This window comes from Mastigoproctus giganteus, chromosome 8, assembly GCF_048544385.1.
Source record: "Mastigoproctus giganteus isolate SK-2022 chromosome 8, ASM4854438v1, whole genome shotgun sequence".
Lineage (NCBI taxonomy): Eukaryota > Metazoa > Arthropoda > Arachnida > Uropygi > Thelyphonidae > Mastigoproctus > Mastigoproctus giganteus.
Genome location: NC_143582.1, coordinates 73,584,438 through 73,644,406, shown reverse-complemented (window position 1 = coordinate 73,644,406; position 59,969 = coordinate 73,584,438). Strand labels below are relative to the sequence as shown.

General features: G+C 36.3%; 1 protein-coding gene across 1 annotated transcript; it reads left to right on the top strand.

Moving 5' to 3' along the window:
- The first annotated feature begins 18,532 nt into the window (after positions 1-18,532).
- LOC150081631 (UPAR/Ly6 domain-containing protein qvr-like) lies at positions 18,533-46,935 on the top strand. The gene is made up of 4 exons (XM_090379495.1): positions 18,533-18,698; positions 33,384-33,431; positions 41,630-41,776; positions 45,479-46,935. The coding sequence occupies exons 1-4, from the start codon at positions 18,593-18,595 to the stop codon at positions 45,697-45,699; spliced, it is 522 nt and encodes a 173-aa protein (XP_090235621.1). The 5' UTR covers positions 18,533-18,592; the 3' UTR covers positions 45,700-46,935.
- The last annotated feature ends 13,034 nt before the right edge of the window (positions 46,936-59,969 follow it).

Genomic DNA, 59,969 nt, shown 5'->3' with positions numbered 1-59,969 from the left:
ATGTGGCGCAAGATAAAGTCATTCGCGTTCAGGCCTTAGGTAGAGGGGTCAGTTGGAAAAATCAATTAAGGCAGGAAATCAATTACGCCATCTGGCTTCACTCCCGAGAACTACCACTGGACATAAGCCGAAGCTAAACAGGTCCACTTCCATATATGGATGCTGTAGAGAAATATTAATCATACTGCATCGAATGTGGCGCAGGATAAAGTCATTCGCGTTCAGGTCTTAGGCAGAGGGTCAGTTCGAAAAATCAATTAAGGCAGGTAATCAATTAAGGCATGGCGGCTAAGGCACATTGTGGCGCCATCTGGCGTCACTCCAGAGAACTACCACTGGACATAACCCAAAGCTAAACAGGTACACCTCCATAGATGGATGTCGCAGGAAATATTAATCATACTGCATCGAGTGTGGGGCAGGTTAAAGTCATTCGCGTTCAGGCCATAGGCAGAGGGGACGGTTCGAAAAATCAGAGACGGTCTTCCGAGGAAAGACAGTGGAGCAAATGGCGCTGTCCCCCGTATGGCTACCACAAGAGAAGGGGCAAGACCATCCAGCCCCAGCAAGTGAAAGTGCTTCCTGCTCAACTGCGCTAGTGACCACCCAGTAAGGGAGCAAACGCCAAATATAGAACCGATATAGAACTTACAGGGCCTACATACCAAGCGACTGGAACGATTCCCGGATATTCAGGTCACCGAATAGCGGACCAGAGAATGAACATTGTCACGAAGAACTTATTATTAGCTCCTGCAATCTAGGAAAAAATCAAGCAGGACGTGAGCAATCAACTACAAGGGATACAGAATACGGAACCAGAGGAGGAAGAACATACCACCACCGAACCAAACTAAGAACAGCAAGAAAAAATACAACCCGCAGCAGCTGAAGTGGAAAGAGACGAGGTCATGATATCCAGAATACAGGACGAGTGGAAAAAGGCCCTAACAGAATTCGAAGGAATGGACCCCACAAAGACTCACGTGATACCGAAGCAGAGGCCGAATAGAACCTTGTGACACAGGCCACCTCAATCGGCGCATAATACCGTATTACCTCGACAGCAATGTTGCAACACTGGAGGCCATCCACACAGCCGTGTATTGTGCTGCAGGCCACGGGGATTAATGGACGAGAGACCAGCAGCAGAAGAACCGAAAACAGAAGGAACTGCCAGCTTGGGAAAGAAGACTTCAGCAGAAGATAGAAGAACTAAGAGTCAAGATAGGCCAATTGACCCACTAACGGGGCAGTAGGCGTAAGAAATTAATTGGAAAAGTGAAGAGCATCCCCAAAGAGAGACAGCATTCATAGAAAACATAACACAAAAAGTCAGAGAATAGGAGAGTACTTGGACACATTGAAGCAGAACCTCCTTGCACTCAGTAAGGGACTACGCCGATACAAAGAGAGCTCCCGGAGGAAAATAAACAACCGAAACTTCGATGAGGACCAAAGAGGCTTCCACAGGAGTCTCGGAGAAGACGAAGAAGGGAACGGACCACCCGAGCAGAAGACAATTGAGGAGTTCTGGGGAAACATATGGAGCAGGGAAGTAAGACATAACAGCCGAGCCCCCTGGATAGAACTAGAACGCAAAGAAACTAAGGACTTACAAGAACTGAGAGGGTGGGAGATTCGGGAAGAAGAAGTAAAACAGACGATCTCGAACTCTCACAACTGGCGAACTCCAGGAATAGATAATGTCCACAACTACTGGTACAAGAAGCTCACTTGCGCACACAAGCACCTGGCAGAGCTATTTTGTTATTTGGTTTTTAGAAGCATTAGCAACTAAGGCCATATTGCTCCAAGAAATGGGGTGGTCATTCCCTGACCTTTTCGCATCCTCCGTATTTGGTGGTGACGGGCTCGAACCCCGGTCTAATCAAGAAGCGTGTGCTACGCACTGCTGCTCCTTCCCACCTGGCTACGGAGGCGCCTCCTGGCAGACCAGTTCACCCAAATGATAAGGCACCCAAAGTCAATCCCGAAGTTTCTCATCCAAGGAATCACATATCTGAAGCATAAAGATACAAGAAACCCGGTGAAATATAGGCCAATCATCTGCTTCCCAACGATGTACAAGATCCTGACCAGCTGCATAATCAGGAAGATATCAGACCGCTTGGAAAGCCAGAACATAATGGTCGAACAACAGAAAGGATGCAAAGAGCAATTAACCATAGATGCTGCGGTTATGGAGCACGCCTACAAGAAGCGCGCAACATGTACACAGACTACATCGATTACCGCGAAGCCTTCGACTCCGTGCCTCATAGCTGGCTAAAAGAGGCGCTGAACAGCTACAAAGTCAATCCGATAGTGACAAACGTCCCAGGAAAAACGATGGCAAAATGGCCATCATTATGGCGAAATTTCCACCATTAAGGTCGAAAAGATCACAACCAGGCCAAACTCCATCAGGAGAGGAATTTTTCAGGGAGATGCCCTGAGTCCATTGTGGTTCTGTCTAGCACTTAACCCGTTATCCACCATGCTCAACAGTAGCAAGTATGGATATAACCTCAAAGAAGGAAGGAAGAATCTGTACACCATCACCACCTGATGTACATGAATGACATTAAGCTCTACGCGGGAACCGAAAAGCACCTCCAGCAACTATTCCAGATAACTGAAGAATTCAGTAATGATATTAGGAATTTGGTCTAGACAAATGCAAGACCCACGGATTGCACTAGGGAAATTTAGTCAACCGAAACTACCAGTGTGGACTGGTAAATAGATCGAAGCCGTGGCAGTGGGAGAGGCTTACAAATACTTGGGGATGATGCAGGCTCAGCAGTTATAGCACAAGGAAATTAAGTCCTGCCTGACCGAGAAATACCATCAGAGACTCAGAAGCTTGCTGAAAGCAAAGCCGAACGGAGGGAACACAGTTAAAGCCATAAACGCCTATGCAGTCCCAGTGCTAATATACTCCTTCGGGGTCATAGATTGGACTAACACCGAGCTGGAGGATATCATGAGAAAGACAAGGACAATGATGATCAAGAGCCACCAACACTACCCGAAAGCTGCCGTGGAGAGACTGATAATTGCCAGGAAAGAAGGAGGAAGGGGCCTGATAGACCTCATTGAGAAACAGAAGACAGCGATAGTTAACCCGAAGGATTATTTCCGGAAACACACAGCAGCACTCCAGCAGGTCATAAGGAAGATAGACAAGCGGTATACCCCACTCAACCTAAGTGATGAGCCCCCAACCAGGAGGCACAAACGAAGCTAAAAAGATGGGCAGAGAAGACACTCCATGGCAGGCACTACAATGATCTCCATGAAGATCACATAGATATAAATTGCTTCCAATGCATGGCTTACGAGCGGGACACTCTTCCCCGAGACTGAAGGATTCATGCTCGCCATCCAAGACCAGGTAATCAACACCAGGAACTATAGGAAATACATCGCCAAGGAGCCCGGAGTGTTCGATGACACATGTCGACAATGCCACCTGGCCTCAGAAACGATTCAACACATCACCGCGGAATGCAAGGTGATCACCCAGACTGAGTACACTCATAGACACGACCATAGTACTGGGGCCGCGCCATAATAATGGATAGGACAATCCCGCACAACAGACCGGATATAACCCTTGTGGACAAGAAAGAAAAGGCTACCTATCTGATTGACATAGCGGTACCCAACACTGGCAACCTGCAGAAAACCCATGGGGAAAAAATCAGGAAGTACACGAACCTAGGACAAGAGATCAAAGAGATGTGGCATATGCAACAAGTAACGACTATCCCGGTCATTGTGTCAACCACAGGTATGGTGCCAGAGACCTTACATAACAGCCTAGCAGCAATAGGTCTCCCAGCGAACACCTACAAGGAACTCCAGAAAGTTTCAATCCTGAACACCTGTAGGATAGTCAGAGAGTTCCTCGACCAACAGTAGCACCAGACATAACAACAACCACCCTGTGTACTTGGTAGCAATACCCGTCACGAGGTGGAACCCCCAATCAGGGAGAAATAATATAAGAGCAATAATAATAATAATATCGCCAAGTCCACCACCGCTGAGACCTGAAGAGTCAGAGGGCTAGACAGGTGGTATGGTATGGTTGTTAAAGTGCATGGAGATTGTTCGAAAATGTCGTCAGAGTGGGCAGAATTTGTTGTTGCTCGTGTGATCCACTAAAAAATTGTCCACGATCCCAACAGTATATACTGACAGAAATATCATTTCTTATTTCTTTCTTGTTATTTTTCTTAGAAAATTACGACTGTTCACAAAATAATGATTTTGCTGTGCCTAACCTACTTTTTATCAAATTTTGGCATAAAGTTACTCTTTTCTTATGAGTGATCAAATAGGTTTAATGGATTCAATTTATCAAAATTAATTAAATCTTCGTCATCTGAACTGTAGGTTAAAAATTATTATTTCATTCAACGTAAGAAATTTTTTCAACTAAAATAAAACATTTTTTTTTTGTTTTAAATATATGATAAAAATTATGTTATAGAATTTTGGCAAACATAACAGTTTATCTTTTAATTACAAAACAATACTGTTGGATGATTTATAATTGAACAAAAGTTGAATTATTGAAGGTAAGCTTACGATCTCTTAACAGTATTAGCTGTCTACTGTTTATTGGCGGAGGTTTTGCTTCTCCATCATGGATAGAAATCTGGCTGCAGTTCGGAGGAACTTGGTCCTCCTAACCATGCTTGGTTTTGTGTTAGTAATGTATCTTTGATCACTGAAAACGTCATACTACGGAAAATTCACTAATCGAACAAGTTAGTGCTTGGCATCATTTTAGTTGGTAGTAAACCACCGAAGTAGGTGAAATGGCATCGTTTCTGTTATATCTCAAATTTGAATGCCTTCACAACGAGTTGCCCTGATATTGAACTACCTCGAATAAACAACGCTTTGGCAACGGATTCTCGAAAAGGCAACATTTTGCCAATGGATTCTCGGCAGATAACACCATCCCATCAACTCTGGGTGGTGGTATCCGCCGAGAATAAGTAACATTAGTCTTCTCCATTGGCGAAGCGTTGCCAATTGGAGGTAGTTCATTATCAGGGCAACTCGATGTGAAGGCATTCACAATATGAGATATAACAAAAACGATACCATTTCACCTACTTCGTTGGTTTACTTTGAAATATGATGCTTGGCATTCACTTGTTCGATTACCAAATGTTTATATTGTTTAATATTAAAAATAAATAATTTCTATATTAAAAAAAACGTATTAAGTCGGAAAACGTTATTATAATAATACACTATGTATTCTTTATCACACGAACTTTTTATGCGGGAAAACGTTTTATCCGGGAAACTTCTTACGCGGGAAAATAATACATTACAATATATAGAGGTGAAGTTGGGACTTAGAAATCAAAGGGAAAACTTCTTATGTGGGAATTTCTTACCCGGGTTCTACTGTATATTTATTTTCAGATACTGAATTGATACTGAAAGTATAACCCACGTGTCATGAAGCATCCTATATAGTATATATTAAAATCTCAATATAGGTATCAGATTTGTCAATACCCTTTTTCAATCTAACCACTACATTTCCCAGTTAATGTGAAAAGCCCATAGAAACAGTGCAAGCCTGCTGAACAAGAGTACTTGGCTTTTTCCAGTAAACCTTTTTCTTGGCCCAGCCCAAAACATGAAAAATCCATCAGATCTCCTTGAAGGCCAACAGAATGGTTGTGCCGACTGAAGAACTCAGAAAAGCTGACTGGGGAGCCTTACTCCTACTGCTTGAAATCGGTTAACTACATCGATTAACCGATTTCAGGCGGTTTGAAGTGGCTTTTAAAAATTCCCCCGTTTCTCGAATTGAATACACACCTCACCTAATGAGTGACTCAACTAATACTAGTATAATGTCACTGGGGAAGACAATTCTTAGTTCAGCAGGTAAAAATGCAAATAAAGCGATCCGTACCTTTTTTTGCTACAGCATATTTATGTACGGTGAATCTTCTGTGATACCCGATCCTCTATATTCTTCAACCTTGCATCTCTACTCAGAAATTTCATGCGCACTCTCAATTAAATTTTGATGGGCCCTTATGTGGGATAGACATAAGTATCATATTAATTAAAGTAAGCAGCTGCTTTTAAATTCTAACATATAGTTACCTTACATAATAGTTACATATAGTTACATATAGTTACCTTATCTATTGTGGATGGGAGACTGTATCTAAATTTAGCCAGAGGCATTTTTGTGAGGTTGCGAATGGTATGAGTTTAGTTTTTGAGGTTGCTTATGATTAAAAGTTACGAAGCCTTGCTTTAATATCACGATTCCCCCTCCAAGATACTGCGAACCGGCCTTTCAATACATTAAGTTTGCACACACACACACACACACACACACACAATAAACTGCCGCCTCAAGGACTTAGTTGTCTCGGTGTTTCGAGTTCTTGTGAAAATCTTACTCATTACCTTATGATGAAGAACTCTTTATAAGTTCGCCACAATATTTATTTGTCCATTACACCGATCCTGTGTGAAATCCCGTAGTATGAAGTGTTGAGAGGACTCTTCACATGTTGAAAATTTCTTAATACTGTAATGCTTTGGATTTTTATGGCTCTGGCTTACGAGAATTACTCGATGTGTGCAATCCTGATTCGCGATTTACAGTACGTACAACAGAAACTTCTGTTGTACGTGCGGTACATCGTATTACAGAGGAGCTAAGAGGTATGTTCCTGATATGAATAACATCTGTCAATTTTCCTCAAGTCACTTCGGCTATTGGAACAGCATAAAAACTCTTTGCCCGATGTTGGTCTACCACCTTCGCTAGTTCTGTCCAGTGTGTACTTGGCTTGAAGCTGCGTCATTTAATCACAACCGATCCTGTCAATGAGATGGTTTTTAATTTGATACTAACGATGCTATTTATGCTGAGGATGACGTAAACAGCATTGTACACGACACCTTACAATCAGAACTAGCGAATGTTTAACTAAAATCGGAAGAAGAGGTAGAAAGTCGTTTTCAGAAATCCTGGTTTTCAGCAAGTGGTATCAATCAGTAAATATCTGTAAAGTACCAACTCATTTCTTCTTTATGGTATATCTATACTGTTGGCATCATGCTACACGACCAATTTCTGACAACTTATAAAACATCGTGTGATGCGTTATGACGTTAATATGCGAATTCATTTAAGTAATTATCTTTTTATTTAATTTTTTCTTGCAAAAATATGATGAGTTTTTGAAGTCATATATATACTGAATTATCATAAACTCCTTTAATTCCTTTTTTGTAGATTTGTGGCTGCCTTTGTACATCGACAAATCTATGTTTTTAATGCTTATAAATCCGCTCTATACTTATAATTTACGGATTCTTTCTTTCTTTCACTAAGTGTTAGACATACTGTGTTCAGTTGGCGCCTTCGTAGCCAGGTGAGCAGGAGCAGCAGTGCGTAGCACACGCTTCTTGATTAGACCGGGGTTCGAGCCCGTGAGCCACCAAATACAGAGAATGCGGAAAGGTCAGGGTATGACCACCGCATATCCCCGGAGCAATATGGCCTTAGTTGCTAATGCTCCTAAAAACCAAATAACAATGTGTTCAGTTTAGAAACAATATCAGTGTCTAAAGCTGTATTATATATTAAGGTTGTGTTGTTAAACAACAGTCGTTTAAAAATTATATATTATCCTTTTCCTTAACAAATGTAAGAGTATATTATAAAATCAATATTTTATTGAACTTAACTGATTACAGATTGCCATTATTAGGCGCATTAGCGTATATGCGTAAAGCACCTATTGCCTTCACTATGGCTGTCTGTCCGTCCGCATGTAATAACTTAATTAGTAGTGGATGGATTTTTATAAACTTGTACAGTTGGCTCTTTTAGAATGATTTGTCTGGCCTTCCGAAATTTCATTAAAATCGGACAAATAGAAATCCGGCAATAATTATTTCTTTTTTTCATACACCACATAGGCTATCTATATATTGTATATTGATTAATTTGCTTGGTATCGCTTGATGCCAAGAGATACCAAGTTTTGCAGTTGGTCTATTGGCGAAAAGGTCAAAATAAAAATAACATTAAAAATCAAAGTAATTATCTGCGGCTGAAACAGAGAACATCTGTCTGCCTACCTTATCTTCGCTACAAAAGATCGAAGTCCCAATGGGGTATTTTCCAAAGCTATAAAGCATTAAATTTGGCTCATTAAATGTCAGCTCTACTTGATCCTATTTTTACATCTAGGTCGTTGAAGTAATTAATAGTACCAATCGATGAACTATTCCTCACCAATACATCAATAAGAGAGAGAGAGAGAGAGAGAGAGAGAGAGATTTCGTTCTCACTCTAAAGAAAAGCTAGGAAAGCTTTGGACGCTCTAAGCACGGATTCCATAGATAGAAATAGTAGAAACGCGATATGTATATACTAATCAGTGTAATTATTTTCCTCTAATTCTTGCTGTTCTGCACTATTAAGAATTCCTATTAATTTCTGGCGTTTTATAAACTGTAATCATACGTAAAAATTCACACCGAAGTACGCAATGCGTTTCTCTTCAGGCGGTTAGCAAACAGTAATAATTCATGATATATAACAATAACAAAAAAAAAAGTAAAAAGCAACGATTTTTATGCTCGAACAGAGAACATTTCGTTACTGCGCATCCGCCATACTGCGTCATTCCTCCAAATAGCACATGGCAACAAATATGATATCCAGTGCTTCAGATGCAATATACGATGTATATTTATTCTGGAATAGCCATGTATTTCATTCGGAATGTATATTCAGAATGAAAGCGTTTTAATTTTGACGGAAATTTTAAACAGTGGGTAGACTGAATTCATTGGCCTCTTTGAACGCGCCAGTTTCATAGAGTAAAGAATTTGTTTTTTCTATTTGATATTAATTTAGTGAATTATGAACAGTGAAGTAAATGCTGTATTTCACAAACTTTGCTCGAATAAAAGTTCTAACATTTTTAGAACTGTTCTTTGTTGTTACCAGTTACTTTGCATCAAACAGTAAAATATTGCTCGTCATCGAAATTGCTGCACCTAATAAAAAGGACGGCTTTATCTAAAAAATTGCATACAAAATTGTGACGTAATATTTCACACAGTTTTGTATTAAACGATTGGCATGTAAAATATGATCGACGCGGTAGAATCTATAATGTAGCAGTTACTGCCCTGATTTCGCAAATGAAAGTGTTCTAAAACGTCTGTAAATGTTAGTAGGCAAGCAAAACGGTAAGCGAATGGCCGTCTAAGCGTGTGCAGTGATGTTGGACGCCATAGCTGAGTGGTCAAATTAAAGGATACATAAGTGTACGTGTTTTGAGTAACCGTGGTTCAAGCCTGCGTGACTACTAAATACGGTGCAGCTCAGCCAACAAGCGACAAGACACACATCTACCACATTTCACCAGATTTCTAACATTGTAACACCATCCATATCTGTGAATGTATCGGGGAGCATGATTATTAAATGACTGCAAGAATGGGACTACATTCTCGTCGTCTGTTGTTTCTTTTGCCTCTGAGGTCATCCGATCGTCAGTATCTGCAGTGGTGCAGTGAGAGAGCTGCTTGGGGGGAGTCAAAATAGCATTGTCTCATCTTCAGTAGTAGCGAATCACGTTTCTGTTTGGGATCCAGTAAGGCCATATGCATGCCTCGAAACGTAATGGCATTTTTCCATTCCATTTATTTGTACACACAATTATTTACAAATTATATACAAAAACTTACAAAGAAGATATATATACAGTGTTATATTCATTAGCATTCTCATTATACATATTTAAAATTCTATATTATATATGAGCATGTGTGTGTGTTTGTGTGTGTGTGTGTGTGTTTTACCTGTATGAAGGGTGGCTCCTAGGCCTAAGCCCATCTCCACCTTGCACGTCTGTGTTGGTGCAGAAACTCTGCAAAGCTTTTTGTATTGGTGTATTGCTTGTGTACGTCCACCTAGCCACCAGGGAGCAGCCAACACCTAGGCAGCCGCTGCCCGCCCCCAGGCACAAGCAGCCAAGCCTGGGTCTACTATCACCTTTAGTGCCTTGTGCACAAATCCTGCACCCACCAGAGATAGTGCAATACCGGTGGGTGCCAGCGATTCCGTCCCCAGGTTGCCCAAACCTGGAAACCAGCAAAAAAAAAAAAAAAAAGGGAAAAATATCCAAGCCTCAGCAGCAGCACATACAAGTCAATTTGGAAAACTCCAATAAACTTAGCAAATAAATATTTACATTTGTACAAGATACTAGAATTTTAACTCTTAAATCCTAGCAATACAATTAAATTTACATATCTTACAACAAGTCATTCTATTTATATTTAATGGGATACAAACATATATATTATCTTCTCAGCTGTCAGATTTATATTCGATTTTGGATTTGAGTTCTTAGTTTAAGTCTTTTCTTAAAGACCGATTCTGCAAAGGTCTGGAAAGTCTCAAAGTTTGTTTTGTTCTCAACTAGTATTTTTACATTGTCCTCAGCTAGACCTGGAACCTGATTAAATAGCAATACTCGATGGTCTGTATATTTCGGACAAAATAGTAAAACATGGATCCAGTCCTCCATTTGACCACAGGTGCAAAAAAGGATCCGTCTCCAAACCTCTGTCGAAAAGTTTGGTCCTCAAAGATCCATGGCCTGTTAATAAATACGTCGTAAACATGCTTGGTGCAAACCATGAAACAGAAGGTTGAGTAATGGCAGCAGGGCCAAACTAGTCTGTATCACGCAACGGCATACCAGATCAACACATGCATCATGGTGTGGGGAGCCAATCATTACAACAGGCCGTTCGCTTCTGGTCGTTATTGATCGCACACTGACACAAGGCATTATGTCTAAAATCATTTAAGACCAGTTCTTCTGTCCTTTCTACGCTCCATTCTAAAATGCTGTTTTCCAGCGGGACAGTGTGCCCGCCCACATACGACTCTCATATCCTGACAGTACCTACGTGACGTGGGCATACTTCCATGGCCTGTATAGCATATTCAACAGATGTGTTGTTCTTCGAGCACATTTTGGATGTGATGGCACTGACTTCCCCCTCTCAGAGTCTTAAAAAAGTAAGGTAAAAGCCATTATTAACCCACTGCAGGATGGAAGCCTCCTCAACAATTCACGCTGAAAGAAATGGACCATAATCTGCCACGCTGGTCCAGTGTGGGTTGGCAGATCGACCGTATTTAGCAGTCAGAGGCTTGAACCCCGGTCTACTCAAAGAGCGTGTGCTACTGCACTCCCGCTCCTGATCACTCTGCTACGGAGGCTGCCCAACTCACAAACATAAGTGCAAGAATAGTAACTCACCAGGATGAGGTTCATATCCTTTTGACTCCATACCGCTTGTATTGCTGTTCACAGACGCAATACTTCATATTGATATGCACTGCATTTTCAAAATAAATATGACTGAACTGATACACAAAGTTAATCATTTCTTGTTTACATTTATATCTTATCACCCCACGTATTTTGAACTCAAAGCAGGTACTCCTTTTGGGCGAGACAGTTTCAAGATTGTGCAATGTACATTGTATAAAACAAGTAGATTACAGAATTCTCAAGTTTCTGTTTGGGAGTTATTAGTCGACAAGCAGTATTTCGAACATAACTATTGTTTCTGAATCTTGTATTTTGCATAAATAGTTTACATAATTTATTTCTTATTCGTCAAATAAGAAACTTAATTTCCAATCATAAGCTTTCCCATTTATATCCACTTCTTCGCTTTAATTTTTTAAAAAGAATACAAAAAGAGAAAAGAATGATAAAAATTTCTAGGTACATAAAGGGATTTGAATTGTATATTCTAGAAATTCTTACTGAAATGATTAATACCCTCAAAGATCTATTGTCGTGCCATAATATTCAAGAGGCCGCTTGGAAAATCTTATGTTTTTATAGATTATAGATAAACGTTTATTCGGTATGTAATCTTTTGATTAATTGCCCGACTCGCATTGAATTACCAATGAGACCGCCTTGTTTTATTCATTTCAATTTCAATGAAATTTTTAATGAATGAAGTTAACTCACAAATATAACTCATATCGGAATGACCATAATGACTAAAACATGGGGCATCTGTGCAAATTATTATTCTAGTTATCTCCACCCAGATTAAAAGTGTTTCACAAACATAAGAAAGAAAGAAAAGTCTCCTTTGACTGTAATTTATCTTTAGTTAAAAGGCAATGAGGAAAGAGAAGGTGAACTGTTGTTACCTCTAGCTAGGATCCTTGTAGCGAACTTCGCCAAGCAACGGTTAAGGCATTTTATACAACATTCATTCATTCATTCATTAATTGGAGCTGCCTCTTTTGGTTGGCTGCCAATTGACTTTCGAAAGACAGCCGTAGACCGTATATTTATGCTTGTCGTAGATCAACAGGTTGGAGGGGGGAGGGGGAAGAGGCTATAAAAAGATACTAAATAGCTAAACATAGTAACTTACAATATTACACTTCACCCTCTGCAGCGTTTTGATTAATAGATCCGCAGCATGGTAGAGGTGAATAGGCTTCAATAGAACTTTTTCTTTATTCTGATTCTACTTTTTTTCTTTTTTCTTTTTTTTATGTGAACCCCAAACACGAGAGGTATTAGAACCTATAGTACTTAGTACCGTGCTTGGGTTATTTAAACCTGGAACTTAAATTTCTTTCTGTCAGTTTCATTTATATTCGAAAAAAAAAGTTCATTATCTCTTGAACTTTTATCAAATATATTAATCTATAGTGCCTGAACTCTTGATAAAAACATGGAAAGTCAATTTTCTGTATCCATTGTAGCCTTCATTTTGACTGGAGAAAGTTTTATGGTCTTTCTTCACCAAGTAACTTCGTGAGATGGTCTCTGGTGTAGGATGCACGGTTCTCCCTCCCCCACCCACGCCGAAAACTTGGGGTTTTTTAATCAAGAAAATCACACAGACTGACCACAGAATACACACAATTTAGACACAGCTTAACACGCCTCACGAACGGTGTAAGTTGCCTCGACGCATAATATTTTCATATATTCTCGAAAATTTAAAAACCAGCCTAAAGCTGGTCATAGAAATATTTATGACAACCAAAGCCTTTAGGCGAGCTGGAGCACGTGTAGGTAAATCAGCCAGAAGGATTGGCCTGACAAGTAGCTTCTCTGATTTTCAGGAGGTTTCTTGTACTCACAAGCAACGATTTGTTAATTGTGTTTTTCTGCGCTTGCGTTGGAATAGTAGTATTATTGCGTATAAATGAATCAGAAACATTTGGTGTTAGTGAAGAGCAATGCGTTTTATTATAACCTTCAGAACAATATTGAACTTTTAGATGATCATATTGCGAGAAAGTGCCATCATTGGTCTCAGAAGTTCAGGTTTGCCGCTACAGCAAAGTAGTAATGCCTGCTCAAGACTACTTATTGAATTCGACACCAATCTGAAAGCTACAGTTGAAGCAGCAGCAGCCCTATATAATATGTACAGAACTTTCTTAGTAACTCAATTCAACCCAATCTGCCATTCATCGCACTTAAAACGACTGCGAAAAGTGGGCAAAGTTAGAAAATGGGTTCCATGTGAATTGCCTCCAAAAAATCTGATCCATTTCTACACATTTCCATCATCATCAAGCACTGTTTTCTGGATCGAATTGTTACAGGGATTAGGTATTAGGTATTAGATATGTTCGGGGGTCTGACGGCACCTGGGATTTCTCCCATCTCCGCGTATGTTCTCTGTATCGGACAAGCCAGAGATTTAAAAGTGTGTGGGATATGTAGTTTGTTGTGCCCATTGTTCATCCGGCCTGTTAGCCGCCGGGCCCCTTAATTAAAAGTGAGACCCGACGTTACCAATACCCGCCACAGGGAAGCCGGCTGGGTGTTACCAATATTTGTACTCTGGCTGGTCTTGCCACTTACTTTCCTGGGATTTCAGTGGCTAGGACCAAAAAAAAAAAAAAAATAATAAATAAATAAAAATAAATAAATAAATAAATCGAGGTTGATATTAGTGATACTTAACAAGTTAGTATTAATATTAATTGTTACAGGGAATGAGAAATGGGTGCTTTACCGACACATTAATAATAGGTTATTCTCGAAGATTCGATGACACACAGCAAACAAGATACAGTAACTGCAGTCCACGAAGGTGTTATTGCGCGTTTGGTGGGATACGAGAAAGGTATGGTCTGTTTTGAAGTGACGAATCTAAGTAAACCCAATAAATAAACGCTGCAATAGAGGATCTTGGTTGATGTCTGTTACCAGCAACGGAACATTTGAGTGTTGCATTGAAACAAAAACCTTTGGCAAGCTGAAAGCGTGTTTTGTTTCATTATAACAGTAGCGAAACTACGAATTCTGTTCCACCCACCCCGATATTTACGAACATATCCCGTGAGATCTTTAACAACCAATCGACACCAGAGCAGATGTTCACATGGTTGATGCATATACAGGTGTCAGGACTACACAAGACGAAGTACGGAATGCAGAGACCTGGGACTCTGACGCCTACAAGTTCTTGCCTGATCGCCTACATCGCAGCATGCGTTTTATTTTGGCCTTGGCAAAGTGTAGTGTGAATGTTAGACCTTATCCCATGTAACACCTAGTAAAGTGCGTTTAGGGTCAAACGGCACCAGGGGGTTTCCCCATCTCCGCGTATCTTTCACTGTGATTGATACAGTTCGCTGTAAAGGCCAGAGATTTAAAACTGTATGGATCTTGAGATCTGTAATGTCGTGTACCGTTGTTCTTTTGGCCGTTTAGCCGCCAGACAGTATGGGAGTCAACTTTAACGTTTGTCGTTCCATTTATATGTATCATTACATCATTTTTGTTTTTCTGATGTTGTGAATGACACCTGCGCAGTTTACTTAGGGGTATGCTTAGTCGAGTAGACTGCAGGAACTGAGATCTGAGGGCCGATTAGATTAAATGTATGTTAAGTGACAAATCAGTTAAGGCTGTGATGCATCAGTGAAAGTAAAAAAAAAATATTCTGTTTATATTCCTTGACGACCACACTGTCGGAGGAGTTCACAAGAAACAGCACCTTATTTAGCAGTCACGGGCTTGAACCTCTGTTTCTCAAAGCACGTGTACTTATGTACCCTCGTGCCTGACCACTCGGTACGGCAGCCTCGTGTTGGTTTGATCGACCGATTAAAAATTGTAACTTTTGCTTCTTTATATTATTATATTTTTTTTATTTTAAGTATTGTTAATAAATGTACATGATGTACAATCTTGTATAATGTACATAATGTACAATCTTGTATAAATATACATAAGCTGTTTATGTACATATCTACATAAATGATTATAGGCTTTTTTAATTGTTATTTGAAAATTTCAAATGTTATTTGAAACAGTGAATATTATAGTCTGAAATTCTTATAAGAAAACAACAAAAAATACTTCCGTATATGCGAAAAATTAAAAAATAGAGACAGTGATAAATGATCCATTTATATTGCAAGTCGGGATAAATAAATAATCGGAATTTTATTCGGATCAGTCACATTAAAAGTTGTTATTTAAACTGAATTGTCGAAAAACTTAATTCATATTAAATTAAAATTAAACTCACTTTTATTCATTAACAATCATAAAATGATTACACATATTTTCCGCACTGGAAAATTTTTTGATCCTTTGTTCCACCAATTCACAAATAGGTCAGGGGTCGGCAACCTTTTTTGAGTGAAAAGCCATTTTTGATCTAATTAAAAAAAAAGAGAATCCGAAGGGCCATACCTGAGCTCAAGCTGGAGGAGGAGGGAAGGGGGAGTTTTTTAAGATATCGAGCAGAGTGGGAAGGTGTTTTATTGAAAAATTATTTATTAATACTTAACAAACATCCAATTAGATACGAATTAATGTGACTTTTGCTGCTGAACTTCTTGAGCGAGTCTTTTGACATCAGGCGAATAAGCCGTAATTTTCATCTTTAAACATGCTGAGAGACTCGTATTGTTTAGACAGTTTCCTGATTTATTTTTAATATAGTTCATGTTCGAAAATATTTGCCTGCAGAAAATACGTCGAACCAAACACTGAGAGAAGTCCAAATGCAAATATTTTCAAAATTTATGTACTTGTTCGGTAAGCTACTCCACACATCGAACACAATTTCGTCTTGCTTTTTCAACTAAACTATCGCCGTCCATTTGTGTAGAATTGCAAGGGCAGCCTTTTGCCTCTCCAAATCCTCAATTTCAGTTTTAAGGCATTTTTAGTCTTGCACTCCACATGTCCTTGATTTTTAAGTCCTCTAACTCCATTTCATATTGTGCTTCATGTGGTCTAAAAGTTAAAGAGCCACATGCGGCTCGCGAGCCGCAGGTTGCCGACCCTTTCAATAGGTGTTTCATAGTGCCATACAATTTTTTTTTCTTTTCTCTTTTCCGTTTACTTTATTAAGTTAATATTCTCTGGGGAATGCGGGATGACTGAATCTGAATTACCTTATATTTCTTCTTTCATAGGGCTTAATATGGAAGGTGGTTGCAAATTCAGTTTGAAATGACCAAGACTCCAGTAAACGTGATGTGATATGCTTCTAAACAATAAAAGATTTTTTTCGTCTTGTAAGTAATTAGAATTTATATTTATGGCTGTTAAATGTAAAAAATTGGTTATGGAGTTTTTGAATGGTAAATTATAATAAAAATAATGATATAGAAGATACGTACTTAGTAAAATGCTTATCACAGTGGCTATTCATATTAGATACGTGTCTGCTTATTCTTATTTATTTTTAATTATTTTATTATATTTTACCACCAAAAATTAAGTTGCCATAGCTCTATAACTGTTCAGAATCGGGCGCACTTTATATTTGACTTTTATGACTCTTTCTTTCTTATTTTAGGATCCTAGAATTTGTTCCAGAATTGTTTGCACATACTTTTGAAGCATATAGTATATTAAGTTTTTGATATCATCACAAAAACACAAAAATTATACTTCAGAGTACACAGAACTTGGACGTCATATGAAGGTTGTTATTGAGGTAATAATATAAAAAATTAATTACAATTTTTTTAAGAGAAAAACTGTACGGTGAAAATTTTCATAATTAAAATTAAGCGTTTAAAATTGCAGGAGGAATATAATGTGACTAACAAAGTGGTAGCATTCCTCTGGAAATAAAGCTTTCATATGCCATAATATAAGAAATATTACCTTTAGAAAAATGATAATAATTTCGCTCTAGTGAATAATGAAAATACTCTATTCAGACCAACAGGTATAGAAAAATGTGAAGCGTTTTTAACCTGTTGTTCAAAACGAAGTGTTTTTATTATTTGCGTAGCGTATACAAGTATATGTTTTCTTTTCTTTAAAACTATGCACTTTTGGGAAAGGCAAACAATCGTTTGGCTTACTTAATTCAGGGTCGGCAACCTTTGTATGGTCGACTGCCAAAGAAATTTTTTTGTCTTTTATTGAGTCCTGCCAAGTGTCTTTAGTGCTCTCTCTCTCTCTTTCTCTCTCTCTCTACTATTAGCTTTGGAAAGAGGATAAATGTACTATTTTGAAATAATTGTTAATGTTAACTACGGTTAATGTCACAAAAATAAAATTCGTTGTTATTGCAACATCGAATATTCGAATTACGTTGGGTTGTAAATAATGCGTGCACTTCTGCCAACTCTTTGATTCTCTGACATGCCCTCTCCTCAATTAACTGGAACCTATACTAAATTCAATTTTAATATATGCTATTTCTTCATACACAACTAACCATAAAGGTCGTAATGCATCACAGTTTCTTTACCCAGGTCTTCAAATGCATAAAACAACCTTTTGCTTTGTATATAACAATTAATTAGTAAAAATAATAGTGAATTTATTATTTAACTATTAGTATTCAATAAAGTAGTATTTACTGAATACTAATTTTAATAGATAATTACGTATTCAAATTGATAGAAGAAATTTCCATAGTTTTTAATAACTTGGACATTACTTTTCATAAATTTATAATAATAATTAATATTACTCAGATTTATTTCTATCACTCCAGGTAGATTAAAAGGAAATTAAAGAAATCAAAGATTATCCGAGTTTACATTTTGAAGGAACCATCAAAGATTTTGAACTGTGTTATGTTTTAGAGCATAACATAGTGTAAACAGTTTTCTTTGAAAGTGTTTATCACCATTTCCATGATCGAATTCTTTCAATATATCAATGCCCATCATTTCTATTAATTTAAATTCATTAAGAACTTCAATGATCTATAAAAATGTTTTTCCATAAAAATATTTTCATATTCGTCATGCGTGCCTTACAAATTATTTCCTAAATCATATTCTGAAATGGTGTGTCGCGATGTGTTCTGAATCGTGAGTAAATGATAAATATCGATTGTTAGCTGTACGGAAGGAGACTTCTAGAGCCTCTCCGCTAGCTGCGCGGTGGATGCCCGAGCGAAGTCTCTGTCGTCATCTCCGTAGCAGCAGCAACAGACGGAAACCACTACCCGCCATCACGCAACGCATTCTCACCCACCGGCAGAAACTCGAATGCGAATCAGAGAGAGATACAACCTGGAACTTAACTCGGTCTCGTCCTTAGTACACTGGAGATGGCTGAGATTAAGCTCGGGAGCCAACTGGACCATATTATTAGGTAGGACTAATCTTGGTTTTTGTTTCATGAGGGTGGTACTCTTTAAACACAGTACTTCTTATGAGAATCCTCCGCCTTCTTTATATGTATTAGGAAAGGAAATTAATTTCTAGGTATTGGCCTCCTCCAGATATGGATCTTCTGATTCTGAAATGCTGAGGAAGGTCAGATAACACATATTTGGCACAGCTGCTTATCACATTAAGCAACAGCTATTGTATATGGATTGTTAAGCTTTGTTCTTTAAAAGCTAAAATATTTTCAGGATAAATATTACTTTTCGAAAATTTATGAATATAGATATACATTCCAGCTTATTTAAACTTTGCATATTTTTTTTTATCATTTTGTTTTAGGGAATAAAAAAGTCTCTCTCTCTCTCTCTCTCTTAAGTGTTTTTTTGGATTCCTCAATTCTTGGATCAGTTTTCATTCCATTTTTTTTATTATCTTTAAAATGGGATTCTGTTTTCTGTGACCGTTTACAGTACTTACCACATGCTAACCATTTACACCGTTTTATGTCGTGTTGTTAACTTTTAAAAAATTTCAACTTTCGTTCTTGGGCTTGGTGTATCCTCACTTCATTTATTGATGAAATATTTAAAAAATAAACATTTTGACAATATTAGCTTTGGTTCCCTTTATTAGAACAAGTGGTATTAAGTACGTAGAACTCTTGAAAGATAGGCGTGTGAAAGTTCAAGCGTCCATGTGTTCGTAATTGAATATATTATACATTTTAAAAATAATATATTTGTTTTAAAATTTATTTTATCTCTTCCGTATTTTTAAAATATATTTCTGTTTTAATTAATAAGATTAAAACTAATTGAAAGATAAATAAGGAGCGAAAGTGACATTTTACTTGATTTCACATAACTTACTGAAATGAATCGAATATATAAATCCATAAATAAAGTATACAAAATTTTGAATATGTCCTTTTCATTTTTTTTTCTTTGGAGCAACATAGAATTAATAATAAAACACCTCTTTTCTCTCTCTCTCCCTAAACAGTCAGATATTTTTGTATGAATTTTTCATTAATACAAGGTTATATAATGTATAATTCTATATATTATATTATATAAAGCCTTCGGGGGTAGAAAGGTTGGTAGAATCGCGTCCTCCTCACACCGGGTGGAAAAGATCTGTGTAGAAATTTTTATGGCCTTTTTTCACAACGTGGTTGGGTTAGTCGGTCTTAGGCGAGAGTAGCATGGTTTCTTCTCCCGGAAACGCGGGTTTTTCGTCCAGCAAACAGAAAATCGACCACAGAAGACACGCAATTTCCAGACAGTATATAAGGAGCAATACGGCCTTAGTCACTGATGCTCCTAAAACTCTACTACAGCAACAACAGCATATTAGGCTTTTTTTTTTGGTAGTTGCTGGCGCATCGGCTTCTGTGGCCATAGTGCACCTCCCAAGGTTTTTTGCAGTACTTTGATCCAAGCCCGAGGCGGGATACGAACCCGCGACCTTTGGGTTGCCAGGCAGGCACTTTACTCACCCGGCTAGCCCGGTCGGCAGCATATTAGGTATACAATTACATAATATAATAAAGAATGGCCCAAGGGCACTCCATCTGGTGTGCCTTCGTACTATCCTTTTAAAATATAGTTTTGCTATTATTTTACATTAATATTATCCCTATAGTACGGAGATTGCTTTTAGAATGAGATTTCTTAGAATGGTTTGTGTATACCTCCGAATGCGCAGGATATAGTATACTCTGATCTCTTACATGATTCGTAGGACCTATAATAAATTGCTAGTTCCTGTTTCGGCAGTAATATAAATAAGACAATGGCACTGATTTGAACCGACATGATTATTAATACCAAAGACAACATGTCAGAACCAACTTTTCATCTTCCTCATTTATTCATTCAACTGCCGTTTTCTGGACCAACCTTCCTTCAATACGTATTTCCTGAAAATTACAATCTACAGAAGTTCAAGTCCAATGTCAACAAATATCTTCTTTCGTCTTCTCAGCCTCCAACCCAAGCACGATACTAAGTACTATAGGTTCTAATACCTCTCGTGTTTGGGGTTCACATAAAAAAAAAAAAAAAAAAAAAAATAGCGTAGTCTTCAGGGAGATCCATGATTTTTCAAATGAAGATATAATAGAAATATCTGAAAGTATTGTTTATTCATATCGTTTGTTTGTTTATTATTCATATAAATATACAACATATCAGACTACAAAATATACCAGATTTATATCAGACTATTTATATAAGACTATATATAAAGATGAAATATACGGCTGCATAACAATAACGTAATATATAAAAAAATCTGGAAAGATGAATTGGTTAAATATCTTAATAAAAATTATGTTATTAAGACTTTCTAGCGTGATAATTCATAATTATTTAATAGGAAATCAGAATTTGTGCCTTTTCGATGAAAGAAATGTCAACTTCAAAATCAAACAGATCCTATAACAGAATGTTCAGACTCCACTTGTCATTGACAAAGAGTGATTGCTGTACTTATGAATAACAAGCAGGAAAAAAAAAAAAAAATTTATTCCATTGTGCTTGAATCGCGAATATTCAATGTATTTTTTTCGTTGATTATATGCATAAGTCATCTTAACTTATAACATATTTTCCAGGGTCATTTAGGTAGAAATGGAATTCTGAAGGACACACAACATATCTTTGTAAAGGGTAAATCATGCTTAACTAACTTAGGCTATTTTGACATAGTTCCTCATGAGCTGGATTTAGGGAACCATTTCGACCTAGTTTATTTGGATTTTAGCAAAACATTTGACTCGGTCCCCTCTTGAGAGGTTGCTGTATAAGCTTGAACAGGTTGGGATTACTGATATGATTCTAAGATGGATTTCTGGGTGGCTGCAGTGCAGAAGGCAGAGGGTTGTGATTAATGGATATTCTTCAGATTGGTCAGGAGTTGGATCCCTCAAGGATCGGTTTTTGGACCACTGTTGTTTCTGATTTTCATAAATGACATCGAAGAAGGGATAGAGGGTGTGATCTCGAAATTTGCAGATGACGTAAAGATCAGTGCCAAGCAGATGACGTTAATGATCAGTGCCAAACAGCGCGCCTTCAGGATGACTTGAACAGACTTCAGAGATGGTCAGAGAAGTGGCAGCTATGTTTTAATGCTGCTAAATGCAAGGTCACTTGGGGAATAGCGACCCACAAATAAATTACATACTTGGTGGAGTTGAATTAAAACAGTGTAAATGGTAAGGAATCTGGGAATTATAATACGGGAAGATATAAAACTTTTTGAACAGTGTAAGCAGGCAGCCAGGAAAGCCCATGGCGTCCTATCGTTGATTTATCGAACGTTATCCTGTAGACATAGGGAGGTCATAATCTCTCTCTATAAGGCAATTGTAAGACTAAAATTTGGAATACTGCGTTCAAGTACGGTGACATCGTCTGAAAAAAAGATATTGAGCTTCTTAAAAGGATCCAAAAATGTGCAACTCTAATGGTGAGATCGGCAGAAGGACGACCGTATGAGGAAAGACTCCGATTATGTGGGCTACAGACCTTGGCAACCAGGCACCTCAGAAGTGATCTGATTGAGGTTTATGAATGAAGGTAATGAATGAAGGTGGAATTTCCACTTTTATAAATAATTCCAGAACTAGGGATCATAAATTCAAATTACAGGGGTTGAGTTTTAGATTAGATTGTGGGAAGTTTTCTTTTAGCCAGCGAATCGTTGATTGCTGGAACAAGTTGTCCTCGCAGGTAGCTGAGGCTGAGAGTTTGAATACAGTTGACCTTTGAATAACTTCAAAGGTCAACTGTATAGTTACCTGTGTGAAGAGGGAAGCACATAATTTATATTTTATTATCTACTTTTTTTTTTTTTTTTTCTCCCGTGGAGCAAAAGCCTGTGGCTTTCTCGCACTTTATGGCGAATACTATTACTATTACTAATGTATTATATTAATTTATTACTAATGTATTATACAAATTTATTACTAGTGTATTATATAACTTTATGACTAGTGTATTATATTACTATTTGTAAACTAATGTATCATAAAATAATAAATATTTAAAAAATTAAAAGTCCATTTTCAATATTTAGCTTATATATTTTATTGATTCAGATAAATTTTTTAAAATGAATATTATATTAATATCTTTTAAAATATAATTTAAAATATTAGCTATAATTTAGATAATTTAGAGGTTCCCAAGGTATAAAAACTTGAGCACCCTTAAAACGTTTCATAAATTTCACTCGCTCCACCCACGTTCCAGAACAAAAACAAATAAAGAGATATGATTTTATATTTAGCTATGAATATACATACTTTTATAAATTAATATATATTTCAATATATTTTAATTCTCAAAGAAATAAAATACGAATAATAGAAATAAGCAAAAAATGCTTCGCACCTTGATTAGTGGAATGGTTAATCCGTATTTCGTTAAAAAAGTGCTTCATGAAAACAACAAGTTCCCCCCCCCCAAAAAAAAAAAAACCTAATCTCCCCCAGGGTGATTCCCCTACACTTTTGCAACTTCTAATTTAAATCTTTAAATTTTGTGAACTGTATCCCCGTGAGTTACTTCGGATTTTCAGCCCGCACAACATGAAAAACGCTTTTAAAAATAAAATAAATTAATACAGTACAATATAATCTTTATATATTTATCTTTCATTTACAGGGAACTTAAGGAAACACAAAATCCTTATCAATAGTTCTATACTTACATTTTTACATTTTGCATCATTGTCGCATGACTTTTATTTCACTTCACCTCTTCCTTTCAAAAAAAAAAAAAAAAAAAAAAAAAAACACGGAAAAACGTGATTGGGAGAGAGAAGTTCACGTTTTAACAAAGAAATGATTATTCTATCATAAATTCAGAAAGAAAAGACCATTTTATATTATAATAATTAATCAACTGAAATATTATAAATAAAATATTTATTAATATTTTCATTTTGGAATAATCTTTCCTTATTGTAAAATTCACTTTTTCCAAACTCGATCATTGATAATGTTCTATATGTATTTTTCATACTTGATTAAGCTTCCTTTATGTTCAAATAATGGTAATGTTTGGCTCATTAAGTTGTAAGTTGTCTTCTGTAATACTTATCTGTTCAAATATTCTTTGGTAAAAACTGTATTAGTAAGTTTTAATAATTAAAGCCTTTAATAATATTAATAGTTAAGACAAAAACTACTTTCCCTTCTCCTTGTAATTATAGTTCAACTAATTCAATGTAAAAAAATTAATTTTTTACCCCATCATAGGATAACATTAGTACTAGTAAATATACAATTTTCCCACTATCGAAGCCTTCCAAGTATAAAAATTTTCGTACAAACACGAAATTTAAATAAATTAAATAAATGTATCTTAATGCAGTTATCGACAAACAATAATTTTCAACAGCTGGAAAAAGTGTTTATTTAAATGATACTCATATGATCGTAAACAGTAGTGCGCGCGCATACGCACACTCAGGAGTAAAACACAAGATCTCTTGAACCCTTCTATTATTAGACGAGCATAATTTTGGGCGGTTATACTTAGCATCAGGAAGCCACGCACCGACAGAATAAGGTTTTTGGAATAGCTAATTCTGTTTTCATAATGTTGAGTTTTCTTTCGAACACTACAACTCATGTTGTTGTTGTTTTTTTTTTTTTCTAGATTTCATTGACTTGAGTCTTAAAGTCATTAGCGAAGGCTCCTTTGTGTGACCCCGTAAGACATACAGAAGACATAACAGACATAAAACTAGTCGTTTGTGGGAAGAGTAAGGACCTTCTTGGCTCAGTTCCATGAAATTAATCACAAATTACCAACAGTACCTTGAAATGAGGGCAAGTGATTATGATGACCATCAACGAAGAAAACGTTTCTAACCACAAAATAAATGGCAAGAGCGTTCACCACATCTGGGGTGCTGAACGTACAGAAATTAGTGCGCAGGCGAAATCGGCATAGTAATTACGATTTTTATTTCGTGCTCCTTCTCGATGTGTGTTACGAAACATCGAGGCCGAACGTATTACATTTCCGGGTCTCATAATTATTTAAAATAATCAGTATATAATTAGGAAAGGATGATTTTCCATGAAATTTTCTCTGCAAATAACCACTCTTATACACGTGGGGTTTTTTAGTTAGTTAATTTTGTCTATTGACTAAATGTACTATACAATCCAGTAACACTTCCGGAACCTTGCCAGAACCCATCGTCAGACCGTTTTTCTGCCTTTTACTGTACTAAAGGACAGAAAAACAATCGAGGTCGTGTGACTCGAACGCATTCATTGTATAAAACTTACTAATAATAGACATCTTGTTTCTCTTTCCTTTAGTACTAAGTATGGTCTGATAGTGGGTTCCAGCAAGATTCCTGAAACGTTATCGAATTGTATAGTACATTTAGTAAATAGGCTAAAATAAACTAACTAAAAAATCCACGTGGTATTAGGGTGATTATTTAGAGAGAAAATCAGTATATATTTTCTTATAATATTAAAATATTAGTATAAGAGAATCCACTTGGGAATTTTGGTATCAGACCAATTCAAAAATAAAAGAAAAGCTGCCAGTTTTCTTTCGTTTCTATCTGAAGACAATCAATCATATATATTGTATTTTTCAGTTGACTGTTATCAAACCAGTTCATTTTGAAAGTAAATTATTAACCGGAATGCTTAATATGAGTCCGCTAAACCCCTCAGTTGTCTTTGCAGTGAAGAGCAAAACTAAGTTTATTCAAATTGCTTCAATCCCATATTGTCAATTGCTCGTCTGGGTGAACATATTATTTGCATTTCAAAATAAAAAGTAGTGACCCCTGATGAAAAGCATTTTTTAAAAATTTTCTCTTATTCATTTTTAATCAGTCCAGTATTTTTTAAAATAATGTATTAAGAAATTATTTATTTGCAAATTTTATAAGGAACACGAGCATTCATGCTCGTCGTTACACCACTGGATATCACCAATTTTGGCTGTGTCCATTGCCATTTACGGATCCCCTCAACTCAAATTACAGGTCCTAGGCGCATGCCTAGTTTGCCAAGGCCTAAGATAGGATCTGCACATAGTAATATGTAAAGTGCGATATCGATTAAACATACAATAAAAAGGTGGAATGCCACTCCAGCTAATAAAATCATCAAAATTAAAAAAAAAATAAATAAATACATTGAAATATCCAAACAAACTCTCAAGTCAGATAAATGTGTATATTTTTATCTAATTGCCATCTATCTAAATGGCTGGTGTGTTCTAAAATATATAAATACTAAAATTTGTAAAATAATAAGAGGAGTTTACCTTAATATAGTACGTAGAACACTTCCGTATGATACTCTCCAGAAATTAAAACGAAAAAATCGAAAAACTTACATTAGAGTAACAAATAATTAAAAATAAATTTAACCCAATAAAAATCAATTTATAAATATCAACGTAGAACGTATTGAGCACTACAGCTCTGGTTCATACTATATAAATACTAAAATATATTTTAGACAAACCTAATCTCCATTTTTCGATATGTTCTTACCTTCGCTATTTACAGGAAGGAACGCAGACTCCACAGACGTGCAGCTAGGTCCTGATGTATTTAGAAAAATCGGAAGGATATTTTTATTGCATTCGTGAGGTTGCGCAATCATTTTGACTCAGCCCCTGCTCAGTACAATTCTTTTATAATCCTGAGCATAGGCTGAGCCACATCTTGCAACAAAGATTTCAGGAAAAAAAAAGTATTATTAAAGTGTTAAATAGTCGTTTTCTGACATCTTTTGTGAAGTGAACAGTAGTATTATAATAGAAATGATAAGGATACTTTTGTTATCATTGGCTTGTGGCTATAATAGTGGATTTCTTTTCGAAACAGCACTCACTTTACAAAATGTCATCTACCGCCTCCGAGAGGGAGCGCTTTGTATTTTTATGGAGAAGTGTGGTGAGATCAGTTTGATTTTAAGGTTCATAAATGTTCTTTAGGGTAGTTTGTTGTTGTTGCTATTTATTTCTATCCAATTTCTATCCACGTTCTATCCAATTTTCTCGTATTACTACAGGGTATATTTTTGCTTTCTCTCATTCCTTGATCTTGAAATTGAAAGAGCTAAGTGGATATCTCGGTGAAGCGGATTTTATTTATTAGAGAATATTGTCGAGCTGTCTCTCAGGAAGAGAATGTCGCGTCACTACTTCAAAAGTTTCTGTTTTTGGATTAAAGCCAAAAATGTGCTTATAGCAAGTGAATGCCGATTCTGTGGATCGATAGGTTGTGCCCGGTACTGGGCATCTGGTAGAATGTCAAGCTGTCTGTTGCGCCTCTACCTCCCAGTTATGAATGTCATGAAGGAAGAAGGTTCACATGTTTACTGTATTCATTTCTCATCCCCCTTCCCCCTTTCTTTATCAAAATGGTAATAATAATAAGCATGTAATACTCTCCAGGAGAGAACAGGTCTAACTTTAGGCTCTGGGATCACATTAAAAATACAAAGTGCATCACCACAAATGTATTATTATTATTTTTTCAGTAATTTTACTTATTTTTGTTCAATTTTATATAAGTTACCCTCGTTATAAAGGAAAATCACATAAAACAAAAATTTTGCATACAGATGAATTTCAGATACTGGGATTACTAACCACAACATAACGTAAATTCTTGTGACGATACACTTAAATGCAGTTTATGAGAATTTAAATATTTTGTAAATTAGCTCCCCCTTAACTAAAATTAAATAATATTTAAGGAAAAACAAATTTATTTCAGTAGAATGCTGAGTGACGGTTATAATTTCTCCAAATCGCCTAGGAATATCATTCAAAAGCAATGATGATTTTATTGCTACATCCGCATTTTTTTATTATTATTATCTGGGGAAAACTCAAGACCCCTGAGTTTTTCCCAGATGATTCATCACTTCCCATTAATATTTACGCCTCAGATTATTTTCGCCATTTTAATAACGTAATTCATACTGCACTGTTCGTTTAATTGATTATTCTGTAAAGTTTGAAAGTATAATGCTTCAGGCTACAAGACCCCTTAATCAATAATGTTTACAATCCATAACCAATATTTACAACTGTTATAAATAGTGCGGAACATAAGTTTACGTAGATATAAAATTATAAGCAGACAGGGTTTACAAACTATATCATGATTTGAACATTTCATAATGTAAATCCCTTGCAGAGTGGTACTACTAGTTGTGATAATAAAACTGTATCATTATCAACATAATGATACAGTTTGTAAACCTTGTCTGCTTATAATTTTATATATACGTATAAAATAAACAATACTTCCCAAAAAGAAAACACTATTGATGCTTATTCAGTTGAGCGCCACATCCAGACGTCACCGTTTCAGAATTACTGTTTATAATTTTATGGCTACGTAAATTTATGAGTTGCACAATTAACAACATAGTTAATGATTATTTAAGTTCTGATGAATTAAGTATCCTCCATTTGTATTATTTATTAACTTAGGCCTTACACTGAGTGAACACTGAATTATGATCACTTACCTAATACCGTGTTGGGTCACCGTTCGCACGGATAACAGTTGCTATTCGCCTAGGCATTGACTTCACTAGATGTCTGAAGATGTCCGTAGGGACCTGCAGCCATGCTGTATGCAAGGTTTTCCACGTGTAGGAATAGATGATTGTTGCGTGTCCATACGCCTCACTTCCCTTTCCAAAACATCCGACAGGTGTTCAATTGTCAGGAGATGGGTAATCTCTTCACTGTGTTCTTCTATTCACTAGTACACAGTACGAGCCCGATGATAAGGCCCATTATTGTCTTCGACGATCTCGTTTCTGTCCAGGAAAAAATGCAACACGGCAAGGTGCACAAGGTCTCCTAAGAGCTACCTGTAGACGTCACAAGTGAAATGTTGTTACATACACACTAGGGATTCAAGTTCTTGCCAAGAAAACTTGGCCCATATTAAGCAACCACCCACCTGCCTGGACACTGGGAACTATGCACGATGGGGCCATAGACTCGTGTTGCTCGGGCCACACACGAAGACATCCGTCGGTGCGTTGCACCAGGTATTTGTACATGTTGTTGACACCGTAGCATTCTCCATCGACAATGATCAGCGGTGAGGAGAGCGTGTCTCTTGGGTCGTTTGCTGTGGAATATCATACGCCAGACAGGAGGTAAGCACAGGATACAAATTAACGGAAGTGCTGCACATTTGACAACAGGATGCTGTTGCACTGTCATCTTAATAGGATGTTTCTGGATTATATGTGCGAGTTGATCTTCCGCTTCTGGAAACTACGATAGTGCGAGTTGATCTTCCGCTTCTGGAAACCCAAATGCAAGCTTGCATTTGTGAATGGATTCACGTATCAGTGGTCTCCGCTATCGTCAACTGCTTGCTGACTGTGTACGCCCCGTTATGTTACACTTTTTCCCGAATGGCAATGGTGTCTTCCAAGATGACAATGCGCCGAGTCATCGGGCACTGTGCAGGAATAGTTTGAGAAACACAGTTCTGACTTCCAGCATATCGTTTGGCCTCAGAACTCCACCGATATCAATCCCATAGAGCACTTGTGGGACACTAGTGAAAGGCATATCAGCCGTCTGGATACACCAATCACCTCCATACCTGCATTGCTGACCGCATTACACACAGCTTGGTTGGCCATACCTCCCGAAAGCTTCCGACATCTTGCTAAATCAATGCCACGTCGGATAGCTGCTGTACTGAGGGCAAAAGGAGGACCTACGAAGTATTAGGTAGGTGGTTATAATTCAGTGATCACTCAGTGTACCTTTACTGATACACTGAGTGATCACTCAGTGTATCACAGAGTGTATTTTTTACGCCTACAATAAAATTACTGTAGGCGTAAAAAATTGCCTGCAAGAGTAGGTAATTAGACCTGAATGTCTCTGAGAAGTTAGATATGGTTCGTATTAGAAATGAATTTATGCAGGATTGGCAGGCAGAATGGTCTGCTGCCCATTTGGGTAGAATGACATACAAATTTATTCCGAACGCTTTTGGGTCTGTTGTTGTTTTTGTAATTATTGAATTTTAGGAACATCGGCAACTGAGGCCATGTTGCTTCGTGTATATATTTGTCTGTAAATTGCGTGCGTTCTGAGGTCGATTTTCTGTTTGTTGGACAAAAACTCGAGTTTCCAGGAGAAAAACCATGCTACTCGCGCCTGAGACCGCTTTTGAGTCTAACAAACAAAAAACAAACAAACAAACTTATTACAAAACCACTTAGGTTTTGTAATAATTAATACTATCATGTCCCATCAGTAGGAACTATGTTCCTACTGACCGGGACATGGTAGTATTAATTATGTACACAAACATGTAACTTAGAATTAATACTACCATGTCCGGTCACTAGCAACGTAGTTCCTACTGATCAGACATGGTAGTATTAATTCTAAGTTACATGTTTGTGTCTTTCAGTTACTCCTTTATGTCCGCGTGGTAGTATTGAAACATTTACTATTTGACTGTAATTTATATTTAGATTTAAGAATTCAAATTCAGGTTATAAACAGTGTTTATAATCATGAGAACCTAGCACACTTAGTGATCAATAAAGAAAATTTCCTTGCTTTAGTGAATTTTGCAGATAGGCTTTTTAAGAGGAGGAAAAGAATTAAAAATACTAACTTGGATGTTTAATATTAATACCTGGCAGCTGTCTGGATTGGCTTAATATCAGTGATAGAAAATTTTTTATCCTATGTCTGCTAAGCTCGTAGTTCAGCCCCTAGTAGTTATTTGGTACAGTTAATTGATTAGTTGAAAATTGTTGCTGAGTTGTAGGATGGATCCTGAATGGCAGTTCTAACAATTGATGGAATGTATGCAATTTGACCTAACTGGTTGTCTTCATTTCATTGGTTGCGGAAATAAAATGTTTTGTGACGGAAAGTCTGAGGTAAGAGATCATTGTCTTTAGAGCTACAAAGTTCGTTGCTCTATCTATCAGTTTGTTGTAAATAGTGTATATATATTTGGTAATTGACAATGATTACTGGAACATTCTGCTAGAAACCTGGTAAATTGAATCACTGAACTAATGCCTTAATAGTAATTGCCTCTGTAATGGACAATATTGTGGATAATTCTGATTATGATAAGGTCAATAATCATATTGGCCTTGAAGGTGTTGGTGGCCTTTGATTTTTGGTGGGACTGACTGATAGTGCTTGTTAATTGTATAAATTCTTGAATGAGTAGTGAGTGACTTGTCAATACTTATAGAATTGGCTGTTGGTGTGTAATTGTAATCTAGATGACGTTGCATGGATAATTACTGGATATGGTAATTGATGTAAAACTTGAAATAATATATGCTTAGTTTAAATCTTAGGTATAGAGGTAACTAATTGTTGATGACATACAAAGGCACTGATGTTGTGTTAGTGTATATTCTCCGACTTTAAGTTGGCTGGTAACTCCCTTAGGAGTTCAGTGTCTTATAGCATTACTTGATGAATGGCACAGTTCTATTAGACTTAATTTTTGATATTGAGGTTCACTGGCTATGAACACAATAAAAAACAACTGACCAGTGCAAAACTTTACCCCATCGCATACCGAGAAATTGCACTGGTCAACTGCTTTCTATGTGTTCATAGCCAGTGAGAAGCTTCCTCTTTATGTCTATGCTGGTTTCTGGTAAGTTGCTACCTGCATTCTACGTGTAAGCAACAGTGCTGTAGTCGGAAAATTAGCGTAAGGTATACAGCGGTGAAACTAGAAAAAGTGGGCCCCAATGCAAAGTTTGGTGTTGGCCCCCTGAAACTAATTGTTTTGGTAAAAATAAAAAAATTAACAATACAACGGTAAACATGATACTCAGAAATATTATAGGTGTAATAGTAATATTATTCTCAATAATAATGACCCCAATAAATGGGTCCTTATCCCCCAATAAGTGGGCCCCTATTTGACTTTGGCCCCCACAGTCACAAATCCTTAAATTGCCCTGGAAGCAGCAGCGCTATGCTAATACCATTTTACCTCTATTCACTGCAGTTTAGCTTGTGCTATGCAACTAGCTAACAATAAACATGGTTCATGTGAAAAAAAATATGAATAATATTTGTTTTTTTCAAGTCTTTTAAAAAACCAGAAGGTATACGCTATTCACCTAGAAAAATCCAGAGGGTATACAGCGTATACCCTCCACTACAACCCTGGTAAGCACGCTTATAGACGCAACTGCGGCATATAAGGGAAACCCTAGAGACAGCCAAAATACAAATAATACTTCGAATAGGTCCGGCTATACGGCGCATCGTCATTTGGGACTTCGTTCTTGCCTTCCCCGTATTGTATTGTGATATCACTGTCACACAGTGACCTGCCGTTCAGCCTGTACAACGTGCTGCATCCTTTGCTCACCACGAACATATACCATGCGTAATACTTTACAGTTCTGTTTGCAGGATATGGTTCGACCTGTTCAACACCATTCTTTGTACACCTTAACCACAGTGCGCCGTAAGCAACCGACAAGACATGCCGTTTCTGATATGGAAGCACCCGGAGCACGAGCTCTCACAATCACGCCCCTTTGAAACTGTGATATCTTTACTACGTCCCATAACTGCTACTTAATTACTTTGATTTGCACAACCAGATGCAAATTACCACTGCTCTAGCGTACGAAACTGTTCGGCTTTTTATACTGTTAGCTATGAGGCTTAGTCCATCGCTGAATCATCTCAATGATCACTGAATTATGACGGGGTAGTCATAATTCAGTGAGCATTGAGAGTATATTATTAGCTTATTCCATTCTCTTACACCTGCTATTCTTCGTTAATATTTCGCCACAAGTTTGCAACCATGCTCTCTCCCCCCCCCCTCTCTCCGTAAATAAACAAGGTGTTATATTTACTAATACTGTATTCCTTAATATTCCTGCTCGATGGACGGATGAAAATCTTATTAATATTGTCCACTATCATCACAGAAAATTCATGAATGGAACGTGAAACGACGTTTATATGCAGCCTTGTAAACTGCAGTCAAACCTCATCCACCGTATAGAGCACTTTAGATTTGTGGGAGAAGCTAAACAGAGGCATTTATCAAAAGGATGTCACCATTTTATGCTCCATAATATTTATTTTATGACTGATCTTGTTTTTATTGACCATAGTAGTTCCTCATTTTAATGAGAGCGAGAGTCTTTGAAAAAATAATAAAGAAAACTTCCTTTAGTATTAATAAGGCCAAATGATGCAGACAAAGCGGATCCTTTTTGCATTAGCCAAAAAAAAAAATAAATAAATAAAATAAAATACATGATGAACTTTATGACATCCATTTTTTTATTATTTTTTTATTCTTGAGAATTTATATTTGTTTTGTCGTTTGTTATATTTGTCTCACTTACGAGTGAGAAATCATTAGTTTATTTTGATTAGGAACCTACAAATTTGTAGGTTCCTAATCAAATATTCTACAAATTTGTCCTTGTAAGATATGTTTGTTATTTTTGTACGGCAAATGAAACGCCAAAAATATCAATATTTCTCTTACCTCACTCTTTATGTATTAATAACTCTGAAGTAATGTAATTGTAATATTAGGAATTATGCATTCGGACAGAATCTTAATTGATATTTTTCGCTTCCAGCTTTGCTGCTGTTAGGTTCAACATGCAAGACAGAAGAGGAGTGTATGTGTAAGTAGAATACGTATCCGGTACACTGTTATTACTTTTAAATTCAGTTGGTAAGTTGTAAGATGCTAACTTAAGCTTTTCTTATGTTCGTTTTTATTTAGACATATTCCTATCTTTCTTCTGAGCTCATAGTTATAAAAAAGCGAATGTGGTAGCATCAGAAACTATGAGGTAAACTAATTTACCTCATAGCTTCTGATTCACTAATATTCTATATTTGCTTGATATATAAGAACAGGTTCAGATAAGATCAGGAAGCCTAATTACTAATTTCATTCTTCAATACATCAGGCGCAACAGCCAGGACCTAGTGCCACAGAAAAATCGAAAATGGTTAGAACATATTCAAAATTCAGAACCATATCAGCAACAACATTGTTCTGAATTTTGGATTTGTGTTTATTGTAAGAAATGTGCTCATGAGGAATATATTGGTTTCATCATGTAACTCGTATATGGAACTAATGTGTGCCCTGCCCCGATCTTGCCAGTTTGATTATTAAATTTCATTTATTTTCTGGCCCGCTTGACACTTTTTTGCTGTCGATGCTAAAATATTGCAAATTTTGATTTCGTTTATTTTTAGATTTTCTGACGCAAGAATAGAATTTGTTATGGTATTGATTTCGGTGTTATTTGGACGCACAAAATTGCATAAATATACAAACTTAAGCAGGGCCATATTTTACTAAGTAACCCCTCGACTGTATGTATCTGAAATGGACGACTGAACACTGTTGTGCGTTGAAGGTAAAGGTGTTTCTTTAAGTAATGAAAGGAAATTTTTTTTCACTATTGAAACGTAAGGAGACAAAATAAAAATTGCAAAAAAAACCTAAAGAGATGGCAACTGCTGTGAGCCTCACGAGGCTGCCTCCCATTTCAGCTGAAAGGAGACAAGTCCAATGCTATCGGGAATAACCATCGCCCAGTACATGGGTTACGATCGACCCTATCTCCTGTATCCTCTACGTGTCCCCCTCTCTGAGCAGTTTCTATCGCGAGAGATACTCCGTCATTTCAACTGTAGGCGCTGATTTACACAAGTTCGTGAAAGATAAGAACTGTAGGTACTGGGTCCTGCTTGGGACCTCGTATGGGCCTGATGATAAACCGTATAATATGAATGTAGCATCAGAATTCATCTATAATATATAATAATGCATGCACATTATGTTATCACTATTATAATTATTTCGACAGCCCACTCTTATTAAGTGTTATCATTTTTTTCTTCGCTTCTGATATAATGGATTTTATGCTGCGTTTCTTTAGAACAGTATCACTTGGGCACCGATACTTTTATCAATTTCTAAGGATGAAAAAAAAAAAAAAAATCAAAAATTCTCACAAATCGCCAAAAAAAAAAAAAAAATACTGTACGCAATCGTTTAGCACTTGAGCGTTTTGATAAATGAATCGACTGAGTGATGCTTATCTTTGTGTGAAGAACAGGAAGAGGAATTGAGTCAGCATCGTGCTATAAGTGCCGGCCAGCTTGTCGTAAGTATATTTTTAAAAGCGTTTTGCACATTCTTTTTGCATATTAACGACATTACGGTGGAATTTTTTAATTAATGTTATGTATATAAATTTTATTCGTATTTTGCTTGTAATAAGGCTGTATTTCTGCTGTTTGTGGAAATATAATTGAAAAAAAAAAAAAAAAAAAAAACCTGCATGCCTCGGACTCTTAGTACTCGAAAGGAACTGGTTGGATTTCGTAATATAAAACTAGTCACAAAATATACAAAGTGATTCACTACCAGTGCGACAAACTTGCAGGTGTAGGGGGCACAAAGACGAATCGGAATCACATAGCATTGCAGGGTCCGAAATGCCTTCGTCATGCGGTAGAGGATGTTGAACGGGAGGTCGCGTGAACAGCGATCCCGCTGGAAGTCAGCATTTGCGAACCGTTTCTGTTGAAGAAACCAAGTAGCAAAAGTCCTCCGGAGTGGATAATCCGCAGGCTCCAATGATTGAACGCGTTGCAGATGGTATGAACTCATTTGGTTTGTTGACAGTATCCTCCATACAGTGGATTGGGAAATACCCAATCGTTGGCCTATCGCTCGAGTACTCGTACTCGGATTGCCTTCTACAAGACGTAGGACATTCTCCTCATTGTCTGGCGTCCTCGTCGTTCACTCTCGATTCATGGTACCTCTCGTGAAACAACCAGTCTCACGTAACCTTCTGTGCACACGTGCGAAAATCGTATGATGAGGAGCACGCCTGTGCGTGAAACGTTCCTGGTACAAGCGCAGAGCGGCGCGCCCGTTACAGTCCGCAGCTCCATACGCGAGGTGAATGTCGGCCAGTTCAACGTTTGAATACTCGTCCATCCTACTGCCTCGGGAACCGGTTCGCAAATGCTGACTTCCAGCGGGATTGCTGTTCACGCGACCTCCCGTTCAACGTCCTCTACCGCATAACGAAGGCATTTCGGACCCTGAAATGCTATGTCATTCCGATTCGTCTTTGTGCCCCCTACACCTCCTGCAAGTTTGTCGCACTGGTAGTGAATCACCCTGTATATCCATCATCCCCAGTTGCTCTTTATGCCTCAGAAACAGTACATCGGACTGGAGTACTGGATATTAAGCTGGAATCAAATAGCTGGAAATCCCCTCGCCATCTCCCAAGTCAGCCTTACTCGTACGCTTGGAAACAAACTGAAAGGCGCACTATAGCCCCAGCAGCTTATGCGCCATTAAACCCCCATAACCCACACACACACACACACACACGCACGAACGCAACACCACGAAGAACAGAACATCTTCACCTTGCCAAGCTTATAATGAGAGACTTGACGCTCCGGACATCTATAGACTCATCAAGCAACCTCAGACCAACAGAAGAATTACAGACCAACAAAGAGCCCAAATATGCCCTTGTTTGATTAGCTCAGCTGTTTGGGTAACATGCTCCCAGCTAACACACTCAGATTTGTCAGTGGCATAGACATTGATCTTCAAAGGATATGCAAAGATTGAGGTTACAGAAAGATGGTGTTTGAAGAAACCTATGCTAATTTACAATTCTAAACCAACCGTTGCCTAATGAACTTATATGATGAATATGTATGTTTTTAACATATTAAAAGAATAAATTTAAAGCATATCCAATTATCAAGTTCTGTGTGAAAATTGCTCTATAAATTGTAAAATGATAAGTTTACTATGTAAAATGTGTATTTTAAATATATGTATGCATATAAAAACAGGTTATGTATGCTTATGTATAATTTTTTTGTATTACCCTCTTGTACATGAGCCTTCGCGGGTAATACAGTTGATATAATCACCGTGCTCTCCGAATCCTGTCAGTGATGGAGGAATTTTTATGGACCTTTTTCACAAGGTGGCTGAGTTAGTCGGTCTAGAAGAGGGTAGCATGGTTCCCCCCGGAAACTCGAGTTTTTCATCCAAATAAACAGACAAATCGATCATTTTACAGACATAATATATACGTCGCAATATCGGCATAATATTAATTGCGATAGTAATAAATAATAATAATATTATTATTATTAAAAAAAGATATCGCAAAAGTCGCTTCAGCGGACCAACTTCTCCAAGAAAGAAGTAACGGTGCTGTAGATAGTGGCGCCGTCTGGCGTCCCTCACAAGAACTACCACTACCACTGGACGTAAGCCGAAGCTAAACAGATCCACTTCCATAGATGGATGATGATATCGAAAAGAAATAATAATCATACTGCATCGAGTGTAGCGCAGGATAAAATCACTCGCACTCAGGCCTTAGGCAGAGAGGTCTGTTCGAAAAGTTGGAGACCGTCTCTCGCAGACGACAATGGAGCAAGTGGTGCTGTCTCCCGTATGGTTACCAAAACTAAAGGATTTGGATTTTTTTTTAGCGCATTAGAAACTAAGGCTATAATGTCACAACTGAAGGGCAAGACCATCCAGCCCAACTAACTGGAAGTGCTTCCTGCGCTACTGATCACCCAGGAGGGAAGAGGAAGCCAACGCATGAAGCGGATCATCAAAATGAACACGTTCATCATGCGAGCATATTACGAAATAACGAAACTAGGAACAGACATGGCAGTGTACAGGACGAAACCACATAACAATTGGCTGGAACGATTCCCGGATATTCAGGTCACCAACAGCGAACAGCGGACCAGAGAAGGACCATCGACACCTGATAGTTCCTGCAATCTTGGAAAAAATCAAGCAGGACTTGAGCGATCAACTACAAAAGCAAAGAATATGGACAACATGGAACCAGAGGAGGAAGAGCAAGGAGAAATACAACCCAGAGCAGCTGAAGTGAAAAGAGACGAGGTCATGATATTCAGAACACCTGCAAGGAACTCCAGAAAGTCGAATCCTGAACACCTGTAAAATAGTCAGAGAGTTATCGACCATCAGTAACACCGGATATAACAACTACCTTCAGTCAGACTTCCTTAAGAAAATATTTAGAAATATAAAAAAATAGTTTCGAATAGTGTGCATACATTTGTCAGTTTTTAGCAAGCACATTTAGCGTGCCATACATATATAATCTCAAAACAATGTAGTTTCATTAAAAAAAAAAAAAAGCTTTTGCCTCATTTTGTTGTTGTTGTTTATGATTTAAACAGTCAAAAGGATATGTAAGCCGTAAGCTTATACCAGGTGCTATCCAAAATATTCTGGACTGCAACAATAAGAAGAAAAAAAAAAAAAGGTTTCACTTACTTTGTATTTAATGACATTTCCTTCGAAGTAGTCCCCTTTCCAAATGGAGTGGGGGGGGGGGATTTCCCTCATGTACTGTCATTTAAAAATCAGAAAAGGATCAGACGTTTCCTTTAGTTATTTGCAAATTTCTTTAATGTAATGTAATGCCATTGAGGCTGCATCTTTAATGATGTCTAACTCATCTATTCACAAATTTGAAGCGTGGAAATACATTTTAAACTTAAAATATCCGGAAAATCTAAATTCGAATTTGCACGAACTGCTGCGTACGGAGGTAACATGTTGTATGCATTCCTCTTTGCATGCTTCCCTTCCTGACATCCCACTTGTCAATGTACATTGAACTAGCAAAGGAAGGAAATGGATGTGATAACGGACAATTCCTATTGAAACTTCTTTTGATAATTGCACCTCCATGATTATATAATATGCTATTATCTGAAAGAGATCGGCAATTTCTATTGGAATAAAATTAAAATCCAGTTTATGAGAATATTGTTTATAATACTCTCTAACTCCTCTTTGTACAAATTTGTATTAACTTATGAAAGCCAGAACCTGAAAAGGCTTCATGACAAAATAAGTACATTTTGTTACGTCCACTGATCGAAGTGAAAAAAAAAAAAAAAATAATAATAATAATAAATAATAACAATAGTAATAAAATAAAGCAAAATACAATACAAAAACGAAGTGATAACTTTGTGACATTTTTAAACTTCAAACTGGTGAAAACTGGCTGGATGGTTTCTAAATTTCTTGAATTTAAAAAATGAACACAACGTTGTAGAAGGCTAGATAAATTTGAATATGAGAGTTAATGTATGGTTTTTCTCATGAGCAATTTCACCACAAATTTGTGACCTTGCAGATAGCGCTGTGTCTGTGTCAAATGACGGGGGAGGGGACTTTGAAAAATAAAATCAATCGATCATTCAGTTTTCAGTTTAGGCTTTTGTTTTTATAATTCTTTTTTAAAATAGTAATTTAATATTTTAAAAAAACTTGATAGGAGCTTATTGAATCATTGAATATTTTGAATCAGTTTTGTTGTGAAATACTATACAGTAATTGAAAGCTGCATGCATATGTAATTATGGAATAGAAATTTCAATATAAATTCCGTTGGCAAATTGTTGTAGCATCGAACATTTCTTATACCCTTGGCTAGAATAATATACTAAAAATAGAAATATTGACAGTAGCCTCCAATCATTGCAGACACCCTCCGTAGTTGACAATATTGATAAGCAATAATAATTTTGCACCAACCTGAGAATTATAATACTATGAATAGTAAGTTTATCGAAATTAGGGTCGCTCTTTTCACTTCTGCGTCTTTTTTAGACATCTTCTTCTTCATCCAGTCACATAGCTCCCTGAGGAGCTGTTGTGGCCACCAACAAATTCCTCCAACTTCATCGATCGTGTGCTCTACGAGCGGCATCGCAAATTGTCATGCCCAGAAGTTCACTGATCCCATCCTTCCACCTAGTTGCAGGTCTTCCTCTGCACTTCTTCCCCTCGATTTTTCCTTCCATTATGTTCTTCAACAGAAAGTTTCCCTTCTTACTATATGACCAAAACACTTGAGTTTTCTTTTTTTGATGCTATGAAGAAGAATTTTAGGGCTGTCAGTTTTATTCAATACCCACTCATTTGTTCTTCGATCCAAGTAGGAAATACGCAGTATTCTCCTGTAACACCACATTTCAAATGCTTCAATTTTCTTCCTGTCAATTCTTTTCATATTCCATCATTCACATCCATAAGTAGCAACTGGAAAAATTAACGAATCAATGATTCTCAGTTTCTTCTTTAGGAACAGATCTTTATCTCTCCATAATTTTGTCTGATCAGTGAACAACGTTTTAGCAATTGCCTGTCATCTCTTTACATCGTTTGAGCAGTCACTATTTTTATTTATTCTTGGCCCTAAGTAATCAGATGCATCAACTTCTTCGATATCTAGCCCATTAACCATCACTTTACTGGAACCGAGATTATCACCACTCGCCATAATTTTAGGTTTACACGCATTCAGAAACAATCCTTTTTTCTTACTTGCTTGACATACTCTCCTCGGAATGTCTTTAAGATTATCTTTAGAATTGCAAATTAGCTCCGTATCATCTGCATAACGAAGGTTGTTTATCTTCAGTCCTTCAATTTTGATGCCACTCTCTAAATCTTCCAAAGCTTCACGCATGATATCTTCGGCATAAAGATTAAAAAGGTCAGGTAACAAAATACATTACAGCCCTGCCTGACACCGTTACCTATTGTGAAATTAAGTCCGTGCTTCCCATGTTGGTTTTTTAAGCCATACTATCCAATAAAAAGGTTAAGAAAAAGAATATGGTTTCGTCTTAAATATAAAAGCTCCAGGGCGGTTTCAAGTATGACAAAAGGTAGCATTAGGCTACGTATAAGAAAAATTGTTTTGTTTGCCCTGCTTACGTTACGGACCTGGCTATATAGCCAGGTCCGTAACGTAAGCTGAGCTTAATGTGAAATACATTATCTATTACTCCAGGCGCCGGAAGCCCTAGGCATGCTTGCTATCACGTGGCAAGCGGGAAGATTTCCGTCAAGTTCATCATTCTATTGTGAAGCCTTCTAAAGCTGTCTTTCAATAATTATTGCAAACGTTTTGAATCAATTTTAGGCTCCTTGTGCTTCTCCCTTATCAAGTTTGTAGTACAACGAAACTGATTTATTTTAAGGTGTACGTTATTTGTAATTTTTTTTTCTCTCCCTAAAAACAAATAGAACTTTTTACAGTTTCGATTTCCTTGAGATAGTATGAAGGTCACTAATTGTTATAGATACCACTGATTGTTTTATCTCAGTTTTTTTTCCCCAGTAAAAGGACAGTGTGAAATCCATCAGCGATCAGTTCCTGTAATCTGAGTAAGTGGTTGTGTGCTAATAACCTACTTTCCTTTCTGTCTAGCTCACTCTGCTCACTAGTGCCTATAAATACCACTGACAACCCCATCACTGGATGAGTTTACACGCTGATGAAACACAAATATACCCTAGCATGTGTTTGTTTATAAAACGACTAGAATATATTTGGTTGCGGCACAAGACTCAGGGAAAACCTGTGATTCTGTAATGTACAGTACAGTACTTAAGAAGTTTCCTTTGTCATGCATCATTGCCCTTCTCTGTTAAAATTTATTCTGTTGAATGGAAACACGTGTTATGAGAGCTAGATAAAAGGGGAAAAACACGTGTTATGAGAGCTAGATAAAAGGGGAAAAAATTGTTTCCGTTTTACATAAGGCTGTGTTTACAAGTCATGTTCAGGAAAATCTCACCAATTCTGGCTTTGTTAATTAGGTGCAAATTGCAATTTTACTTGAATATATATGTAGTGTATGTATACGTATAATGAAATTATAAATTGCCAACTTATGTATATATATATATTTTTTTAATTTATTTATTTATTTTTATTTTGTTTTACAGTTTCCCGAATCTGGTGTTACGAGTGCGATACGTGGTCTGACCATCGATGTCGAGATCCTTTCAATGTTACTGTTCACCCTCAGGATCTTCCGCCTCTAAAGCGGTGTGAAGGATGTTGTGTAAAAATTGTTATGAACCGAGGAACAGGTATGTTTTCACAGTTTTCTCTTTCTTGTCTTTAGAATTACCACAATCTGAAAATAGAAATATGAGACTACTGCATAGTCCACGGTAAAGCTTACCACTGTGACAACGAGGGAAGGGAAGGGATATTTTGGCTTTAATCATGTATTTAAATGAGACTTTTTTCTTTGCTGGTGTTATCCATCTATAAAATAAACTGTTCACACACTTGTACACCACGATAGATAATTTTAATAAATGAACATTACGTTACAAATCCTTTACCGGATCCCTTTCACATACATAATGCGTTAGAAGAACAAGGATTATAAATTGGCCTTTCTCTTCTGCTGAAGTTATATCGTAGGAGTTGTCTCCAATCCAGTGTCTAGTATTCTCATAGCCAAACCCGGCATCTCCATTAGACTCTATTAATTTTACTGTTGAAAAGTCCATTGTGCAGTTCTTGTGCTCCCCTTTTAAAGCCACCTGGCTAAATTTTTATGTAAAAAAAAAAAGCTTTTTTTTTATTTATTCTTTTTCCCTTCTCAGTTGTAAAATTCGAAGCACTATATGCCTGAATGCATTCTAACACTTGTTTTGCCAATTCTGATTCTTTAGTGTTTGTTGTGGTTTGTCTATGCATTTGAAATTTTCTTCCGGTCTCGTCTATGTTACCACGCATAAAAAATTTAAACAAAATGTCCCCATTTGATATACGTATTATATATAGAGCAAGTCTCAATATTACTAGCATGTTTACTAACATTCCTGTAGATCAATCTATTAATATCATAGAAAGCAAAAACCCCCAGTTTGGAACTAAGAGTGCCACAAACCAATAAGATAATAGAATCCTTATATATCTCATCAGCATTACCTTTAGAACCAAATTATTTTAAGTTCGGATAAAATATACATACAAAAGTCAGGCTTCAGCATGTGGAACCCGTTATTGTCGGTTATCGCGGTTATTAAAGGAGAACTTTGAGGGGACAGCCATCCGGCCGGCCACTTTAAGACCTCCCGTGTCGTGGATGACGTTTTCATAATTTGGGAATATGGACAGGGAGAATTACATAAATTCTTAGAATATCTAAACACCATTCATCATACCATTAAGCTTGAGATGGAGGCCCATAATAGTTTGCCTTTCTTGGACGCTGCAGTGACTAAAGAGAAATACAGGTGTACAGCAAGCCGATGGATTCAGACCGATACATAAACTTTAATCACCGCACAAAATTAAAACAGATATTAATAAAACGTTATTAAATAGTTGTTTGAAAATTAAAATTCGCTGGGGAAATTAGCACTGTTAAAGGATTATTATTAGATAACGTTTATCCAAGTAATTCAATGAACAAAATCATAGACATCATGCAAAATGGATTACAAGTACATAAAAGATATTGGTGAAAAAACAAAAAGAAGCTGTAAAAAGTACACACAGGCTTGAAATGATCCTTAAGCCGATTAATAAATGGGGGAGGAAAGCTGGTTTAAAGATCTGACACTAAAACGTGATAGAAGGCATATGATATACAATAATACGTGTAATGTGGAAAAGTATACGTAGGCGAGACCAGAAGAAAATTTCAAACTCTCATAGATAAAGACAATAAACACGTAGTCAAAGGAAACACTAAAGAATCAGAACTTGCAGAACATGTGTTGGAATGCATATAGCGATAAAGACTTTTGGGGTAATAGGAGGAGAGGTGGGAAGAAACTTTGAAAAAACGAAAAATAAAGGAAGCTTTTTTTTTTTTTTTTAACGTTAAAAATTTAGCCAGGTGGTTTCAAACGCAAACAAAGTGAGAAATATAGGGGAACTGTGGAACGAGTTTTCAAAGTAAAATTAATTAAGGGCTAATGGAGCATGGCGGGGGGTGTGATGGGAAACGTGAGAACACTAGAGATTGGACCCATCTCCTACGATATGACGACAGCAATTAGAGAAAGTCCAATTTGTAACCCATGTTTTGACTCATTATGCGTGTGAACAAGGACCTAGTAAAGAATTTGTAACGTGATGCTCGTTTATTAAAATTATTTATCGTGATATAAAAAGTATGTGAATAGTTTATTTCTGGAAGAAAGGAATAAATCTATCTCTTATTAATTTGTTTTGTATTCAACTATGACAACCTTTATTTCAGTAAAGCTTTTGATATCGCTTCCCTTGAAAGGCTATTATACTCGTATAAATTGAAGCAGATTAAGATTGCTGGTAAGATCCTTGGTGGGACCAACGGCTGGCTAAAAATTGGATGCAGAGAAAGTACAGCAGTCATAAATGGACGTTCCTCAGTGTGGACCAGTACAGCCCCTTAGAGATCTGTATTAGGATCACTTTTGTTTCTGATCTTAATTAATGACATTGATGAGGGGTGCAGGGGAAGTTGTAAAAGTTTGCTGGTTATTTAAAGGTAGGAAGGATGGTTAACGACCAGAATCAGGCTATTTTGCTTCGAAATGACATAGATCAGTTGAACAAATTGTGTGAGAATCGCAACTGAATTTTAAGGCTTTTAAACGTAAGGTTTTTCACCTGGAAACAGAAATCCAATTCAATCAGACATGAAATAAGCTGATATGAAGGCACATGGTGTCTTGTCTGCAATATATATAGGAGACGGAGAAAGTACTCCCGCAAGTAGAAAAAGGATGTAATTGTCACTTTATATAAGACGATGTTGAAACCGCATTTCTAATATTATGTTCAGGTCTAAAGGCCACATTGAAGAAAGACGTAAAGATTCGAGAAAGGGTTCAAAGAAGGGCAGTTGATTGGAAAGTTTTGGTGTCTATATGAAGAATGGCTTAGCAAGTACAGACGACAAAACTTGGAAACTAAGAAATCTCCTGGTATATAAGGCCTTGAAGTGAGTCAGTAAAATGAACGAAGGAAATATATTTTCACGAGTCACATGTATCAAATTTTGAGAAGTAACAGAGGGCAAGATCTCATCAAGTTCATCTTCCGGCAGCGTGTATAGATCATTGGAATAAACTGCCTGCCATGGTGGTCGAGGCGGAGAATTTGGTCAAGTTCAAAGCTGAATTAGATAGCTATTTTTTTGGCGACGGTGAAGGTATGATTTACTGAGATTTTTTTCTTTCTTCCTTTTTTTTTCTGTTTTGGCAACTGCAGGAAAAAATCCACTTCTCTGCATCATTAACTATTATAATACTACTACTAATAATACAGACAGTGAACAAGTTGCACACCTTTGCTTGAAATTTGCTGCTCACTCTCCCTTAATTCCACTCGTTTGTAACATAGTGCATATAAGCACTGTTACTTTTTGTTACTTCTCCACGCTGGGTGGAAAATTCAGGGTTCGAATCCCGTCAATGACGCGCGGAATTTTAATTAGTGCTGAAAAATTGAAATGTGAGAGGCAGATATTGTGCTAAAACCATTCTTTTAAAGAATTAAAGATGCGGAAATTAAGCTTAAGTTTATATGGTATTTTCTCCGGGAAACTGGTATTTTTCACATAATTTACAGGACACAAACATTTAAAAAAAAATTCAGAAATTCGTAGTATTAATATTTAGTGTGGAATGGGATGGTATATTATATTCAGCAAGAGCTTGTAGATATGTCTCTGCTGATGATTTTTTGTTACTTTTCGTAAGCTTATTTCATACTTCCGAAATTCCTTATGCAAATATTGTTTGTATTGTGACATTGAATTTACATTTTCTCTTATTTAGCTGAAGAATCTGTTAAACGTACATGCACTTCCAATCTACAAATTAACCTCTTTCTCGTGGACCATGTGTGTATGTTGGAGTCTGAAGGAAAGGGTCTTATGTGCTTCTGTGAGAGCGATGCTTGCAACAGCGCCCCCTATATATCCAGCTTCAGTGTCAGCATGGTAGCTGCAGTTGTTCTGGGTGCCTTGCTTTCCTTGTTGCTGTCTAATGGATATTAGGCAAATCATTCCTCCTATATAACGAAAAGCTGTGTATATTATCTTGTGGTCAAAGAGAAGGCTACAGATCGAAAGAAAAAAGAGCTTGTGTATATTATATTCTTTAAACTAGTTAGTAGCTATGCACAACGTTTTCTTCACAAAGAAGCGGTATCATTAGTATTATAAACATATAGATATCATATATATGTTAATTCTTTCTTGAAAATAGAGCAGGCATTCTCCGATGGTGCATTTTGCTCTATGTTGTTTAATAGGCATTAGTTATAAAAAAAAAATGACTGAAATGGTCTGAAGATTTCCACTCCAGGGTTATTAGTGATGAAGAATGGACTAACACGAAACCTTCTTCAAAAGATAGTCCACAGTTTAATTTTAGAGTGAGAGTAGAATCTTCGTTTAGGCGCTAGTAAACATCGAGTTCAATTAAATAATAACTATAATGCATAATCGACTTACAGGAGGAAACTGTGCTATCTAGCTTTGATCACTAGACTCTTTACCACTCTCCGGATGAACATATTAGATGAGGCGGGTATACAAATGCGCATAAGAGTTTAAATGATGAAGTGAATGTCGTAGTATTATCAAGGGACTACTGTTACATAACGCTGTAGAACTTGTATATTTATGCAGAAGTACAAATTTGCTTAACGTATGGACATCTATGCAGAAATTTGTTTTCGTGTTTAACTAGTGCGCGCGCACACACAACTCACACTGAATTATAGTTTTTTTTTTTGTAAGAACATGTTCATTGATATTTTCTTTAAAGTAATTCTGTTTGACTGAAGATAACTTCAAAGGCATATCAATAATATAATAGTTTTTTTTTTTTTTTAATTTCCATTCCAAAGTTTGCAATCCATCTTAAGAAATACAGTAAAAACCTCGATTTAACGGACTCCATTGGGTTAAAGCCTATCTGCTAAATCCAATTACCCTCTAAACTCGAAAGAAATGCTCATATTCCTCGGAGCTGCTAGAACGATAAGAAAAAGTGATCCACCGTGAAATAGAAGCATTGAATGTTATAATGTATTTTACTGCACTTACCAGTTGTGTGGAATAGAAGAGCTCTAAATTTTGCCTTGTCCTGCAGTGGTAGTGGAAACTCCCACTTAAAAGAAAGCTATTCGTTATTTCCCAAGTCTGTTGAATTGATGTCGTTAAATCGAGGTTAAATATTATTCGTGATACATACATCTGACAATACTAGATAATTATAGATTATAGCAAGACAGTTTAATATGTATAATAAACATTTATAGTTTATCTAGTGGTTACTCTGTGCTCAACTGTGCGCTTGTTGATCTGTACCTGTTTCGTAAATATTTTACAAAATCGAGTTTTAACAGTATTACTGGACCATAATTTTTTATGTTAATAATGTACACAGCAAAATGGAATATAAAGAGTAAACAGTGTATCCATTCAGATAGAGACTTTTATGCAGAAATTATTTTCTTCGATTTTATTTTATTTCATTAGCGTATCAGTAGTTGTTGAAAATATTTGTGTGTAAAAAGACTGAGCGAAAATAATTATATATTATTTATGAAGAAGAAGAAGAAGACGGTAAAGTTTACAACAATGGTTATTGTCTGAAGTTAAGGGAATTTAGATTCCTGCCCAAAATAGTTTGGGAAAAATTTGCAAGTGGAAGTGTTTGTACAATACCGTACGGGCATGACTCCAGGTTACTGCGGACGAAAGGCATCCGAAATAAACATTGTGTGTGAAGAATTTGGCTGGAGAACCTTCAACATATAAAAGAAGAAAAGAAGATATCTAAAATTTTAATTTTAAGCAATCGTTAAAGTCGCTGGACAAATAATTTACAGAGGGCCATAAAGGTACGAAATTATAAGTTTGTTTACTTTTTTTTATCTGGCCAGAAGACGGGAAACAGCTTGGATTCTTAAATCTCTTTTAGAGTGTTTGGATTCTTAAATCTCTTCTAGAGTGTTTCGATTCTTAAATCTTCATCCGCGATGTTTAATCAGTTTCTTGTTGTGGTGCTACAATTTTTCATAAAGTTTTTACCCCACAAAATGCACGAATTGATGATTAACACATGCAATTTAGAGTCACAGTACACAAATACTAAATCTTCTTGAGTTGTCCTACACTAAGCTGAACAACTCACCAACCCAGTTTTTATTCTAGCTAAGACGAAGGTTTTAAATTTAATAAATAATGGGAATTGATCCATCTTATCATTGTCCTACTACTCTTTAACTTAACTGCTTAAAGTGACCTTATTTGTGAAAATATAAAAAAGTTAGATGATATTTACTGTTAGATATATGACTCGGTACATCTCATTAAAAAAAAAATCATCAGAAATTTAAGTTCTTATAGTGCGAACTGATTTTTTTAAAAAGAATTCCCGAGGCTTTTCTTGTTTATTCTCATCAATCAACTTATATGATTAAATATTATATATGTATAATCCAATGTGCAGGAGATTTTTTTTACTACTTTATTTCAAGATAACTGACTGCAGTGCGTTTTTGCGAGAATTTAGCGCATTTCTTTCGTACACCTAAAATATAAAAGCAATCACTTTAGACGTAATAATAGAGCGAATTAACTTCGTTCATATATGGGATATTAATGTATAATTTTATTAGGTTTAACTGAACCGTAAATATATTTTAGTTTTTTTTAGTAAGTACACATCGAAAACAAACTGTGTATACTTACCCGATAGAGAGAGAGAGAGAGAGAGAGAGAGAGAGAGAGATACAGAAAAGAACCCTGTACTCGGGTACATTCAGGAGCGGTTAAGGTCGGTTGAGGCCCCGGGCGCAGAAGAAAATATTGGGCCCCTTAAAAAAAAGAGAGAGACAGGGAAAATAAAAATACACGTTCACCATTTTTTAAAATAAATTAAAACTATTATGTACTATTAATGTTTTTTTTCCAATAAAATTTGAATATAATATATGTATAATATAATTAATAATAGCATAATAATAATCACGAAGTTTTGAACTAATAGTTGAACTAATATGTTCAACTAATTTGTTGGGGTTTTTTCGTGGGCCCTTCAGAAGTCGGGGCCCAGGGCACACGCCCGGTGCGCCCGCCGTTAAATCCGCCTCTGGGTACATTAAAAACAAGACTGTAGGAAGTGAAATATCATTATTAATAGGAAGTTCTTTTAAACTTTCTTTATTCTGCGATACAATGCTAAACACCTGCAGTTTTTTCAAATATATTTATTATCTTCTTATTTCGTATTTCATTATGAGGACTCTGTGAATTCATAAATCTAATAATAATATTGGTGTCTTACATCTTAATGGTCTTGCTTAATCACGCTAACCTCCATATTTCCGCAGGTGATAGATGCATTTATTCATTTATTATTATTTTATCAAAATAGGTGTCTTGGTTCCATTTAAAAATTCAGTTAACAGAGACCATGCTATTATTTGGAGAGGTCCGCTCTGCGACAACTGAGATAACCTCAGACCAGTAAATATTTCCAGAATTATCACGATAAAATTTAGTAATGAAAAGGTAGAGGTGGGTTGGGGAGGTCCTAATTAAACGTTGTCTCTTTCTTGTACAGTGGGGATTTGCTACAGCCCTGTTTATTAATTATATTGCGTAGTGCACTAACATGACTTTTAAAGATTATTTTTAAAGTTTAACCAATTACATATATATTAAAGTGCTTTTATAATTAAAATAAAAAAAGAGTAAATTTTCTGTTTGGACTTCAGTACAACCACATAAAGTAAGACGAGTTTACCGGTTTAATTTTGGTGGATATAATATTGTTTCACTGAAACAATATGTTATATATTAATAATAATAGTTGGCAATTTCAGTGAAGCGAAAGCATATAAGTTATTAGTATAAAGCACCTGCACAAATAAAGCTACTAAATAAGGTTTAGAGATTTACGAAATTTTTTATGTCCAGCCAAAATATTTGGGAAAAAAAAATGTAGTTTCTACAGTTTGCCTTCCAAACTTTGCTGACAACATAAAATTGTGAAAATAAAATTTCGGAAGACCATTGGTCTTAATAAGAACATGTGTTTCTAATAAGGTCAATTTTCTTTAAAAAAAAAGAAGAAAGCAGAAATGTATAATATAGCGAACAACGTATTTATTGATTTAATAGTTTCTTATTTATTAAATAAATCAACTGTTAGCTAGTTTAAGTACTCTGCGAATTTCGAAGATAACAACGATGGATGAATTCCGAAGATTGTAATTTTAGCATCTTCGGAATTCACCCATCATTTAGTATGTAACGGTAAAACTTCTTCACGATTTTCTAATTTCTGTGGAAGATTAAATGCTAAATGAATCATAATTGAATCATAAACGCTCTTTTTAGCAGAGATGGCTGAAATGCCATCTCTCCACTTAATTGGCTCCATTACACGCTAGCGCTGCCTTACAGGTAACTGAGCCTACCAGGGTCTTTTGCGGTCGATGTAACTCTTGTTCTCTTGTCTTATTATTTTATGTTTCGCACAGTTTATTTGGAGACAGATTGCTAGCAGAATTGATACTAAACAATAACTCAGATAACTCTCTTACATCTTAATGGTATCGTTTAATGTTAATGGCATCTTAATCCCCCTTCCAAACCCTTAGCCTATTGATGAGTCATACGTTAGAATGATCTACAAATATAAAGTACCTTTAAAAGTATACAATCATTCGAAATACAATGAATTTCGAATCAGCAGACAAAACAGTTACAAAGAATTTAATATATTAAACCGAAATATTAAAGTTAAGTTTTCTAGTATACCTTTTGTCGTGTAGTAAAGAAAACTGACATAAATTTCTCTAGTTTACTTAGCGCTTTTGTCTAATTAGCATACGCCGCCCTTCCACTCACACCACACACGTACGCGCAAAAACATAAATACAGTAAAACCTTGCAGTTCGTAGTTTTGTCTCTCGATGGTTTGCTTATATAGTATGCGGTTATATTTTGAAATCCTGTTTTCCGGATTGCAAGTTGCTTCGCTATTGGCGGTTCGCGCTTCGATTATGCTTTGCCTTTCACGATCAGATACACAAACATTCATCTAATAAAATAAAATGATTTTTCTGTTTATACTCCAGGATGGCCAAATAGGATCAGAGGGCTTTACAAGATAGAGACAACAAGAATATTGTATAGAATCATGAACACGCGACGATCGTAACTCTGTACTTGTACACTGACAGCACAGTTACGGTCAAACTAACCTTTATTCGAAATTATCGGCTGTAAGTTCTGAGAGGAAACTTTGCAGTAACATGCTGTCATTGATCCGGAAGAACCTATCGATCGGTCACTTTCCCGGGTGATTTTATTGCCTGGTAAGCTCACTTTTCAGTACTGAGTCTGCTGCATAATCTTATTTGTTGTTGTTTGCTTAATTTTATTTGCTAATACGATGTGCATCGTTAGACTAACCTTGCCGGCCTAAAACGAGTCTATTAATGAATCGTTAATGATGAGCGTGTAAATTACCAAAACAAACTAAATGTTTTCCATGGGAGTTCTTTTTCGTTTCGCTTCTATAATCAAAATCTGCAGATGGCCATACTGCCATTTCTCCAATAGAAAATCCACAGCTATAAAATTAGATTCCTTCGCATATTTAACTTTTATTCCAGTATGCGGAGTATGTGTCATTGGTCAAAATTATGTAGACCACAGATTTTTCGGGTGCATTAAAAGTTAATTTATACAAAAACTCTACAGTCAGATAACCTCTAGACTTTTGCGACACCTGGCAGAATATAGTGAACAGGTACTATTTTTAAAACATATACACTACTAAAATACATTTTGTACATTTTCTAGAAAATATCTCGCGAGCCAACGCTTAGGTTCGTTAGATTTCCGTTCTCCAGTAAACCCTTAATTCTGTCGTTCACGTTCGAAAACTACCCTTGCGAACGGCGAGGTCCTACTGTAGAGAGGGAGAGAGAGAGCTGTTTCCACACTGTATGAATGTTATATATTAAAATTAAAAAGGTCACGCTTCATATATTCTGTCTTTCTAAGATCTTTCAGCATTACATTGAAGGCTTTGTATTATATCTTGTACATATGTATATACCAATGTGGAGTAAAATAGAATGTTTCGCTCACTAAAGACTGATGAAACAGTTTCCGATGCCCCTCTGTTGTACTATTTTTTTTTTCAAACTGCGTTATATCTGACCTTATATTCTCTCCGATATTTAAAGATTATCCAGTGGCGCGCAAACTTATTTCGCTCGCGACCCCCTTTATTAATCCGGTAGGATGACCGGATTTTTAGAGAAGAAAAATGGCATTTTATGAATTATGTAAGTAGAAAATTTTTCGAGTACTGAGAAAGGGATACATTTTTTTTTTACTTTTTAATTTATACATTCAAATAATTGTTTAATATTTTAATTGAATACAGCAAAAACAAATCAAATTCTTATTCTTCAGTTAAGATTATAAAACAATAAAAAAATGATCAATTACAAAACAAAGCAATTAATGAGAAAGACGAGCCTGTATAACCGATAATATTTGGTCCGCATTTTGCGCAATGTTTGAAATTACTAATCTCATGTCATCTTCTGGATGAAGTCTGGGACGCTGTTTTGTTTTTATAGCTGTTAGTTTTGAGAAAACAACCTCACATAAATATGTAGACCCGAAAGGTAGCAATGTTTGTATCGCCATTTTCGATAATTCTGGATACTCATCTCGAAGAGAAAGCTAAATTTTCCCCAAGTAGTCTTGAAAAGAGGACGTAATGCTTCGTTAGACGAGAAGGTCGGTAGGATCTTCCTTTTCTTGAATGGTAATTTCGGGGCATGAAGAAATTTCAAAAGCAAAGGGATCACGAATCCAATACAACTTTTTGTCTGGAGGAACATTAAATCATTTGGAAAAATTCTTAATTAGCATTGTTAGGTGGGTGGCAATGATCCCCTAAATTGTAAAATGTCAGTATTATAACAAAATCAGAAAAGCATGGGAACATTTCAGTATTATTACGCTCAAATTCAGTTTTCCAAAGATTAAGCTTCCCTTTGAAAGTTTCTATTTTATCACCGAGTGTTGATATATTTGTTCCCTCCCTGTCCTTGAAAACTTAAATTTAAATCAAGTTTTTCAAATATATCAGCAAGGCAACTAAGTTTTCCTAGCCATTTTTGATTTGTAAACAATTGCGCAAGGTTCTCATTTTTATCCGATAAAAACAATAAAACTTCATGTTTGAGGTCAAAAAGACGTCGCAACATTTTATCCCTGGACAACCACCTCACTTTCGTATATAAAAGAATCGTTTCATCCCATTTCATTACAAAGCACTGTGAAAAGTATTTAAGCTTCTATTTTTTAATAAAGTTGATCACACTTATCGCATCTTTCAAAACTTCGTTCAAATCAGTTTTCATTTCCTTTTCTACTAATGCTTCCCTATGTATTGTATAATGCAATGATTTAAAACTATATTTGGAACAATTTCCGTTACTTTGCCTTTTAAATCTTTATTTTATCCTATTGATGCAGCCGCACCATCAGTACAAATCGCAAAGCAGTTGTTCCGCGTTAGATTATTTCTTTAAAAGAAAATATTTATAACATCATCAAAAATCTTCTCGCTCGTCGTTCTTCCTTCCAAAGCGTTGCAAAATAGAAAATTTCTCCCTCGTAGCCCTTATCTCACATATACAGTAAGCTGAGCAAGGTTTTAAATATCTGTGAATTCATCTAACTGTATTGCAAAAATTGGACTCTTTCTCAATCGATTTAATAAACTGCATTTTATGTTGTCCGCGATAACTGTAATATGCTGCGAGACTGTGGTGTCTCTGGATAGAGGAATGGTATTTAAATCGTTGCTGTACTTTTCTCCATACGTAATCGAAATAATTTTTACAGCAGCAGCAGCAGCAGCAGGGAGAACAAGAGATCCAGCAATAGTATGTGATTTCAAGTTTTTCGTAACATATTACGCACAAAGGACGTTGCTCATCATCAACAACACTAAGTAAAGCCGTACATCATAAATTCCTCTTGATATTTTCTATTCTGTTTCATTCTTTTCGATTTGGAATATGATGGCCCTCTACCAGAAATTGGTGGGTGGTTGCACTACATTTGAAATATCGTTAGTGTCCAAATTTTCTTACGCTTTCAGCTTTTGAAGTATCTGCAGCAACATTATTGTCGTCACTCCTCGACCATTTTGTTCTGATTACCCAATTGTCCAAGGATAAAATATATTATTTTCTTCTTAAAAACAACGATAATATAAAAATTTGCAGAACAATGAAAAACACATTCAAGTTGACGTGAAAGCATCGAATTACGAAGCAGAATAAAGCGTGAGTGCGTCAGACTTGCTATTTACTGCCACTGCATATTCGCACTTCTGGCCTTCAGGCAATTTCAGAAATTTTTGCAGTAGGAATTAAGAGCTGAAGGGATTTGAGTAGTACTGAGAAGTATTAATATATACTGAGAAGGCACAATAGTCAGCTGCATTCTGTGTGTCCATAGCCAGAGAGCAAATCAAGGTGTATTCTCCACACGGACAATAAGTAAGAAAGCCACCTGCATCACACGTGAAACCACCCTAAAAAATAAAGAGTGGCAATAGGATTCATTCGTATCTCAGACTTCGTTCGAATAGTAAGGTCTCTATACCTACAGTATTGAAAAAGTAATTTTAACAACAGGTTTCTTAGCTTTTATGTACACAATAACAAATTTTATTTAAAAATTGCCGAGACCCCTCTGGGGGTCGCGCCCCATAGTTTGCGCACCACTGGATTATACAATACATTATATATGTATATATAGGGAAAAAATATGATGGAAACTTGAACTGCGAAAACTTAATGAGGGGTGTTAATATGTAGATAATTAAGAAGAGAGAGAGAGATTGTGGATTGTATGCATGATAATCAGATGCTGATTGCACAGTATGTTATCCTGCGCTAGTGCGAGTATATTTATCTAGTCATAGCTTTTGTTACCTTTATATTCTCTCAACAAGCTGTTGATGATTTGTCGTGATACAGGGAGACGCACACGTTGTTTTAGGGATAATTCATAAGCACAAGAAAAGTAAGGAGGCAGTTAGATAAAATGTTATGATGCGTTACGTTTGTGGGGGATGTTATAACAAAAAAATAATATGATAGAGTATTTTGTTACATAATAATGGGAAAGAGGTGTCAGAGTTTCTTCAATGAAGCATTTATGAGGCAATGTTAAAAAATTAAAATATCGCATCACGTAATTTGTGAATAGCCACTTTTACGACACTTCCAACATTTTACTAAATTAGGAATATTCTTTATTATTCATATCATAAATAATTATTCAGAATCCAAGTCTGAAGGTTTATTTATTACTTTAAATTTAATATGTCTAATAAAGATCCAAAGCTTTACATAAAAGCTGCTAGAGGGTTTATGTAGCGTTATTGGATCACCGAGATAATGGAATGGTAGTTTGTAATTTCGGGAGATAATATGCATGGGGGAAATTAATTTTGCTTCATATTTAAGAATAAATGAAATAGAAACAACTTTTTAATTTAATTTTCCATAGAGAGTAATTGTCTTTTTGATTTCTTTGAACATTTAAATAAAAAGTTAAATCACTTTAATATTTTAAAAATATCATATTAATAAAATCTAAAATAAGGAGGTTAAAAAAAAAGAAGTTGGTAGATTCATAGTATTATTTTCCATGTTTTCCATATAAAACGTATCATTGCTTAATAACCATTATATATATTCTGAGTATACTTCCTGAGTGTGCTATTTATGCAGTTGTAAAATAATGTAAAATTGCGTAATTAATGAAACAAGCTACTAATTAATTCCTAAAATTGGCGAGTAAAAGTCTGATGGATGACGAATATTGATAATATAAAAGTCTGAATTTAAGTGTAGGCTTCTGATATTTTAAATCTTTTCCTTAACATAAACTTTCTGATATATCACAACCCTCTTTTCTATTGAATGTTTACCAATAATGCCTTAACAGCAGGGGAATAAACCGCTACTACAAAAGCAATTCAGTAAGCACTGTTGCGTGATCATTTATCCTGGGGGTGAATAGTTATTGAAATTGATTATGATAATAAATATCATTAAATTATGTTTCTTTAAAAAAATGTTATCCAAATTTTTTTTTAATTTTATTTCTGCTGGCCGATATACAGACTTCACTTCCATGTAGTAGTGTGCTTGCAAACTGATAATAACTGTTCATCATACACAACTGATTGTTTTAACAGAAGAGCATGCTACAGCTCATAGCAGCACATCCCTGCTCTGATTATCCTTTCGCAAGCTGAACAGTAGTTATCTTACGTTATTCTGAGATTAAATACAGAATATTAAGAGCATTATCTTAATACATATGCATAATGAAAATACTATACTTTCAAGATGTACAGGATGATGAATTTCTAATACAGCACGGAATGAAATTTATCCAGAACGATCCTGAACTGGATCTGAGCGAAATACAGTACTCACTTACTTTTTGAGATTTTATAAATTGTTCTTGATCTTTTTAACTGAATCGTGTCTTCGAACATATTTTTATTCCATTTGTATAATAAACCGCTTTGTACTTCTTCGAATAATCATTAAAGTCATGAACATCTTTTCTTTAAAAAGAGAGGAATATCATTTTAGTTTTTCGAAATTCGAGACGTGGTCGTTCTTATAACTCCTCAACTTGTTTCATATTATAAGCAGTATTAGGCCATAACCTTTACGAGGTGCCATAGCATGTTGCCATAAAGTACGAATAGTGCCTGAAAAATAAAATTGCCAAATTAATTACAGTATATTATAATAAAATAGGTTTTATGGAATTTTTAAATGTTTTAAAATACCTGAAATTTTTCGAATTTTAAAGTAGACTGCAATTTTTCGAATTTTAAAGTAGTTCTTATTTTAAACAAAATTAAAGGTTCTTTTATCATACGTAATAGTACGCAATACGTAATAGTATCTGGCATTAAATAGCATTTAGTATTACAATTATAGTATAAACCAGGAGTCGCCAACCGGTGGCCCACAGATTGTTTGACAGATAAGCAAAAATAATGCTGGCTACAATTCTGATAAACCAAAAGTGCAAAAACAAAGGGAAACAAGTAACAAGAAGGAAAGTTGATAGTGTTTGGTATACTTTAACTTGTAGCCAAACTAGTGATTTATTGGAATGAAGAGATTGTTTATATTTAATGTCGATAGTTTTTTTTTTTTTTTTTAATCTGTTAGTTGTGAGACCCGCGAGTGCCAAAAGGTTCCTGACTCCTGGTGTAAACTATTCATACTAGTTTTTTGTGTAGTAAACAAGTATCTGTGAATGAAGTGATCGGCATTTGCGTTCGAACTACTTTATTAATTATTCCTGCAAATACCGCTTTTATTTTTACTATGCTCAAGATGAATATTTTGCTTTTCTATGCTAAATGTATTGTTGATAAAATCTATACAAACACAATTATGAAATATTTGTATTATTTGTGTGATTTATGAAAGTTGTGAACTTATTACATGACAATAAAATATATACTTATCTGTTGTGAGTATTAATGTGAGTCTCCTACATTAACCAGGTTTCCTTTGAAAATAATTTTATTCGTACTGGATAATTCACGTTCACATTTACATATTCAGTCACATTTACATATCCAGTGCTAAACTACAATTTATATCTGCGATATTGTATAAACTCTTTCTTCTTCTTCTTCTTCTAGACTAAATTTTAAATTGCTGTCGCGATGATAGCGGATCGTCCAGGGGTGGAGAGAGAAAATCTTTATTGCAAATAATAATAATGATGATATTACAATTCAATACATTGCAATGTTGCCCTTCACAGCCACCAGACCAGGGGTTAACAGTGATAATACAATATAATAATAAACAGAGAGCACTGATATATAAAACATAAGGAAATGCATATATGGAAGTACAGTGTATAATACAGTTATTTACAGTACATGTACAGTATATAAAGGAGATATTGGCGTAAACAAATAATTTCGTATACATATAGTAATATAAACAGGCAACGTTCTTTGCACTGAACAGAAGTAGTTAGTTCATCATTACTCACGGTCATACTGAAAAGTTAGCATGCCATCTTCATATCAGGTGGTATTGTTCGCTTGCGGCATTAAGACGAGTTTCGAGGAGAAGGATCAGGGACAGGTAAATACAATTCAAGGATGCGACGTCTGTATTCCCTGTCAGAAGCGAACTTATTAAGGTCAGCATCGAAGGACTGGGCACATGAAAGTAGCTGAAAAGGCAGGACCTATCGGATAGGTGGAGACGGCTGAGATAAGGTATAAGGTACGTTCGTGTCAGACGGCACCTGGGATTTCTCCCATCTCCGCGTGTATTTCGCTGTATCGAGGACAGTACACTGTCAAGCCAGAGACTTGAAAGTGTGTGGGCCGTGTCTGTGCAGTGTGATATGTTGTGCCCATTGTTTGTCCGGCTTATTGGCCGCCAGGCCCCTAATGGGGCCCGACGTTGCCCATACCCTGCCACGTGGAGGCTAGTCAGGTGTATCCAGTATCACAACAAATTGCTCTGGCAGGTCCTGCCACCTAGTTTCCTGGGATTTCAGTGGCTAGGACCTATTTAAAAAAAAAAAAAAATTGCGTTTGACATTAATGCTTAATGGGATTGCTGTTAGGAAATCGCTGGTTGGGGTTGAACGCTAAAGAGATGTGTTAAAGGCCAAATAGGTCGGGCAAAATTTTGATGTTATTAAATTTAGACATGTGAGGCTATAGGCTAGATAAAAGCTAATAGTGTTAGTTGTCTTAGAGATTTACAGGAAACCGGTAGAATTTAGACGTTGATTAGAATTTGGCGGCATTGTTAAGGGTGTACTCGGTCGATTTAGTGAAAGAGGGAGGGAGACTGAAGCCTGGGGGGAAAACAGATAGTAGAATGGGGACGGTAGAGTAGGCATCCCTAAAGAGGTCACTGGAGACGAGTCCCACCAGGCGAAGTATGGGGGGTAGGCAGGGAGGAGAGGAGACAGAGATCCGTCTCCTCCCTCCCCTGCCTGGGGATGGGGTTTTAAAGGGAACCAGGTTAGAGTACCCAGTTCAGATCGCCAATGGCGCGTTGGCAGCAAAGCCGCAGAATGTCTTCGTCGGTGTCATGTCCAAGGAGTGTCGAATCCGGTATGAAGGTTAAGCTGCCCATCCTGCTCCGGGGGTGGGATATGTTAGCTGTCATGGGGAACCCACCAGGCGAGGGGGTGGGAGAGACACACATTTACTTCATTCATAATCTGCATTCTCACTCTATTTGCATTCTTTTTTTATTTTTTTTTATTTTTTATTTTTATTTATTTTTTATTATTTTTTATTTTTTATTTTTATTTATTTATTATTATTTTTAAATACTTTTTTTATTTTATAATTTTTTTCCAAGTTTTTTATATATATATATATATATATATATATATATATATATTTTTTTTTTTTTTTTTCACTCAACTCATTCATCTTTTTCTCACACGCTTACACTTTTATTCATTCTTCTAGCTCTCATCTCATTTATTCGACTCTTACTTTCTGCACTGCACTCTCTGGGGACCTCCACTTACTGTTATTCTTCAGTTGTGGTGCAGGCCTAGCCGCAAGTTTTTTTTTTTTTTTTTGCAGGCCAGGGGAGAATGCAGTGATAGTGTTGATGTGGTTAGTAAATGTTTGTTGGTACAGTATATATAAAGTAATGTAAGTTATTTTTAACTTTGTATTCTTTCGGCCAATTGTATTTGCTCTTCCACTCATTCCCATTAACTCTCTCTTTCCGTCATGCTAGGTCACTCTTTCTTTCACCAAAACTGCCATTTATTCCCTTTTACCATAATTCCTAGTTCACTCAGTGCCCAGCCTATTCATTCTATCTTTCGTTTTCATTCATTCATTCATTCTTCTTTCATTCTACATTTGATCCCCTTGCTACTAGCTTACTGATATTTTTCAGTTAATCTGCTTCCCTGGCTGCCTGTACATCTCCCTCCCCTGCATCGTTACTTATTTGGTGTGGGGGCCCTAGGTTCCTACACATGGCAGGGTAGTCTTGGGGAGTTTTGTTATATCAGGTTTCTGTCAGGGTGCAGAATACTGCTGTCCTAACAGTTTTTAAGTCATCGTCTGGGCGTGGTGGGAAACTTGGGCAATTTTACTATTGATTATTGTTTAATTGCTGGGGGGGGGATGAATTGCCATTCTT

What these genes read in the sequence shown, in the direction of transcription:
- LOC150081631 (XM_090379495.1), top strand. Translation starts at nt 18,593, where the DNA reads ATGCGAATCAGAGAGAGATACAACCTGGAACTTAACTCGGTCTCGTCC. An exon ending in GACAGAAGAGGAGTGTATGT is followed by an intron (nt 33,432 to 41,629) that starts GTAAGTAGAATA and finishes TTTGTTTTACAG; the next exon opens with TTTCCCGAATCTGGTGTTAC. An exon ending in TGTTATGAACCGAGGAACAG is followed by an intron (nt 41,777 to 45,478) that starts GTATGTTTTCAC and finishes TCTCTTATTTAG; the next exon opens with CTGAAGAATCTGTTAAACGT.